Source organism: Lynx rufus, unplaced genomic scaffold (genome assembly GCF_022079265.1).
Source record: "Lynx rufus isolate CCGP_SWC_20201006 ecotype Redwood Valley unplaced genomic scaffold, mLynRuf1.p SCAF_31, whole genome shotgun sequence".
NCBI classification, from domain to species: Eukaryota; Metazoa; Chordata; class Mammalia; order Carnivora; family Felidae; genus Lynx; species Lynx rufus.
Genome location: NW_025814847.1, coordinates 4,552,792 through 4,616,549, shown reverse-complemented (window position 1 = coordinate 4,616,549; position 63,758 = coordinate 4,552,792). Strand labels below are relative to the sequence as shown.

Below are 63,758 nucleotides of genomic sequence, written 5' to 3'. Positions count from 1 at the left end.
CAAAGACAACATTGACAAACCCAACAAAAACAAACAGCCGCGTGTGTAGGGAGGGGCAGCCGAGCGCGGAGTCCGGGAAAGGCGGGTGGGAGGAGAGTGGGATCGCGGGCGCCCGAGCCTGGGTGTGCTGGGCTCGGGGAAAGCGCGGGCCCTGTCCGCGACCTCGCGCCCCGCAGGACCCGCGCGCGGCGCAGCCCGACCGGGTCCCGCGCCGCGCGCTCGCAGTCCTGCACGTGCCGTGGGAGCCCTTCTCCCGCGCGCCACCGAGCGCCCCGCACGGCCCGCGGGCCCGCACGCACACCCACAGGCGAGCGGACTCGCGGCACACGGCACCTTCGTCGCGGCCGAGGCAGGAGTCCCGCTCCGCTCCCCTGCCCTCCCCTCCCCTCCCCTCCCCTCCCCTCCCCTCCTCCACCTCCCAGCCCCCAAGCCCCGGGGCAGCCGCGCGCCGGGCGGGGCGGGGCGGGGGCGGGGGCGGGGCGGGGTGGCGGGCGGCGCCGGCCCAAAAGGCGGAGTCGCCGGGCGGAGGGGCCAGAGCTGTGCGCGGTGCCGACTGCGCCGCCGAGACAGCCCGCGGGAACCCGGACCCCGAGGAGCCCCTCGTCCTCGCCCGGCCTGGCCAGGCCCCCCGCTATGGAGTTCCTCTGGGCCCCGCTCTTGGGCCTGTGCTGCAGTCTGGCCGCTGCTGACCGCCACACCGTCTTCTGGAACAGTTCAAACCCCAAGTAAGCCCCGAGTCTCCGCCCGGCAGCCCGGGCGCCCGGCTGGCACTGCCCACCCCCACCCCCACCGTGGCCCGGTTAACTGCCCCGGCCAGCCCCTGACCTGAGTCTTGGGGCCGTGACCAGAGGCGGGAGGGATCCCGTGGAGTTTCTTCCCCTCGCTTCTCCCCGGTAACTGGGACATCACTAGGAGTACCCCAGCCCTGGGCCGGAGCCTGCCTGCCAGTTACTTGCACTGGGTTCTCTCTGCCCTTCCTTTCCACCCCCCTGGCCCCCTGTTAACTCTGAAGTGAGGGGCCCTTGCTGAACACTTCCTGCCTCCAGCCTCGACCACCCTCCCTGGCGCCGACGGCTCTCGTTCTAGGCCCTTCCACGACAAAAGCCTCTGTGCCTCTTGTCGCTTGGACGTCTGCCCACACAGATAGGTGCCTGATGTGACATGGGGAGTAAGCAGAATGTTCACTGTAATCCTGGAAGGACCCCTCAGGAGGGGCCTGGCCTTCTGGCTTCAAGCTTGTGCACTCCGTATTTAGGATGACCCTGGAAAGCTCCCCTCCACACACAAGGGAACCTTTGAGGTGGCATGAGTGGGGCGCATGCCTTGTGTAGTAGGCTGAGGGAGTCACCTGTTTATGAGATTAAGAGATGGGAGGAGGCAGGTCATGGGAAAGGTTCAGAAGGAATGGAAGGGGTTAAAAGGGTTACTTGGGGCTCTGGGCAGGAAGGAGTTAACTCATCCTGGGCAGGTTTAGGGCTAGGAGGCAAATGGCCCTGGGAGGGAGAAGCCCTATTGGACCCTTTGTTCTTGCCCTTGAGTTTTCTGAAGTTACGGGAACAATATTTGTGGGAAAACACCAGAGGTGGGTAGGGCGGAGCAGGGGGAGGAGGGCTGGGCAGCTCCGGCCAGGATAAACGCTCAGCTTGGCCACCCCCAGCCCTTGCGTGCCCGCCCCCCACTCCGCTTGAGAAATCCGTGGTGCCAGCTTCCTCTGACCCTGTGGCAGTGCTGCCTGGTGGGGGGGTCTGGAGGCTGTGGCTTGTGGGGCAGGAGGGAACTGCCAGCTGCTGCCAAGCCCAGGAGGCAATGCCCTCTTGCCCTTCGGCATCAGGGGCAGCCCTAATGTCGGCCCTCCCCACCCGCTGCTGCTCCCACCTGCCTGCTCTGTACTTCCTTGACCCAGTCTCGCCCTAGTGGGAGAGAGCAAAGTCCCTGTTTATGCCCATGCCAGGTGTTGGCTGAAGGAGGAGGAGGGGACAGGAAGCCATGAGTAGGGAGGGGGGGACCCTGGCCTTTTCCGTTCCCAAGCTCCCAGGTTTCCTCTCTTTCAGGAAGGAGCCTCTTCCTTGCCCCCCCTCCCCGCCTTCCCTGACGCCGCTTGCCCCCCTTTCCCAGACGGAGAGCCAGAGTCGAAGGAGTGCTAAGTGGAACAGATTGGACCCCCAGGAGGGGGATAATGGGTGCCCCCACCAAGCACAGCTTCTGCCCTGTCCATCTGGCCACACACACACACACACACACACACACACACACCCTCCCATACCCAGGACTAAAGAGAAACCAGCCAGAGTGGAGTGCACAGGGGCCGAGCCAGGCCCGGCTGGCAGGCACAGACGAGGTGGCCCTGAGCTGGGTGGGTGTGGGGCTGGCTTGGGTGACTCTCCAGGCCCCGGGCGGGAGGAGCCGGGCGCTGGGCTCCTGGGCGCTGGAGGGGCCGGCGCCGGCTTCCCGGGCCTGGAGGACTGTGCCCGGGGCAAGCCCTGGCCCTGAGGTCCTGGGGGCCGGCCGCCTCTGACCAGGTAGATTTTCACAGGTTCTCAGGAGTGCTGGGGCGGGTGGCGGAGGCGGAAGAGGAATGAGTCAGTGCCCGTCACGGGAATGGGGGAAAGACGCCAGGCCCAGAGCTGAAATACCTGTTCTGAAATGGCTTCTATGTTTATCTCTCCAGAGAGGAATTTTAAAAGCCTCTCCCTCACTGGCGCTCTCCTCCTCCCCCTCCCCGGTGGGGGAGGGGCCCGGGTGCTCGCCGCCCCCAGGCCGGGCCTCCGAGGGCGCCCGCCGACCGGGCAGGGGGTGCCACCCCCACCCCCACCCCCACCCCGACCAGGCCGCTCGGCCGAGCTCTTGCCCCTCCCCCACCCGTGCCGGGGCCCGGGTTTGAAGCGGGTTGGCGGCCGGCCGCGCCGGGGGACTCCGGAGGGGCCGACCGGCTGGGGGGCGGGGGGGCGGGGGGGGCGGGGGGGCGGCCCCTCCCCCGCCCGGACCCCGCCCCGCGGCGCCTGGAGCCAGGTGTCTGGGGCCGGGGGGCGGAGCCGGGCCGGAGCCGCAGGGGCCCCGGGGAGGGCGCTGGCCGCACCTGGGGCGGCCTCCGCCGGGCCGAGAGCCCCAGCGTTTCTGGAGCTCCTTCCGCGGAGGTGCGAGCGTGGCTTTGGCGGTGGACGGGGAGGCCTGGGATGCTTTGGGAGGAGCGGCCTAGGAGGCGCTAGAGTGGCGGATCCGGGAGCGTGTGCCGGCCTGGTGTGCCGGGGGCGGAAGTGAAGCCGACGAGTGTGAACGCGCCCCGGGGGCACGGGCGAGGGCGCGGGCGGCCCCGCCGCAGCTGTGCTGGGGCTGAGCGCGGCTCTCCGGATGGGAGGGCGTCGCGGGCTGGGTCCCAGGCGGGGCTGGAGAAGAGCAGCCGGGAGCACAGATTTGGGGAAGCGGTGAGTGAGCTAAGGACACACTCAGAAGCCCTTCCTTGGGCAAACCCCCGGGGGTTACGGGAAGTGGTCGGGCACCTGAAGGATGCCAGGCGGATGCAATTTAGAGGACGGACGCAGTGAGGGGGGTGGCACGTTCGAAGGTGGTGAGAAGACACTGAAGAGGTCAAGGTCAGAAAATACTGGGAGTTGAGGCTGTTCAGAAATCTCCGTGGGGGGCCAGGTAGACCCTCGCAGGCCCGCGGCTCTGGCCTGGAGCCTGGCCTCTGAGTGACCGTCTGTTGCCTCCCGCTCCGGGAACAGGTTTCGGAGCGAGGACTACACAGTGCACGTCCGGCTCAATGACTACCTGGACATCATCTGCCCGCATTACGAGGACGACACCGTGGCGGCCGCCGCCATGGAGCGGTACACCCTGTATCTGGTGGAGCGTGAGCAGTACCAGCTGTGCCAACCCCAGTCCAGGGACCAGGTCCGCTGGCAGTGCAACCAGCCGAGCGCCAGGCACGGCCCGGAGAAGCTGTCGGAGAAGTTCCAGCGCTTCACGCCCTTCACCCTGGGCAAGGAGTTCAAAGAGGGACACAGCTACTACTACATCTGTGAGTCCCCCGGGCGCGCGCACGGGCCACACAGGGACGCAGCAGGTGTGATGCACGTGCTCAGTACGAAGCCACACACGGCCCTTCCGATCCTGAATTGTTTTAATCCACTCACGTTACACACGTGGTATGAGCTTCTGTGCACTGGGCACTCTGCCTGGCACCGCAGGCACAGAGATCAATAAAACACTGCAGGGTCCCTGTAGTCCGGAAAGCTGGAAAGCAACACACATAGGTGAACGGACCGTTAGAACGATGTGGTATGAAGATATGGGCACAGGGGCCTTGGGAAAACGACCTGGGTACCTGCCAGGCTCAGGAGACTCAGAGAAGGGTTCCTGGGGACGAGGACCCAAGAGCTTAGGACAAGCCGGGGAGTTGGCCGGGCACGAGGGGACATGTGCAATGGGTGCAGGACATCTTCAGGGAACGCCATATGGTCGAGTCTGAAGTAGGAGGGACACTGCACGTGGGGAGAGGTAAGCTTGGAGGGGACAGGGCACACACCACATGTCACGGCGGCCTAGGAAGTGCTAGGGAGTTTGGACTCTGCCGAAGGTGCTGGAGAGGCGCTGGTGGATTCAGGAGTTAGAAAATCAGCTGTGTGTAGAATGGATCCAGGCCTCGCCTTGTCACTGGGGCCTGGACAGGGAGAATACCAGGCAGGGGAGCATATTGTGAAGGCCTCGGCCAACTCCAGGCTGGGAGCAGTGAGGGAAAGGCCGTGCTCCTTTTAGCACCGCCTCCAAAGCCAAGGGTCATCCCAGACAATGGGAGGTTGAGCAGGAAGCAGAAAGCGGGCAAAGGAAGGAAGGTGGGAATGAAAGATGAGTGGGAAGCTCAAATGAGCGGGGCCGGGGAAAAAAGAGGCGGAGAAGTTTGCACTTGTGATTTCTTCCAACAGAGGTTCCTCCCTTAACACTCTGTGGGTTTATCTTGCAGCCAAACCCATCCACCACCAGGAAGACCAGTGCTTGAGGTTGAAGGTGATCGTCAGTGGCAAAATCAGTGAGTGTCAGAGCCCTGTGGGCCTCCTTCCCGCACCTCTTTGCTGATCCTGGGCTAGTGAGCCGGGATGGCAGGGAAGTGCCACCAACGGCCCAGCCGGCCGCCGCCCGTGAGCCCCGCCCCCCCACCCCGGCATGGCACCTGACCCACTACGACCCTTGCCTTTCAGCTCCCAGTCCTCAGGCCCATGTCAATCCACAGGAGAAGAGACTTCCAGCAGGTAAGTAGCCAGAGAAAATTGGGCCTGGGGCACAGAGGGGGTCTGCTTAAAGAGGTTGGGTACAGGACGTGGCTTCCTTGCCAGGCAGGGGCTGGGGAAACCGTGCTGAGCTGAGGGCCAGAGCCAGCAGTAGGGCCACTCACCTTGGGGGCTTCCGCCCTCTCATCTTGCAGATGACCCAGAGGTACAGGTCCTACACAGCATCGGGCACAGCGCTGCCCCCCGCCTCTTCCCACTTGCCTGGGCTGTGCTGCTTCTGCCGCTCCTGCTGCTGCAAACCCCATGAAGACATAGGCCACACCTGGCCTGAGGATTTAGAACTGGGCCGAGGAGGCAGGATGGGCACCCTCACCTGTTCGGGGACCCCTCCCACGGCCCCAGTCCTCCTGGGAACCATTCCCACCACATGCACAAGCTGCCATCCAGCAGCCTCAAAACGGGTATCACGAGTTTCAGCCCAAAGGGGGTCGGCAAGCCTGGTAGTGCCATCACTGCCTCCACCTCGAGGGATGGACAGGGGAGTGGGGATAGGCCTTCCCCCACCATTTCTGCCCTTAAGCCAAAGGAACAAGCTGTGCAAGACGTGGCCTCTTGAGAAGGCCGAGCTGGAGGGAGCCTGCGGTCATACAGATGGACACTGAGCTTGGCAAAGATGCCCCTCCAGAGAGAGCCAGGATGCCCAGAGGCACTGGCTGCAGGAGGAGTGTGAGACAGTTTCATGCCTGGGAACCAGAGACGGGAGAGGCAGCGCGCTTGGGCTGATCCAGCATCTCCCCAAGACTTCCGGAAGTCTTTGGAGCTGCCGGGGGAGAGGGCTGCAGCCAGGCACTGCGTCCCGTCCTCTCCCACCTGAGGGTAGCACTCCGCAGAGCTGTGCCAGCAGGGGGGCTGTGCCAACCTGTGTCTAGAGTTTAGGTGTAGGGGCAGGGCCCACGTGGACAGGATCTGTATATAAACTTGATGTGTGTCTGTGATTTCTACAACTGGACTTTTTTTATACAAATAATAAAACAACGTGTTTATTTGGACATACTTCTCTGCTCCTCCATCCTAACTTAGGACCCCCCTACCATCACCAGAGGGTGGGGTGCTTCCCCGTCTGAGGATTTTCTGGGGCTCCGGGCTGCACCCCACTCTGGAAGTTCTTCCCATCCCCTGCCCCCTCGCGCTCCCGAGGCTCTGGGGTTTGGCGGGAACCGTGCGGGTGCTGGTGCAGGTGGGTGCTCGGGGGAACGCGGCCTGGGCGCACAGCCCAGCACAGCCCAAGCAGCGGGGCGTGGGAGGCCGCAGGAAAGTTCCTGTGGGTTGGCCTAGGGGGTCAGTGACGGGCGCTTGGGCGGGTGGGCCACATCACGCAAGGTTGGCCGTGTGGCTGAAGGCGGAGGGCACCTGACAGACCGGTGATTCCTGGCAAGCCCACTCAGGGAGGGGAGACCCTGGGAAGAGGCTTCAACAAAGGGGGAAACCTCTCAAGCCCTGGGCAGGTGCGGTTGTGAGCCGGAGCTCCGGGCGGGAAGGGCCCAGAAGCTTTGATTTGAGGTCGGCCACGTCGGCAAGAGGGTGGAGGCTGGGGTCCGGGCGGGCCGAGGGGCAGGCCGAGCGCGACCGGCGGGACCCGCCGTCACCCGCGTGACCCAGAGGACGGCTTCCGAGCAGGCCAGCAGGGGCGGGGCCTGGCGCTCTGGGGGCGGGGCCCAGTTCCGGCGCGCCGCTGGAGCGGGCGGGGCTGCCGACCCATTTCCGGCGCACGGCGCCGCGCGGGGGCGGGGCCCCGGGGGCAGGGGCGGGGCTCCGGCGGCGCGGGCTGCCGGCCCAGCTAGTTGACGGTCGCGCGGGGCTCAAGATCCGACCCAGGGGGAGATGGAGGCGGGCGGCGTCGCCGACTCGCTCCTTTCCGGAGCTTGCGTGCTCTTCACCCTCATCATGTACTCCACCGGCCTGTGAGAGCGCGGCCGGGCTAGGCTGGGGCAGGACCTGGAAGCCAGGAAGGGACAGAGAGGGGACAGAGACGTGGCTGCAGCCCCAAGCTGCGTCCGAAACCCGGGTCAAAGTGGATTCGGGTTGAGGGATCCGGGGCCCAAGGGCGAGGCTGGGCACTTGAGGGAGAGTCCAGAGAGCTGAGGGTGGGGCCGGGACCTGCAGTGGTCCGGGGACGACAGGCATCGGGGGGTCTAGATTCCCCGGCAGGCTGCTTCTCCCTTCCCGTCTCTCACCCCTGCTTTCGGGGCCCCGTTACAGCTCGGACCTCAGGCACATGCGGATGACCCGGAGCGTGGACAGTGTCCAGTTCCTGCCCTTTCTCACCACGGACATCAAGTGAGAGGGGCGACGTTTGCGGCGGGAAAGGCTGTCTGAGGGAGGGGGAGGGGGAGGAAGAACGTTGTAGGGGCCCCTGGGGTCCCCCTCCCATCCTCACCTCCGTGGGGAATGGCCCTCCTGTCCACCCTGCAGCAACCTGAGCTGGCTGAGTTACGGGGCCTTGAAGGGTGACGGGACCCTAATCTTCGTCAACGCCACGGGCGCTGTGCTTCAGACCCTGTATATCTCGGTGTATCTGCACTACTGCCCTCGCAAGGTAGAGGCCCTCCCCTGGACCCACCTCTCTGCTGCACGCCCTGCCTTGCTGGCAGGGTAAACACTGCTTCCTAGAAGATTATGACAGGCTGGCACTGCCACCTTTTCCTGGAAGGCTCCTCCAGGCTTGAAGTCGTCCGTGAGGCCCAGCCTGACACTCACACACTGAGCAGCACCCCCTCCTCCACCGCCGCCCCATTTCTGGCAAACTGGTGTTTCTGCCTAGCCTGATGGTGACTTGCTGCCCAACACACTGAGGGGAACGGGTGTTATCTCTGATAGTTCCTTGAGAGCCAGGGCCAGTGGCTGAGAAATGGGTTGATTAGCTCTCCCTCCCCAACTCACACCAGCACGTATTAAGTTCCCACCGTGTGTACCAAGATCACACACAAAAGATACCTTCTCCTATAGAAACCACTGGTGATGTGGGTGGATCAGACATGTGTTCAGCACTGGTGGGGAAAGGGCTGTGACAGGTGCAATACTGGAGGCCGGGATGAAGGTCGCTCCCCCACGGGAGCCTCGCAGAGAGCAGGATGGACCAATTCCAGCAGGAGTCAGGGAAGCTCCTGGAACAGCTAGCCATAAGGCTGCTCTCTCCCCTGCAGCGTCCCATGCTCCTTCAGACCGCGACCCTGCTGGGGGTCCTTGTCCTGGGTTTCGGCTACTTTTGGCTCCTGGTGCCCAGCCCGGAGGCCCGGCTTCAGCAGCTGGGTCTCTTCTGCAGTACCTTCACCATCAGTATGTACCTGTCACCACTGGCCGACTTGGTGAGTGGGGGCTGTCCGGGGAAGTGGGGGACATAAGACCGTAACTTACACTCCAAAGGAAGGGAAGACCCAAACCCTGGAAGACAGGGCAGTAGAGGTAGGTGAGTGGGAGGCAGGAGGCAAAGGTTAGGTAACGGAGATTAGAGAGGATGTGTGACCTTTCTCCTGAGGAAATCCTTAGACAAGTAGGAGCTTTGCTATGTGCCTGGGACAGGAGTGTCTTTTATCCTTTTTCCGAAGGCCAAGGTCATTCAGACTAAATCAACCCAACGCCTCTCCTTCTCACTCACCATTGCCACCCTCCTCACCTCTGCCTCCTGGACCCTCTATGGGTTTCAGCTACGCGACCCCTACATCATGGTAAGCAGAACAGAGAGGGACGGGTGACAGGTGTGCCGGGGAGAAAATCCGCTCCTCTGCTCACAGCAACCCTTGCGGTCTCAGGTGCCCAACCTTCCGGGGATCCTCACCAGCTTCATTCGCCTCTGGCTTTTCTGGAAGTACTCCCAGGGGCAAGACAGGAACTATCCACTCCTGCAAACCTGACGCAGTTCGCCTGACCACTGGGCACCTTAATGCCAACTTGCCACCAAAGACAGTTCCTTGACTCAGCTGCTTCTGCTGACCAGCTCCATGAGTGCAGGAGGTTGCGGGAAAGAAAAGGACAACTGTGAGAATTAAGGGGCCAAAGAAAGTGTTTTGCTTGGAATACTAGCTGGGACTTGGGAGATGAATCACTTATTTTTTACAGATTATATTTTTTAATTGTGGAGGTTGGGGTGCAATCTTTAGAATGTGCCTTAAAATAAATCGTTCGCTACCCCTGCCCATCAAAGCTGAGTCTCTATTTGGTGATTCTCAACCTGCCTGGTTGGTGACGGTAGAGACGCGGTGCTTGATCCACAGCTGTTCTTGGACTGGTAGGGCTGGCTCAGAAGAGGTATTTGAAGGAACCCCGAAGTTGGAAAGACCTAGGAAGACCTTCAAAGAACACAGCTTGGATGCTATGAAGAACAGAAATCAGACTTCAGGAAGTACTTCCTGACATGGCAAACAAGGTTGAAAGGACCAAGAGAGTGAAATGACGTGTCCTTCCTGAGAGATCTTTTGGTCTGTGCCTCCTTTGGAGCAAAAAGGAGGACCACGAGCAAGGATGCGAAGATGAAGCTGAGACGACCTCAGGACGGTGGCTCGCCTGACTGTCCCTCCTCCACAGCCGGTGCACAGAGTCCCCAGCCCCACCGTCCACACTCAAACTAAACCGAGTTAGAAAATAAGCTCTTTAATGGGCGACGGGAGGAAAGGCTGTCGGGTGGGAATGGGGTTAGGGTGTCAGAAGCGCATCCCCCTGCGGGCTAAGTCGGCTCGCGCCTCCTGGATCTGGCTCTGCAGTTCGCGAGCGGCGTCCTCGCAGTCGTGAAAAGTGGCCACGCGATAGCCCACGGTGCCCAGGGCGTAGCAGCCGGCGGACACCAGCAGGTAGGCCGGCAGTGGCCACAGGACCTCCCGGCATGCCGACGGCAGCTCCAGGCCCAGGGCTCCCGTGGCCAGCGCCGCCCAGGTGCAGCCCAGGAGCGCCAGTCCCCAAAGCCACTGCGCTAGCTTCGTCATGGGCACTGCGGGAAGAGAAGGCACGGCTCACGCTCCCTCCCGCCCCGCTCCCCCCCCCCCCCACGGTCGTCCGAGTCCGAGTCTCCGTCCTCCCCCACCCGCCCTCCGTTCCAGCTGCCGCAGGGCCGCTCCGCCGCCGGGCCCGCCCGGCTCGACCCCCGCTTTCGGCCCTCAACCCGCACTCACCTCCGCCCGCTTCTCCCGAACCCGGCGCGGCCCCGACGTCCGCGTCCCGAAGGCCTCTCGGTTCGCGCGGCTTTCTGGGAGTTGTAGTCCCCTGGGCGGTGCCTCCGCGCGGCCTTCTGGGAGTTGTAGTTCTCGCGGCCGCGATCGGGCGCGGCGGCCGCCTGAGCGCAGGGTGAGTTTCGTTGAGCTTCCGACTGTGGACTGTGGCCTGAGTCCGCAGGGGCTTCGGTGCAGCTTCTGTCCCCCAGGACCCCGCTCGAAGTTGGCGTCCTGCTGAGGACACCTTCAAACGTTTGCAAGAAGATGGGAATGTAATCTCGTCCCCCTTAAACTTCTGCACAGAAATCCCATTTATTCACTCATTCTTTCCTTCACTCGAACGTTACCTGATCACCGCGACAGACTTTGGAGAAACAGAGATGTCAAGACACTCGCCCCAGTGCAGATGCATTCGCAACTGACCATGATGCCGTGAGATGGGTGTTAGAACAGAAGTGGTCATAATTTAATGGAGAGACGCAGGGAGCGCCAGTGCAGCTTGGAGCTAGCTAGAGGAAGAGGGGCTCTGGGGCGGGGTGCGGGATGGGGAGGGGTGTCTTTCGCAAAAAAGTGTGCGGACAGGAATTACCTGATGAGTTTAAGGTATTGAGAGAAGGTGAATACATCACATAAAGAGTTCTAGGGATGAATTCATGGTAGGTATATAGAGTAAAAGAAAAGGCGGGCGGTTATCAACATCAGGGGAAAGACTCACAAAGGAAAGAGAATGGATAAGAGCCTGGCCAAGCCCTCTCCGGACAGAACAGTAGCTGAGCAGAGTTAGGGTTATCAGCACGCAGCTGCCAGAGAGCACACACCGGAGGAACTGCGGGGCCCTCATCATACAGGGGCAACAGGGTCATTACAGGATATGGGAAAGGACCGAGTTCAGGTAATATTTAAAGAAGCAGCGTTTCTGATATGTTCGGGCTAAGCGTGAATGTAAGTGATGGAATCAGCAAGCCTGGACTGAGAGGTAGACTGAGTCCACCTGGCGCGAAAAAGGCCCACCCGAAGCTAAACCGGGAACCGCTGCAGCTTAAAAACCCTATCCCACCACCCCCGGGCGCGACTTCCCTGACTCCTCTCTCTCTCTCTCTCCCTGAGTCACGGAACCTGGCCTGAGACCTTAGTTCCCAATAAAGCCTTTGCTAACATTTTTTAGCCTCTGACTCCTATCTTTACCCTGCCCGAAGCCTGACCTTAACAAAGATAATGAATCGTAGAGAATTTTATAAGAGATAACTACATAATTAAGAGAAATGTAGAATTTGTGTCCAGACCCCCAGATCTGAAGCTTTGCACAGAGGTTGGAAATTGAGGCTGCTTCTCTGGGTCAAAGTAATCTGCCAGGCTCAGCGCCCGCCCGCCCCCCCCCCCCCCCAGGGCGGGTGTTCCAGTCTCACTGGTTTCAAACTGTAAAGTTCATGACTGAGCCATTTCAGAGAGCAAAATTTCTCAGGCTCATGTCCTTGATGTTAATTAACAAAAGCACATTTTTACAGATTCGCAGAGTCTTAGTACAGACGTTATACAACTCAGCTGTGAAGACTATTTTCACAGCCCTAATAATGTAAACACTGAATACTGAGTTAAGCAAACATCGGGATATAGTTGAATTGAGAGGGTGGGGGAGGGGAGTGTATTAGAAAGGTCATGAATAAAGAGAACCATATCCTCATCATCCATGGCAGGTGGTCAATTAATTAGATCTAGAATGGAAGAAAAGAAATATTAATATGAGCACATTACTAACAAATAGGAGGTGTACCAAAGGAAGCAGCCAAGAGTTCCAGCAGTGACTTAGAGGGCAGCAGGTACGGTGAGCAGGAGAATGGGCACAGGGGACTGGTATTTTGCATTAAGTGCCTTATAAAACTAGTTGGCTTTTTAAACTATGCAAATTCCTTTGTTAACGTAAACAATTAAGACAAAATAAAAACACTTTTACCAATTTGCTGTATGCACTTCAAAGCCACACCCCACCTGCTTCCCAATTTCACCCCAAATCCTACTGGTCACTCACTCAAGACCTCACTAGTCGCAGCGACTTCCGGCACAGTCCAGGGGCTGGGCATCAGCAATGTAGATCCAGAAATTCTGTTTGTTCACCCACGGGAGACCTGGCCCTGAAAGATTGCCACTCCCCACAACAGTTTTTGGGGAAAGATAGGGCTTGTCCTACGACACATAAAGACAGATAACAAATTATAATATCATAATGATCATCGGCAGCAGAATAAAAATTCATCGAAGGGCTATTACATGGCCTGCCCTGTGGGACATTGTTATATTTAATTTTCACAGCGGCAGTAGGTACTTTTACACCCCCAAGTTTAAATGAGGAAACTAGAACAGACAGATGGTAAATGGTAAGTAACTTGCCCAAGGTCCTGAAAATAGCGAATGGCAGAGCTGTGCCATCGGACTCAAGCTGTGCGCTTAGTGATTTCACCTTCCTGGTTACTGGTACAGGAAGGGACAGAGAGGGATCACCGTGGCAGCTGACAGTCACTGATTGATTGCCTTCAGGCACTGTAATGAGTACTTTACGGGCGTTATCTCGTTCAATCTTCCCGGTCGCCGTACGCAGCAGGTGCTGGTATTATCTCCATTTCACAGATGAGGAAACCGAGGCAAAATCCACATAATCTGACTTCAGAGCTTGCAAACTCTGCCACTGCAATATAGCACTTCTCTCCCTAGACCAATGGAAGGAAATAAAAAGTGAAGAAATACATAAAAAAGATACCAGTTTAGGGGCGCCTGGGTGGCTCAGTTGGTTAAGCGTCTGACTCTTGATGTCAGCTCAGGTCACAATCTCACGGGTTTGAGACCCGCATCGGGCTCTGCGCTGACAGTGCTGAGCCTGCTTGGGATTCTCTCTCTCCCTCTTTCTCTGCCCCTCCCCCTCCTCTCAAAAAAATAAAAATAAGAAACATGTATGCCAGTTTAGCATGGGATAAACACAGCAATTCAAGCAAGCGAGGGAGAGGGACAGGTTGAGAACCATTTGCAAAGTACATTGTTAGATTTCAACCTCATACCTTATCCCAAAATCAATTCCCAGTGCATTAAAAAAAAAAAAAAAAGTGACCAATGGAAACCCTAAATGTGCACAAGAAAATGTGCGTACATATTTCTCTGTGTTTAATTCAAGCTTCACGCCCTCTAGGGTTGCAGGTTTAGCCCCTGTGCTCCTGCTCTGAGTGCCCAGAGTCTGACCGGTGACACTGGCCATGTCTTTATTTCCCTGCATGGCCTGCCCGGGGACAGCACAGCTCCGGGACGGTCGGAGCACCATGTAAGAAACCCAGCAAGGGCTTCTGTAGATGTCAGATGAGGGCCAGAGGCAAGGACAGGTTAACATTTGATGGCCTCCAGGGAATCTGACCCGGCTTTCCTGGTCCCGTCGAATGGAACCACTCCAGAGACTCCCACCTGCCAGACACGGGGTCCTCGGCCTTGGATAGCACGGGACAAACGCCAGCAGAGTCTTATGGTCCAACTCCTCGTCTTCAATCTTTTTGAAGATCATCACTCCTCTCCTGCTACAGAAGGACAGCGCACGTGTGACTGTGGCAGGTGCGAGAGGCAGTGCGGCCTGGGACTTGAAAGTCTGGGGTTTTAGAGCTTGGCTGTCATGCGGTTGGGTCCTTGCTCCTTCTTTTACTTAGCTGTATGACCTTGGGCAAGGAACATACTTTTCTGAGCCTTAGGCTCCCCCCCTAAATAATGGAACCAATCATTGGTCCTCTGTGGTAGGATAAAGGGAGGTGACACAGGGGGCCGCTGACACCGGTGCGCAGAGTCTGGGAAGCCTGCGTGGGGTGTTAGGCCCTCTGGTCGTGAGTCACCTGTCAGGGCCGAGGACGCACCCCTAGCCTCCCTAGACTCCCTGCCATCTTCTGAGGGAAGCTCCTTCTGTGGATGGCTAAGCTCATGTTCGTGGCGGCTCTCAGCTTTGGTATCAGAGGAAGACGACGTCCTCAGCCAACAGTACAGAATCCCACACCACACAGAGGGGGGCTGACCGCCAGGGGGGAGGCTACACGGAGGCCCCAAAGCCCCCAGTCGATACCAGGAAGATGGCCAGGTGGGCGGGTGGCGGTGGGGTGGCATCCACGGCCCGGGGAACCCTGAACAAAGGCCCAGATGCGAGAGTTCACGGGCAGTGACTCTTGGTGACTGTGTTTTGGACGGAGACCGCTTCGTGGGGGCGTGGCAGGAGACGAGGCCGGAAAAGCAGGCCACGCCAGGCTACTAGAGACAGCTTCAAAGTACTGGTGTTGTGGGACAGGGTGTCGGTCCCTCGGGTCAGCAGCTCCACCCCAAGAACACTGGGTGCCCACAGGTGCCATGCTGATTACTGGGTCCTTGGGGAAGGTTCCAGTTAGTCAGGCTGTGTTGCCTCCGTGCCTGACCCGAGGGCCCCCACAGTCGCACAGAGGCCACAGGACAGACACCCGTGTTATTAACAAAAACACACGCCCCGCCACACCGTAGCCAGGCCTGAGGGGAAATGGTAGACCAGAAGTGGAGGGCCTGGCTGAGTCAGGGTTTCCCAGAGCAGGAGGGGGTGGGGAAGAGGCTGGCCTGAGGGAGGCTGATCCTGGGGACTCATCAGTCTGGAACTGATGTGGGGGGGAGGGGGAGTTTCAGCAAAGGGCCGGAATGCGACAATGGCGTGTTGCTAAGAGAAGCTTGAACAGAGGTAACAAATGTGTGCCAGGCACCTGTTCCGCGTCAGGCCCCGTTCTAGGGGACAAACCAGGCAAATTCCCCGCTTTCGATGAAGCGTTCAATGAAAACGGATAAATTGCCTGCCTCGGTGAGGTGGTGGGAGACGGACGAGAAACACATCACTATGTAACGTATCAAGTAATGAGACCTACCGTGAAGGGAACACGGGCGAGGCCAGGGGCGGAAGCACGAGGAACACACTCGATCACACGCGTGCTCAGAAAGGTGTCCCCGGAGGGACGGGATCCCTGAGCGACCTGGAGAAGAGTGGCCAGGCAGTGGGAACATCAGGTGCGAAGGCCAAGAGGCGGAAGCATGCCTGGCACTGGGGGCCGAGGAGGCCCAGCTGGGAAGAATGCAAGGTCAGAGGGGTTCAGAGGGGGGTGGGGCCGGCAACTGGGAGGCCGCCTGCAGCCCCGCCTTCAATGCTTTTTTGTTCTTATAAAGAGTTTATTTTACTTATTTAATCTTTTTAAGTTTATTTATTTATTTTGAGAGAGAGAGAGAGAGCGCGAGCCTGCAAGCTGGAGCGGGGGAGGGGCACAGGGAGAGGAGAGAGAGAATCCCAAGCAGGCTCCACGCCGTCAGCACAGAGCCCCAGTGTGAGGCTCAGACTCATCAGCGTGAGATCGTGACCTGAGCCGAAATCAAGAGTCAGACGCTTAACCCACTGAGCCACCCGGGCGCCCCTAAACGTGTTAAGCCATCCCAACACCCAACGTGGGGCTCGAACCCACAACCCTGAGATCAAGATTGCACGCTGCGACTGAGCTGACCAGGTGCCCCTGCGCTTGTAATCTTGAGCAGGTTATGTTAGCCTCTCTCTCATTTTACCCCTTTTCATTTCACTAAAACGGGTGTACGGGTCAGGACTGTAGAGAAACAGAAGCCGTAGGACGTGCATACGTAGAAGTAACATCTATTTTTAAGGAACCGGCTTATGCAAGTGTAGTGGCTGACAAGTCCCAAATCCGCAGGGTCTCCCTCTGTCAACACTTGGCTTCCTCCTGACCTCGGTGGGGAGCCCTGGGCAGAGGGCCAGGCGGCAGCCCGGGCAAGTGTGGCCACCCGGCAGGCTGGAGACCCGGGAGGAAGCAGGCTGGTGGTCAAGTGTGAAGGCCGCCTGCTGCTGTACCCCCTCTTGGCCTGGGGCGGTCGGTCTCGGGTGCAAGAGCTGAGATGGAGAATGTCTATCAGGCACTAAGTACGCTGACCGGCAGGCGGTAGATGCCTACTTGACGGTCGTCCTTGTCACCGCGCGCGAACGCGCGTCGAATGCCTAGTGGGTCAGGCACTCTGCGCGGAGCCTCCACCGCGATATTTAATTCGAGGCCTCGTTACCACAATTTGAGGTCGGTTTTATTACCCCCGTTTACAGCCTCAGAATTGAAGGTGCATAGAGGTCGCTCGCCTTGCCCAAGGGCCTTCTCTCCTGGTAGGTGTCAAAGCCGGAGCCAGAACTCAGGTCAGGCTGATCTGGAGCCCCAGGCCGTTCCACTTGCACGTACCGTCCAGAACCTGAACTCTCCGAGTCGGGAGGCCCGAGTCACAGAGGCTGGAAATGGGGACTGGAGGCTGAGGCAGGAGGGGAGGGGGGCGTCTCGCTGGGAAGAAGTTCCCGTGAAGCAGCCAAGGTCAGCCCTCACGGCGCTCTTGGCCCAGAGAAGGGGTATGTGGAAGGTTTCTTCCGTGGGATCCTGGCCTCTGGACACACAGCCTCACCCTCACCTGGGCGGGGGACCTCCCTGCTCTCCCGGCTCATTGGAGGAGGGGGTTCTCGGAGAAGAGCTCTCACGGGTCCCGAGGGCCGTGTGCTGAGGTCTGTCCCCACAGGGCCTCGGACCGAGACACGTGCTGTCCTCCCCAAGCGCGCCACAGTAGTCACCCCGCCGCTGACAGAACGGAAGGAAGGTGCTCACCATACAGTGGTTGGACGTGTTATTATGGAATTTCCAAACGTACACAAACTAGAAAGAACCGCACAATGAATGTGTCGTTGCCGTAGGACTTTACCTTCTCAACTAGGGCCTGCAGCGCCCCGTGAAGGAGAATTTTCTAAAGATCCTGTGATAGTATCGTTCCTAGCATGATTATATTGTGTTGTAATCTTGTGTTACCAAGAGTTAATTTCTCGGGGCGCCGGGGGCGGGGCGGGGCTCAGGTCATGACCTCTGGGTCTGTGAGCTCGGGCCCCTCACCGGGGTCCGGGCTGGCAGCTCAGCGCCCACTTGGGATTCTCTGTCCCTCTCTTTCTGCCCCTCCCCCGCTCTCAAAATAAATAAACATTAAAAAAAAGAAGTGTTAATTTGTTAAATGTAAACACTGCCGATGTGTTTCCATTTCTCTTTATCTTGAGGCACCTCTGGCGCCTCGAGGGACACGCGGGACCTGTGTCCCAGGGGGTAGTTGTTGAACGGCAGGCCCAGGTGGAAGAGAGCGGGTTGGAGGGAACGACGCCCACCCCACCCCACGCCCGTGGGTGCGAAGGCAAGAGGGGGCGCACAGCTGGCTCCGGGGATCCCTGCTGCCCCACACTTTGCTGTCACCCCAGGTGATGAGGGGCACCTGTCTCTGTCCTCTAGGAACCCAGCCAAGTAGCGTTCCCGGCACAGTCTGTGTGGCCCCCGGGGGGCGGGGGGCGGGTTGGGGGGCTGGGGAACTAGGGTTTGGGAGCACAATCTCCATCTTGGCCCTGCCCCCTGAGGAAAAGGCAAAGAAAGGTACCTGAAGCAGAGCAATTAAGTGCCACCAACTGTGCCCGGCAGAGGGTTCCGGCCATTGTTTGCTTAGGAGGCGGCCCTGTGAGTGACCCTAAGTCAAGGAGGGGAGTGGAGGGGCCTTCCCGAGGGGGCAGGGCCTCCGGCTTCTCATTCTTTTACGGTTCCCAGGCCCGGGGCCTTCTCTGCTCACAAAGGACTTCAATGCTGGCTTTTGACTGAGCCTTTCCCCTTTGTATCTGTCTCTGTGTCTCTCAGCATCTCTGTCTCTGGCGCTCTCTCGTTTCCCAACGTCCTTCCCGAGCCCCTGGGGAGCAGAGCTGGGGGGCCTGGCAGCGGGAACCGGACTGTGTCCTGTTCTCACCAAGGACAATGAGGGCCGGAAAGGGCTGGAGCCAGGGCCTGGCGCGGACTCTCGCTCCCTGCCTGTCCTGGGCGCCCCCCCCCCCCACCGCCCCGTCCAACGCTGTGGTGTCCCCTCCCCCCAGTGCCAGTCAGGGAGGAGTCCAGCCTCTGCTGGGGGTGGGGGGAGATAGGGAGCACTTTTGCTTCACCTTCCCACCGACCTCCTCTCTGGTGGCATCACCTCCTGCCCCAAAGCCTCCTGGGCCGGAGCCGCGGGACGTCCTCCCACACATCCAAGGCCCCCTCCCCCGTATTATTTACTCCTGTTTCCGGAGCTGGTGGCGGGACCAGCGAGTGGACGGGTGTCAGGGCCACGTGTGAGGGAGCAGGAGGAAACATCTGGCTTCCCTCGTCCTCCAGGGGCCGCCTCGCCAGCCCGGAGGCCTCCAGCCCCTGGGGGGGAGCCAAGCCCCAGAGGTTAGCACCTTTGCCCTTCCCACCTTGGGGCCTGCAGAAGCCTTTGTGGCCTCATACCCCCTTACTTAATGATGGTTATTAGTGGGTAGAATGCCCCTGCCAGGGTTAATTGGTAGGTTAGGTAACTAGGCACCCCAGAGATAGGCTGGGTGGAGAGCTGAGATCGGCACCCTCGGCCTCGTAAATGCACCTGTTCCTGAAGAAGGGGTCATTATTCCTGAGCCACATGCTGTCACTGGTGCCTACACAGTGGGTGGCAGCAGGTGCTCCGGTCGCTTGGTAGGGACCTGGACCCTGCTCTCCGGCTCCTCCCCACCCTCCCCTAAGCCTGCCCCCCCCAAACTCTCATCTTGGAAGCCAGGGTACCCTCAGGTGACCAGATCCCCTGGGTGTCTATGCTCCCTTGGGCTGGGACCCGGCCCTCTGCCACAGCTCCCACCCCAGTTCAGGAGGAAGTCAAGGTCTGACAGAGGGGGCCCTCGGACCAACCCAGCCTCCTCTTACAGCCAGGGCCCATTGGAATAGGCTGTCATCCTCCCCCAGAGGGTCCCACATACCACACATCCCCTCACCATCACTAGGTAAGTTCCTCTCGCGGAGACTCTGGTCTCCTCTGAACTCTCCTTGCCTTGCTCCCAGGGAGACTTGACTCCGACTTCAGGCCCCCTCAATGGGCCAGTCCTTCAGGGTCTCCAGGGTTGGCTTCCCCCCGAGAGAGGCTCAGCAAGGACCCAGAGACCCAGCAGGAACCCTCCCCAGCCCTCAGGGCAATGGTACTGGTCCCCAGGAGATGCGAGCTAGTGGCGCCCTCTGCAGGCATCCTGGGGAAATTGCAGAGCACTCGTCAACCTAGGGACCGAGGAGCCTGGGGTCTGGGGTTCCCGCCACAGATGGGAGTGGGTGGGGTTGGCCCCTGATTAGAGAGAAGGGGCTCTAATCCTGGACCGGAACTGCTTCCACTCACTTCTTCATCTCCACTAGGTCTTTGTCCCTACTTAGACACATCCCGCGTGCAGTATTGTTACCAGACGGGCAGATTCTTTCAACCAACCCACCAGTCTTTACTGCCCATTATCAAGCACAGTGCAGAGTACCAAGTGACCAAGGCAAGGTGCGCACCCCAAAGACCACGGCTTCCGGGAGGGGCTGCCTAAGGAGCCTCAAAGGACAAGTACTCTGGACAGAGAGGTGTTCCTCAGGGCAGGGCACAGCATAGGACCTGAGAAACCACATCCTTCACTTTTTTTTTAACGGATATTTATTCATTTTTGAGAACTAGAGATAGAAAGTGGGCGGGTGAGGGGCAGAGAAAGGAGACAGAAGATCCCAAGCAGGCTCTACGCTGTCAGCACAGAGCCCCGTGCGGGGCTCCAACTCATGAACCATGAGATCATGACCTGAGCCGGAACCGAGAGTCAGACGCCTGACTGAGCCACCCAGTCACCCAACATCTTCATTTCCATCAAGATTGGCTCCAAGGTCCATGGCCTTGTCCCTACCATTTTGTATACTTTGCTAAAGCACAGCAAGTTCCTATCTCGGCTGCAAGACAGGAGAGAAATGAAGGCACCAGGACAAAGAGGATGGGCGGTGATCAACCTCGGGAGTCTCCAAACACGGACAAACGTCCACACTGGCATTTCACAGACGGGGCCGGGAGGACAACATCGGTAGAGAATTCCCTTCTGAGGACTTGGAGGAGGGGCAGGGGCCCTGTTTGCTCAGGGTGGGTAGTCGGAGTAACGAAGCCCCCAGAGGTGTCGCAGGGGCGAGGGGCCTTTCCTTCCCTCGTTCCCGTTCCAAGATCTAGTCCCGTCCTGACGGGCAAGGAAGGCTTCCTGCGCTCAAGCCCCGACCCCTCTTCCGACAGGTCAACACAGCAGGTCACTCGTGCACTTCACTTCCACGAGGAGACTTTCACACGAGCACGCGCCACTCCAGCGCCTCACAAAGCGTTTGGCGCGGACGGTGCTCGATAAACACCTGCTAAAAAGGAACCTTAGAGGAAGAAGCCCCGCCACCCCCGCGGCTGGAGAGCACAGGTATCGGCCTGCCACGGCAGCCCGCGTGTGCGGGGACGGCACAAGAGGCTCGCGGTAGATAACGGCTCACAGAACTACAAAGAATCAACTTTATTGGACACGCAGGGTCAGTTTCTCTTTTTGCCCTTCCCCGTGACCTTGGCTGGGGCGAGGACTGGAGCTGTTGCCTGGTACAGCGTGGAGGAGATCTTGTTGATGTAGTACAGGCCAACCATGGAGAAAATGAAGCTGCGGGTGAAGACAGGAAAGTCACGGCATCGGCGGGCATCCGGCCAGCCTGGTGCCTCCTCGGGCAGGCGGGCGGCGGCAGCAGGGAAAGAATCCTGGATCGGGTTTGGGGAAGTGGGGAAGGGGAAAGGAGGGAGGGGGAAGCACGCTGCGCCCCTTACCCAGCTGCGAGGCACTTACCAGGTGGTGACACAGACACGGTGAATGAGGCCGGATGCAAAGAGAGCCAACAGGAGGCAGAGAAGAACTGGGGAGGCAAGAGGGCACAAGGAGGGTGCTGGTCGGAGTGGGAAATACCAAGCCTTCATATGTGCATTCTAGGAGACACCAGGGGCGCTCTGAATCTTGGGGGGCCTGCCTGGAGGGAGTTGGCATGACACTGGCAGGAGGACTTCAGACGCCCTTGATGATGCCCGGGACATGGAGGTAGGAGACGCATGCTCCTTACCAGCTCTGTCACAAATGTCACTTAACTTCCCTACCCTGGCTTTCTTCCAATATAAAGGAAAAGGAAAAGTGACAGCAGCATCTGAAGGGCAAGGTTTGCTGCTGTTCGGGAAAGAGGGTGAGGCCTTTGCCACAAAAGCCAGCCACTAAGGATTGATTCACTCAACTGGCAGTCCAGCGGTGGAAGTTGAGGGCCTAAGTCCCCGGACACAGGTTGGAGGGCAGAGGGTCTGGACACCCATGCCCACGGAAGCAGGAAAGGGTCTCCGGGGCATCCGGAGTAGGACTGGAGAGAAAGCGAGAGGGTAGGAAGGAAGGGCAAACACCGACCGCCCATCTGGGGAGGGCAGCGTAGGACAAGAAGGCCAAGAGCCCTGCCCCACAACAAAGGTCTCTTTCCGAAGCACAGGAAGACAGAACGCATGGAAACAAAACCTCCGAAGGCTTGAGGCTGCAGGAGAGAAGGAGCTGGGGGAGACTGCAACAGGGCTGAGTGGAGAGAGCAAGGCCCTGAGAAGGGTGCAGAAACCAGGTTTCTGTTCTCCGGGAGGAAGGCTCCACAAGAGGCGGCCTCTGCTGTCACTTTCAAGCTTGTGACACTCCTTAGGTGACCCGGCCTCGACGTCTGATTTGCTTTGTGAACTTAATTCTGCATAGATAGCGAAATCATCAATTCTCCATTGCGCAAGCAATAACAAGTACGTTTCAAACAGGAAACGATCTCACGTTTATTCTAACTCGGTCAGGGCCGCTGCTGAGGTGAAACCTGGAGGCTCTAACACTTAAGCTATTGACGATCGGGTTAAATATACAGAATCCACGAACACCGGCTCAACTTCACATCGGAACCCCTCATAGAGTCAGTCCTGTTCCTTCCTCTGGGGGCAACAAAGACCGTCCCCAAGGACGTAGGCAAGGCGCGCGCCCTGTCCTCAGACCTCCCCGGGGAAGTGGCCCAAAGGTAACGAAGTTTCGCGCTTTCCGGCCTTCCCTTCCAGCTCCTCCACGAGCTAGAGGACGTGTTCCGGGAGCGTCAGCGCCTCCGACAGCCTCAGCAAGCACAGCTCCCCTACGCAGCTCGGACCAAATGAGCGCCTGGGAGGTCAGTCCCCTGCTGGGGGAGGTTAGAGCAGAGGGCTCACTCACAGCCCCCCTCCCACCCCCCCCCCCCCCCACCCCCGGTTCGCACTTACTCTCGGGGAAGATCTTGGCTTGGAATCCTTTGCCAAAGACCAGATTCTCCAGGTTGTTGAAGGCCTGGGCCCAGGGAGTTAAGGGTGGGACGAGAGACCCGGCAGAGCCGCGCGGCCGCCTCCTCCCCCCGCCCCCCGCCGCGCAGGAAGGATACGGTGAGAGAGAAGACGAAGAGGCCCGAGCCCAGCAGGCCCCCCTGGATGGTGAGCCACTCGGTGGAGGCCAGCTGGCGGCTGTACATCTGCATCCCGGCGAACAGCAGCAGGGACAGGAGGGAGGAGAGCGCCAGCGAGGTGCCCGTACCCACGGCTGGAGGGGCGGCGACCACAGGAGGCGCCGAGTCGGGCTGGGCCCGGCCCCCGGCCGCGGCCACAGCCGCTTCCCCGCCCCCACCCCGGGCCGCGCGCCCCCTCGCGACCCCCGGCGTCCCCGCCCCGGGCGCCCGAGCCCTCCCGCCCCCTGGGCCCAGGACACGTCAGCTCTGCGGGCAGAGGACGGCCACAGCCGGGCCGCCCCCACCCCACCACACTCGTCCGTCGGGGGGGATCCCGCCGGCGCCGTTACCCATCACGTCCTGCCCTCCGGTCCAGTGGACGCCTCAGGCCGAGCCGAGAGCGGATGGAGCCGAACCGGGGCGGCCGGCCGTGCGCATGCGTCAGCCCGGCCCGCGGGCTCGCTTCCCCCCAACGTCTTCCCCGCGCTCCCTCTAGGCGCCTGGCCGCAGCGCCCCCTGCCGGCTGGGAGGAAATATTGCGTCCAGGAGGGGCCGTGGCCACCGCCCTGGTCCCCGGCCCTTCCCCGCTCCCCGAGCGTCTGCTGCCTCTCGGCGCAAGCTGGTGGGCCCGTGGCCCCTAGCCTCTAGCCCACGTGTGTCTTCTTTGCCATTTATGTCGTCTCCAGTGCCCGTTCCTCACACCTCCCTACGCCATGATCGCTGGCTGGACATCTCCCGTGGACTCTTGCCCAAACCAAAATCTGGTCCTCCCGTTCTGGAGCCCGTCTTTCTCTGAAACTCTCCTCCCGCTTTATATAAGTAAGACTACGGAGCCAACGAAGAATGGCAACACAAGAAATGGCTTCCCCTCCAATGCCATTCCATGTTACCCACCCCCCACCCCCCACACCGTCTTCCGAGGACCACGTGGGGAGAACTATTTCCCACCTCCTACCTCGACGGGCGCTGTTCGAGGCTGTCTCTGGAGCATGCGCAGTGACATCTCACCCCCACCCCTCCCCACACCCCCACCGGGCTCCCGCATTAAGCCCGGGGTTCGCAGCCGCAGCCGGGATCGGGCACCCGGGGGCGGGCGGGCATGGTAAGGCCATGGCTGAGGGTGAGGACATGCAGACCTTCACTTCCATCATGGACGCGCTGGTCCGCATCAGTGTGAGTTACGGTGGGGTCGAGGGGAGAGGACGGAGTGGGGGGGGCGCACGGGTCCGGGGCCGGCCGGGACCTTGAACAGGTGGAGATGAGGCAAGATGCCGGGATGCAGGCAGGGGCCTGGGGAGGTCAGAGGGGACCGGGAGGTTCGGGGTGCAGGTTGGAGAGGGTAAGCCCGGAGGCAGCCCGGAGGTGAGTGAGGTGGCGCCCATCTGCTGGGGTATGAGGAACCAGGAGCCGCCCGGATGCAGCGGCTGGGCTGGGGTGCCCGCCGGCAGTGCACCAGGGCTGGGGCTCTGTACGCTACGAGGAGGGGGCGTGTGTGAGCTCGGATATTTTCCAAGAAAACTGAGGCTAGGTGAGGGCCGATGAAGGAGCCGCCCCACGGTGCAGTTCCAAATTTGGACCCTTCGGCGAGACCCCACCCCACCGCGCCCCCACTCAGGGCTGCCTCGGAGCCCGCGGTTGTCATGGCAACCCGTGCCCGGCTCTCCCAGGGGCGGTGCCAACCCTGCCCCCCCCACCACTTCCTTCCCCCTCCCTGCCTGTCCCTCCCTCCTTTGTGTCAGCTGCGCCCCTGACCGGGATGGCTGCGAAGAGAGGGACCAAGGTGAGGCGGGGGGGTGGGGCATAGCTTGAGGACCCCCTCCACCAAAAAAGGGAGGGGTACTTCCGGTGGGGAGGGGGCAAGTAGGCGGGAGCTGGGCTCCCCGTCGCCCGGGGAGGGGGTTGCGGCTAGTCAGGGGGAGGGGGAGGGGGAGGGGGCGGGAGGGCCGGACGGTCGGGGGCGAAGGGAATGGGCTCGTCTCGCCGACCCGAGGAGCCGGGTGGGGAAATGAAGGCTGGGGAATGGAGCCTGGGGCGGCCGCGGGCCGAGCCGCGGCAAGATGATGGACGCGGTGAGCGGGAGGATGGAGAGCGAGCGGCGCCTGGCTGTAGGGAGGAGTCACGCCGGGGCGGAGGGGGGTGCCCCCGAAGGGGGCGGGGGTCCGCACCGAGCTGCAGAATGGGCGGTGTCCTTGAGAGCAGCTGGCGGCCCAGAGGTGGGGGGAGGCGGGCAATGGCCAGGGGAGAGGGGCTGCGGGCCCAGCATCCCCGCAGGGGGAGCGAGAGGGGCGGGGCTAGAGGCTGGGGGAGGCTGGCGCTCCAACCCGCCCCCCCCCCCTCCGTGGGCTTTAGCTCTGTGCCAGAGCAGGAGAGGCGGGCGACAGAGCCGGGAAGGTGTATGAACCAGGCCCAGGCCGGTGCTGGGGAAAAGCCTTAGGCAGCTCGTCTTCTTGCCCCTGCTCGAGACCCCGTGGGTTTCTGAGGGCAGCTGAGAGGCCTGTCGAGATGTGCCCGGTGTCGTGCTCTGAGCCGGCCTCCTGCTGTCTCCACAGACAAGCATGAAGAACATGGAGAGAGAGCTGCTGTGTCCGGTGTGTCAAGAGATGTACAAGCAGCCACTGGTGCTGCCCTGTACCCACAACGTGTGCCAGGCCTGTGCCCGGGAGGTGCTGGGCCAGCAGGGCTACATAGGCCACGGTGGGGACCCCAGCTCCGAGCCCACCTCTCCTGCCTCCACCCCTTCCACCCGGAGTCCCCGCCTCGGGCGCAGAACTCTCCCCAAGCCGGACCGCTTGGATCGGCTGCTTAAGTCAGGTGGGGCTGGGTCCCGGGGACCGGGGGTGGGGACGCTGGGGTGTCCACGGGGAAGATGGAAACCTCCGTCGCTGGTCAGGGGCATCTGTCTGTCTTGCAGGGGGTGAGGAGACCGTTCATACAGGCTGTAATGCGAGCTGAGCTCTGGCACAATAAAAAGTCTTTTTTTTTCCCACGGAGCAGACTCCCTGCCCCTCGGCCGGCCGAAATGCTCACCTCCCTACCTCCCTGCACTTCCACAGGCTTTGGGACGTACCCCGGGCGGAAGCGAGGCGCCCTGCACCCCCAGGTGATCATGTTCCCGTGCCCAGCCTGCCAGGGCGATGTGGATCTGGGGGAGCGGGGCCTGGCAGGGCTGTTCCGGAACCTGACCCTCGAGCGCGTGGTAGAGCGGTACCGCCAGAGTGTGAGTGTGGGCGGCGCCATCCTGTGCCAGCTGTGCAAGCCCCCGCCACTAGAGGCCACCAAGGGCTGCACCGAGTGCCGAGCCACCTTTTGCAACGAGTGCTTCAAGCTCTTCCACCCCTGGGGCACCCAGAAGGCCCAGCACGAGCCCACGCTGCCCACCCTCTCCTTCCGCCCCAAGGTGAGCCAGCCCTCGAAGAGCCTGCGGAGGGAGGGGCGCGGTGGTGCCGCACGGCACGGTGGGGGGCGAGCCCGGCTCTGTGGGCTCGCGAAAGGAGGTGGGCGGAGGTTCGCCTCTGCCGGGCTCCTCTTTCTGTAACAGCAACAGCAAAAAGGCACCGGACGAGTCTTTAAACATCGTCCAGCCTCCATCCTGTCTGCTGAACGAGAACGATAACATCTGCCCTGCCATCCCATGCCCTGAGGGTTGTGGAAGGGATCACATGAGATAGTGTTTGTGAAAGTTACCTGTAGGCTGAAAAGATCTGTCTGCGTTCACGCGTTCGCTGAGTAAATATTTATCAAGCCTGGTTCCTGGTGCTATTCTAGACGCCGGGGATAGGGCAGTGAACAAGATGGGCAAGGTTAATTATTAGCCGCAAGGCGAAGATTAATTACCGTTATTATTGCTATTAGCACGCATCCGGAGGTAGAGGGGAGGGCGGAGCTCGGCGAAGACCTGGTGCAGGCCAGGCTCCCTTTGGTGCCAGTGTGCACCACCAGGTGGCACTGTGGAGCACCCCAGCCGGGCTCCCCCACAGGGCCGTGGAGAGGCAGGGCCAAGCGCTTGGGTGGCCGGTCAGCCCCCTCAAGCCCGCAGTCGGCTGACTCCGTCACTGCTCTTTCTGTCCCTAGGGCCTGATGTGCCCAGACCACAAGGAAGAGGTGACCCATTACTGCAAGACGTGCCAGCGGCTGGTGTGCCAGCTCTGCCGGGTGAGGCGCACCCACGGTGGGCACAAGATCACACCGGTGCTCAGCGCCTACCAGGCCCTCAAGGTGAGGACTCTGCCTCGCTCAGCCCACACTCACGCCCTCTGGCACCTCCTCCTACATGCTGGCCTCTGCCGAGCTAGGCATGATGCCCACCTCTTTCTTCCCCCTCAGGACAAGCTGACAAAGAGCCTGACATACATCCTGGGAAACCAGGACACGGTACAGACCCAGATCTGTGAGCTGGAGGAGACCGTGAGGCACACTGAGGTGAGGGAGGGCATGGAGGTGGGCCCTGGGCCCCGCCGGGGAGTGGGAGCCGGAAGGGGGGGTGTGCGTGGGCATGGCCCGATCACCTGGTTGCCAGCTCAGGAGGCCCACGTGGGGTCCAGGGATGTGTTGGGGTTCTGGTTAAGCCAGGTTGGCCGGGACACGGGTGCCCCAGACGAGGCTGTACCTGGGGCTACAGTGGGGACAGGGCGGCGGTCACCCAGGACAGGGAGAGCTTGGAAAGCCCCGGAGACACAGCTCAGATGCCCTCAGGCTCGGCTGCCGCGGAGGATGGCACACACCTCTGACACTTTCTGGCAGATGGTTTGAATCGGCCGACGTGGGGATAGACAATAAGGAAGGGGCGGAGGCCGGTGGACATTAGTGCCATCGTGGCCTCTCTTGTTTGGGGGACTCCTTAAGGGCTCAGGGCTGTGGTGTGGGCATCCAGGAAGGTCAGCACAAAGCTTCAGAAGTTAAACCCATGTGGGTGTCCGGGGGGTCTTTGGAGACGCGAGCCTGGCTCTGTTGGAACGGGCGGGTAGGGTTTCCCCAGACCTGCCGTGGTCCCGGCCCCGGTGTGGCGCCCCAGGAGGCAGGCACACGTGCCGCCTTCGAGAGGAAGATAGTGAGTGTTGCTCTCTGGGCAGGTGAGTGGCCAGCAGGCCAAGGAGGAGGTGTCCCAGCTGGTGCGGGGGCTGGGGGCTGTGCTGGAGGAGAAGCGGGCATCGCTGCTCCAGGCCATTGAGGAGTGCCAGCAGGAGCGCCTGGCCCGTCTCGGCGCCCAGATCCAGGAGCACCGGAGCCTGCTGGATGGCTCAGGCCTGGTGGGCTATGCCCAGGAGGTTCTTAAGGAAACAGACCAGCCCTGCTTTGTGCAAGCAGCCAAGCAGCTGCACAACAGGTACCCGGGGCGCGGCCCAGGGCGCGGGGGCGCAGGGGTGCGGCCAGTGTCGAGGACGGCATGCGAGGTGCAGCCCCCTGGACAGACGCAGGGGTGCGGCCAGTGTCGGGGACAGCGTGCGAGGTGCTGCCCGGTGGACAGACAGGTCCCCAGGCTTTAACACCGGGCCCAACTGGTACCCAGCTCGCCTGCGGGGACGGGAGGAGACCCACAGCAGGGGCCGAGGCTCTAGGGACAGGCAGGGCCGGGCGGAGGGGAAGGGCAGCGGCCCGGAGGGCCGTGCCTGACCCTTGCCCGCCCCCGTCGCAGGATTGCCCGGGCCACGGAGGCCCTGCAGACCTTCCGGCCGGCCGCCAGCTCCTCCTTCCGACACTGTCAGCTGGACGTGGGGCGTGAGATGAAGCTGCTGACAGAGCTTAACTTCCTGCGAGGTAAGGAGGTGGCCAGGCCCCGTGCCCCATTAGAGCCCTCCCCCGTCTCCCCCCCCCCCCCAGCAGCGGGCCCGGGGGGCAGCGCCCACCGGGACGTCCCGTCCCGGCCTCCCGCCCAGCCCGGCCTAGCCGCCCCTCCCCGCCGCCGCCCGCCCGCCCGCCCGGCCACACCGCGCTCAGCGCTGCTTCTCCCTCTCTTTGTTTGTAGGCTGTGGCCACCGCGGACTCCGCTCCGGAGCACCCCAGGCAAGTCAGCGGCCCTGCCCCGGGGGCCCTGCCCTGCCGCCCCCACACAGCTCGGCCACCCACCCCTGCTTCCTTCTCGGTCCTCCCCCTCCAGCGCCCTCTGTCTCTCTCTCTGCCTGCCTTGGGCTCCTGCCTAATCCCTGCCCTCTGACCTTTTGTCCTCCGGGCCCTTGCCCTCTCTACTTGCCTCCTCTTTCCCTTGACCCTGGTCTCCTGCTGCTGTCCGGCTCTCACTCGCCCCCTCCCGGCCCCTGCTCTCTGGCTTGCTGGCCCTCGCGTCTGTCTCCCTCCCGCCCTGCCCCCTCCTCCTGTCCGTGCCCTTTAGCCTGGGTTCCAGTGGCCTTTGTCTGCCTTTCCCCTGGGCCCTTCTTTATCCGTAGAATAAACAAGGTCATAGAAAGAAGGGTCCCCATCTGGTCTAATACCTTTTTTGACAGAGGAGGAAACTGAGGCCCAGAAAAGGGAAGCAACTGACCTAAGGCCAGAGTGAGAGAACGGCAGGCCAGGACGGGCACGAGGCCCCCTGCCCCCTGCCCCGTCCACACCCGTCTCTCCCCTGGGCTGTGCCCTGCCCGCCCCCTGCCCGGCCCCCGGCCCCCCAGACGGCCTTCTCCGCAGCTCCCCCTCACCCACACTCACCCCCCCGGCCCCCGCTGCTTCCCCTTCCCTTGCCCGCCCTCCACGCCAGGCCGCTGACCAGGCCCCCACTGACCCCCTCTGTCTCTTCCCACAGTGCCCGAGGCTCCCGTCATCGACACCCAGCGCACCTTCGCCTACGACCAGATATTCCTGTGCTGGCGACTGCCCCCCCACTCGCCACCCGCCTGGCACTACACCATCGAGTTCCGGCGCACCGATGTGCCCGCCCAGCCGGGCCCCACCCGCTGGCAGCGGCGGGAGGAGGTGAGGGGCACCAGCGCCCTGCTCGAGAACCCCGACACGGGCTCCGTGTACGTGCTGCGCGTGCGGGGCTGCAACAAGGCTGGCTATGGCGAGTACAGCGAAGACGTGCACCTGCACACGCCCCCCGCACCCGGTGAGCGGCGCCCGGCTGGGCACAGTGCGGCCTTCGAGGCGCGTAGGGTACGCGGGGACCCACTGAGGCCACCGACGGCCGGCGAGACAGCACAGCGGGCCGCGCGCCAGCTCTGGGGCTGGACCACCTGGGTTCAGACGCCCGCTCTGCCTCTTGCCAGCTGTGGCTTTGGGCAAGCTATTTGTCCTCTCTGAACTTCGGGTCCCTCTTCCGTAGGGACAATAGCAGTATTGTTGCTGTGAGAAGGGACTGAGGTCCGTTCCCAGTAGTAAGCGTGAGGGCAGTGACTCTCCAGAAAATGGTCTGGCCCCTGGGGCGCGGGCGGAATCCAGGAGCGTCACCACCCAAGTGGGGTGTAAGGGCAGGTGTGAGCACCAGAGCGTGGGCTGGAAGGCGTGGGTCGGTGGGGAGGGGGGTGTCACAGCTGGGACGGAGCGGCAGTGGGGGCTCTGGGGGGGGGGAGGGGCGCGGCCACAGGAGAGGGCCAGGAGGAGGCGCTGCAGGCCAACTGGGAGACCGGTTTCTGGACCCACTAGTCACTCCTAAAACTCTTCTTGGGGTCCCAAGCCCATTTGGGATGCCCCCTTTTTTCTCCTCATGCCCCCGATGGTGGTCCTCCAGGCCCTGGTCCCCAGAGCCCCCCGCCCAGCCCTCAGCAGCTTGTTCCATGTCCCGAAACCCCCCAGTGTCCCCCAAGGCCTGTGTTTGTCCCTGAAGCCCTTTCTTTGTCTCCCTCCCCCGCTGCAGTCCTGCACTTCTTCCTCGACGGCCGCTGGGGCACGAGCCGAGAGCGTCTGGCCATCAGCAAGGACCAGCGAGCGGTGCGGAGTGTTCCCGGGCTGCCCCTGCTGCTGGCCGCTGAGCGGCTGCTCACCGGCTGCCACCTGAGCGTGGACGTGGTCCTGGGAGACGTGGCCGTGACCCAGGGCCGCAGCTACTGGGCCTGTGCCGTGGACCCAGCCTCCTACCTGGTCAAGGTGGGCGTCGGGCTGGAGAGCAAGCTTCAGGAGAGCTTCCAGGGAGCCCCCGACGTGGTCAGCCCCAGGTCAGGCCTCTCGGGGAGGGACGGGGTGCGGGGGCCCTGGGTGGGGGAGCTGGGCCCAGGACGCGGTGGCAGCGGGAGATCGGGAGCAGGGACGCAGGGCCGAGCCCGGCGTGGGCTCCGCCCAAGGGGCTTGGAGGCTTGCTCTTCGGAGGAGTGTGTCGCTTGGAAAGGGATGTGGGGAGAGGGGCCGTCCACCTGCTTCCACCTGTCCCTCAGGCCCACCAGGCCACCTGTCCGGCCTCTGCATCTCCCAACGCCGTTTCCAACGTGCTGTCTCCACAAAACCCACTCTTCCCAGGACCTCCTTCACCGCGTCTGTTTTCAACATCCTAAAATCCTTCCCTTGACGTTGCCATCTCCACCCCCCCTGTTGCCAGCGCCCTGCTTAACGTCCCCCACGCGTGTGCCTCCCCGAACCCTTTCTCCCCGCACTGTCCCTAAACACCCCATTTCTCTGAAATGCACCCCCATCCCACACCCCTCCACCCCAGCTCTCTCCCAACACCTGCCTTCCCGACAGCCTTTCTCTCCCCAGCCCCTCGGTCACTAAGCCGTCTCAACCCCCTCAAACCCTCCTCGAGCTCCTTGCCGGCGTGATGCCCCTCCCCCATTGCTCTCCTCACCCCTGCCTGTCTCCTGCCTCCTCATGGTGCCTGATCCTCACCTCCTTCTCCCCTACCTCTCGTGCCAACGTCCTTGCCCTTCGATACCGCTTTCCTCGTGGACTCAGACACCCCCCCCCGCCCCATATTCTAACCCCTGTGTCTGCGACGCGTCCCAAGTCGATCCTTTCAACCACTCGCTCCCCGACATCTCGTCCTCTCACCGTCTCAGCCCTTGGCCCCACCCCACCCCTTGTGTCTCGGCCAGCCCTCGCCGTCCCCCCCCCGCCCCGTGCCCCACTTCCCCCCTCCGCTCCCAACACCTTCCCACCCACCGGCTCCCACAGGTACGACCCGGACAGCGGACACGACAGCGGTGCCGAGGACGCCACCGTGGAGGCTTCGCCGCCTTTCGCCTTCCTGACCATCGGCATGGGCAAGATCCTGCTGGGGTCGGGGGCCAGCTCCAACGCGGGGCTGACGGGGCGGGACGGCCCCGCGGCCAGCTGCACCGTGCCCCTGCCGCCCCGCCTGGGCATCTGCCTGGACTACGAGCGGGGCCGAGTTTCTTTCCTGGACGCCGTGTCCTTCCGCGGGCTCCTGGAGTGCCCCCTGGACTGCTCGGGGCCCGTGTGCCCTGCCTTCTGCTTCATCGGGGGCGGTGCCGTCCAACTGCAGGAGCCCGTGGGCACCAAGCCTGAGAGGAAGGTCACCATCGGGGGCTTTGCCAAGCTGGACTGACCCGGGCCCTGCCCCCCCAGGCCTGCTGGAGCCGGTTATGCCTCCGGCAGCTTCCCCCTCACGCTCCTCCTGCCGTGCCCTCTGGCCCCTTACCCGATGTCTGTGTATTCCTGGGGCCTTCTCTCCACCAGGGGACTCTCCTCTGCTCACCTTTCTAGATATCCCTCATTCCCGCCAGCCCCCGCCGAGTCTCTGCCCCACACCCTGCCCTTGGCATCTTACCCGAGTCACGGAGGGGCCCCCTTCCCCATCCCTGTCCCGTGCCTCTCCCCCGGCTGCCGGGGAGGGAAGGCATCTGGAACTCTGGGCATGATCCCCAGTCTGCCCTCTGCACTCTGCCCTGCCCAGCTCCCTGCCCCGTCAGTCCTCAACTACAGCCTTGGGGCGGGCAGGCTTTTTTGGCCAGACACTGCCCAGGCGCTCCCTGGTGAGGGGAAGGGGGCCCCGTCATCCTGCTTTAGTCGTTGGGGTCCCCACGCCCCTCGGCCGCATGCCTGTATCCCGTCTCCCTCTTGCATGCTTTACCCCGTCCCACACCCACGCCAACGTGCCAAGTCTCCCGTGGGGCCCCAGCTGAGGTTGGGTGTCCCCCGTGGGTTGGGCTAGGCAAGGCCTCTGGGGTCCGCTGCTGCCCCCCTGCAGTGGGCACTGCCCGGCCCGTGCCGAACAACAGCTGTTATTTTCATGGTTTATAAACAATAAACTGTGATGCCGGCACATCTCTGCCTTCCATCCCTTTGTTTCCTGTGCTGGGCGTAGCAGACGGAAAGGACCCGGGGTGCAGCACCGTGGCTCAGAGCGGGGGTGCTGGGCGGACCCGGGGCCCGAGGGAAGGAGGTCCCTGGTCGGGTGCTCTGGGCCTCCCGCCACACCGGCTCCCGCTCAGGCCCAGGCTGACGGCGGCCTTCAGGGGACCCGCCGTCCTGGTGGCTGCCGGCCCGGCGGGGGCCCAGGGCCCCAGGGGATGTGGCGAGAGGGCAGGCCCCGTGCCTGGGCCCGAAGGGGTCAGGGAAGCAGAACCACTTCCCCATTCCCGGGGCGCCTGGAGTCGACCCCGCTGGCCAGGGAGGGGGCCGGGCCTGGCGCCAGCACCTCCGGATCTGGGATCTGATGCAGCTTATCGTGGTGGCCGTGTTGACTCTGCCTGCGTTATCGTGGCCCAGGGGCTTACTTCACACCCCGGGACGCTAAGAATAGAGCCGCCAGGGGCACGGGGCCAAGGGGAGGCGAGGGTGTGGCCGCCACCAGCCCCCAGCCCAGGAGAGGGGCGAGGACAGCCGCGGGTGCAGGTGGAGCCGGGTCACGCCAGCCTCGGAGCCGCCTCGGTTTCGTTTCCTCCTTCCTCCTGCGCCGCCAGGGATGGGAAGAGGTGACCGGCACCCCAATGTCGTCTCCTCACCACGCCTCCTGCTTTCCAGATGAACCCCACCTCTTGCCTTCTTCCCCCCCCCCACCCCCTGCGAAGACCCCTTCCAGGTCCCCTCCCCACATTCGGCGCCCCCATCTACGGGTCACAGAGGGTCACGAGGGGCCACAGAGGACAGATCCCAAGGTGGCAGCACAGAGGGGGTCCACGTTTTATTCAGCCACATTCTGGGGCTAACTTCCCTCTCAGGGCTCTCTGGGCCTGTTTTCCTGGGAGCCACTGTCCCGGGCCTGTCCCCAAGGGGCTCCAATGGGTTTCGGCGGGGCCGAGGCCGGTGAGGGGACGTGGTGGGGCCTGTGAGTGGCCCAAGCTGAACCGCCAGCTCACCAGCCCGGGACGGAGCTGAGAGGAGAGGCCTGGCAGCAAGGAGCCCGGGGGAGGCAGCTGGCACCGGCTGGACGTGGGCAGGCAACACGCCCTACAAGCCGGCAGAGGTGGCCGCCGGGTTCGTGTAAGCGAGGCTGCCGCCGCCGTTGCCCGCGGAGACCTGGGTGGGGGGAGACGCCGGCTGAGAGCGCCTCCCGGGGCTGCGGGTCCCACCCCAGGCGGGGTAACAGGCCCGAGACTCTCACTGACTCTGGAAGGGTTCATCGGAAAAAACACCTGCCGGCCCCCGCTGGCAGCCAGGTGACCGTAAACAGGGGCCTCTCCTCCTCCCTCCGCTCCCCTTCACTCCCTCCCCTGGGCTCTCAGCAGCCCCCCTGCCCTCCCCTACTGCTCCCTTCTCCTTCCATCCTCTGTGCCAGCAGCCCCGGCAGGTGTATGCGTGTCTCCGTAAAACTGGGGGAAGGAAGTCCGCGGGCGAAGGAAAACAGGGTCAAGGGAAGGAAGCTCCCCTCCCCCACCTGGAGTGGCGTTCCAGCCCCAGGTGGCCCGAGTAATTATTTACCAGGCCCTGGAGAGAAAGGCCAGGTGAGCAGAGGGGGAGGAGGGGTCCTTGCTTCCTCCAGAGGCCAGAGGCCCATGGCGCCCAGGCTCGCCTGGCGAGACTTCTTAGCCCACGTTCCTGCCAGCCTTTCTCAATCCACTCTCCACTCTCAGGAGCCTGGAGGGGAGGCGGGGCACAGGTGCCTCTTCCCTTGTGAGTCCCCGCGGGAAGGGCTCCCCTGGGCACGGAGCCTCACCCCTTTCGTGTCCGAGATCCCCGTTCGGCACGGCAGGGAACGCTAGCTGGAGACGCCGGTAGTGGGGACCCTCTCCCTGGAGGTCCCCTTCCTCCCAAGGTCCCCTCCCCAGGCCTCCTCTGACCTCTGACCCCATGCTCGCCTGGCCCTGTGCCTCGTCCTCCGCACCACCTTTCCCTTCCAAGTTCTCCGGGCTTTGCAAGCATCCTTCCAGAGCCCCTGCCCAGCCCGAGCACCGCGAGCCCCACCCTCACCTCCTCATAGGGGCTGCGTCTGGTACTCCCAGGGGGGATGTAGCGCCCGTGGGTATGGTAGGTGGGGTACTCGCTCATAGGGTGATAGGCATCGCGGGGCGGAAAGAGGTCCAGCTGCCCACAGTTCTTCCGGCGGCACTGACACACGGTCTGGGGAAACAGGGTGTCAGGGGGGGCCGTGGAGTTCCCTCCAGCGGGGCAGCTGTGGTCAGGGCTGGAGGCCACACACTCACCAGGACAACGAGATAGACGATGGCCAGTGCCAGCAGGACACACACCAGCACCAGCAGGGCGATGCCCCAGCCGGGTACCCCAGACCCGGACCCAGCAGCGGAAGGAAATGACGCGTCACGTACTACGAGGAAAAGCAGCGGTCAAAATACTGTCCCAGGGAGGTGGCCCTCCCCTCCCAGCACTCTGGGGAAGAAGAGCAGGAGCCCGGAGGCGGGAGGGCGGGGCCCGGGAGGCGGGGGGGGGGGGGGCCTCACCACGGACACTCGAGATGGACATGTTGTATCTGGCTGCTTCTTCTCTGTGCTCGTCAAGCTGTGTCTTCACGTTGAGGGCATCGGTGGTGCCCTGTCGGAAGGCCAGGGTGCATTCTACCACCACAGATCCTGGCCTGCTCCCGGGGAAAGAGAACTCAGCCAGGAGTCCCAGCGTCCGGGCCAGCAATCCCCCCCCCCACCCCGGGGCTGTGAGTGCGCCAGCCCTCCCCACAGTGGCGGCAACTTCCGCCCTCCCCACAGGGCCCACGCCCGGAATTGTACCTGAACTTGATGCTGGAGAGGCCCAGAAAATCTTCCTGATTATAAACCTGCAAAAACTGGGTGAGAGGGGCGGGATTAAGGCTTGATGCAAACCGTTCAGGCGGTTTTGGGGCTGCTGCTGGGGGAGCACGACAGAGAAAAAATAGCCACTCACCCACTCAGAAATGTTTCTCTGCAGCTCCTGGTAGTAGCCGGTGTTGGGATCTTCCAGACAAGAGTTAAACTGAAGGTTCGAAATGGAAAAGGACAGGAAGAAAAAGGAGATCCTAATGGACAACTGGGGAGAAGTCTTATGATTGGAGGAGGTGACGGGCTCCACACTGTGGTTAGTGGCGCTGGTGGTGGTCCTGGCGCTGTGGCTGGCGGGGCTGCTGGTGAAGGATGAGGTGCCAGCGGTGGTCGGGGACATGGTGTCATTAGCGGTCGGGGACGTGGTGTCATTGGTGGTCAGGGACGACGTGTCAGTAGTGGTCGGGGACAAGGTGTGAGTGGTGGTCGGGGACAAGGTGTCAGTGGTGGCCGAGGACAAGGTGTCGTTGGTGGTCAGGGACGTGGTGTCATTGGTAGTCAGGGACGACGTGTCAGTAGTGGTCGGGGACAAGGTGTGAGTGGTGGTCGGGGACAAGGTGTGAGTGGTGGTCAGGGACAAGGTGTCAGTGGTGGCCGAGGACAAGGTGTCATTGGTGGTCAGGGACGTGGTGTCATTGGTAGTCAGAGACATGTCAGTGGTGGTCGGGGACAAGGTGTGAGTGGTAGTCAGGGACAAGGTGTGAGTGGTGGTCGGGGACAAGGTGTCAGTGGTGGCCGAGGACAAGGTGTCATTAGTGGTCAGGGACGTGGTGTCATTGGTAGTCAGGGACATGTCAGTGGTGGTCGGGGACAAGGTGTGAGTGGTGGTCAGGGGCGAGGAGTCAGTGGTGGTTGAGGACAAGGTGTCATTGTTGGTCAGGGACGTGGTGTCACTGGTGGTCAGGGACATGTCAGTGGTGGTCGGGGACAACGTGTCAGTGGTGGCCGAGGACAAGGTGTCATTGGTGGTCAGGGATGAGGTGTCAGTGGTGGTCGGGGACGGGGAGTCAGTGGTGGTCGAGGACAAGGTGTCATTGGTGGTCAGGGACGTGGTGTCATTGGTGGTCGGGGACAACGTGTCAGTGGTGGCCGGGGACAAGGTATGAGTGGTGGTCGAGGACAAGGTGTCGTTGGCGGTCAGGGTGTCAGTGGTGGATGAGGTGTCAGTGGTGGTCGGGGACGGGAAGTCAGTGGTGGTCGAGGACAAGGTGTGAGTGGTGGTCGAGGACAAGGTGTCATTGGTGGTCAGGGATGAGGTGTCAGTGGTGGTCGGGGACGGGGAGTCAGTGGTGGTCGAGGACAAGGTGTCAGTGGTGGTCAGGGACGACCTGGCAGTGGTGGTCAGGGGCGAGGTGTCAGGGAGTCCTGGGGCGGAGGCCGAGCTTGAGGTAGGGCTGATGGCCAGGGACGAGGTGCCAGCGGTGTCTTGGGCTGCAGTGACAAGTGTAAGAGGTTGAGGGGACAGGTCTGGGTTGGGGTCAAATCAGAACAAGGAGGAAAGACATCCTTCGGCCTCCTGAGAAGCAATGGCACGGGAAGATTCGGAGTGGGGCAAATCCTGGTCGGGCCCTCCTCCTCCTTCCTGGCTGGCAACCTCCCTCTCCCCCCACACCCCTGCTCCTAGCTGTCCATTTCTCTGCTCCTAAGATCTATGTCTCCTGACCCCCCCACCCCCCCCCCCCCACACACCTCCCCAGACTTCTCTTCAGGTCTTTCTATGCTCCTGGCACCAGCTCTCCCCAGGGGCGAGGGGCCGGCTCTTGTCTGTCCTTGGCCGCCCTCCTGTATTCTGGCACAGACCAGGCCGCCCCCGGGGATGCCATCTGCGAGGAAAGAGACCTGACGCAAACGCTGAGAAGACCACACGAGCAAGGCAGCCCCCTCCCCGGCTGTGCCCCTCACCTGTAAGGAGCAGGAGGAAGCAAGGGGCCAGGAAGCGCGGCGTCATGGTGGTGGTGAGCTGGGTGGGGAGGGGGCGGAACACACTCGGGAAGGAGCTGCGTGTGAGGTGGCGCCTGCTGCTTTATACCGGTCCCCGGCCCGCCCTAGGCTCGGCCGGAGCAGGTGACAGGTGACAAAACCCCGCCCCCTCCCCCTTTCCCTACCTCCTACCTCTTCCTCCTCCTCCCCAACCGTTCCTGGCCCCTCAGGTGGGGTACGTGGGCTCCGATCACTCCACCCTGTGACATCCCGCGGGTGCTCCCATCACCGGCCACTGCCCGGCTCCAGAAGAGGAGCAGGGGTGGGGGTGGGGGTGGGGGTGGGGGGTGGGGGGGAACCGAGGACCTGGGCCTCCTCGGCTCTAGTTTTGGCCTCCGGGCAACAGCAGGGGTGAGAAAAGGGGCAGAGGAAGTGGGCCGGGTTAGGGTCCCGGACCGCGGGCCGAGGAAGCTCACCCTCGCGTCCCTCACCCCGCGCCCCATTCTCAATGGGCCCCCTGAAGCCGCACCGTGGGGGCTTGGCGGGGGGGGGTACGAGAAGGCTCGAGAAAGGGGGGCCCGGGGCCAGTTTTGGGCCCCCTCCCCCCGCCACTTCCCGGAATCGCCGCTCCCTTCAGGGTTCCGCGCGCAGATCCACCGAAACCCACAGTCCCCGCCCCTGCCGGGCTTTCCAGGGCCGGCGTTCCCGCCTTGGCTGCCTCCCGAGGAGGGGGCGGGGAAGAAGTCCCACTGGACGCGGGCCGAAACCTGGGCTCCGCGGCACCCCGGGGTCTCTCCTGCCCGGGGCTCCGGCTCGCGGCGGGCGGGGCTCTCCTGCCCCCTGGCGGCAGCGCGCGGGGACCCCGGGCGCCCGGTTGGCCGGAGGGGGCGGCGTGCCCGAGGGCGGCCCGAGGGGCCGGGCGCGCAGGTCTGGGGCTCAGACGCGGAGGGCGGGGACGCTCCGCTCCACCGACGGGAGGGGCTGGCGGCAAGAGGGGGACCCCGGGGCGCGTGGGGGCGGCGTCTGGAGGAGACGGCGCTCAGTGGGTGGGGTCCCGAGGTACGAGGAAGGGGCGCCCAAATATGTGGGAGAGGACAGCGGAATGTGGGAGGGGAAACGGGGCAGGTGAGTGACGCATGTGGGCGGCAGAGAGTAGGTGGGGCAACCGAAGGGTATTTGGGGGCCCAGAGTGGCATTGGGGGTAGACAGGCACACGGTGTGACCCGGGGACTGTATGGGGGGGTGCGTGATTGGGCGGGGGGGGGTGGCGAGAAGAACGAAGGGCGCAAACGCTTGGGCGCCGCGCACGTGGAGCGTGGGGGTCGGGCCCCCCCCAGAGGTTACCTCCCCCACCCCAGCTACGCCCCCGTTAGGAAAACCGTTCCCAGTCGCCGCGGGTACAGACTGGAAAAGGAGCTTTCACAACCCCTCGGGGCGGCGGGGTGCAAGGAAGCGGGGCCGCGGCTACGCGCGGAGGCCCGAGGGGCGCGGAAGCCCCCCGCCCGGCCGCCCGAGAAGGCGCGAGCATCTAGGTGGGCGGTCCCAAAACTGCTGCCCCGGCGTTGCCGGGCAACAGCCATTCAGTCCGGTTGCTGGGACACGCGTCGCCACGGCGACGGCTCCGCGCCGCGCACTCCGAGTATTTAAAGAGCAAGCGCGCGCAACGGCTGGGTGTCGGAAAGCGGCTTTCCGGGCCACCGCGGTCTCCCCTTCTGCCTCCCCGCGCCCCCCTCCCCCGGCCGTCCCCTCCCCCTCGTCCGGGCGCCGAGTCTCTGGCTTCCGAAGCGGACCAAAGTCCCCGGCGCGACCCCGGTTCTGGGGCTGGTCCGGCTGCAAGCGGTGCGGAGCGGGGTCCCGGGCCCCGGGCGGGCGGGAGGGACGGGACGCGGTGCAGTGTTGTTCTTTCCCCCGCCAATATTGCACTCGTCCCGGCCTCCGGCCCCCCCGGCCCCCCGGCCCCCCCTCACCCCGAGCGGGCCGGCTCCAGCCCTCCTGGCTCTCGACCCGGACCACCTCAGATCCACTGGAGTGTCGCCGCAGCCACCGTGAGTAAGTGGGGCTGGGAGCACCTAAGCCATTTTCGGACCAGCCCCTCATCCTTCACCTACCTCAGTCCAGCACCGTTCTTCCTCCAGCAGGCCCCCAACCTCCCCTAGATCTCTAACTCTCATCCTACCAGCCCTCCTCCTCACCCCTCGGCTTCCCTCCTGCTCCCCACACTACCCCGGAAAATCCCTAAAATAAGCAACACCAACTAGTGTGGAAAACCACTGGAACTTTATGGCAATGTGTTCTCTTTCCTGGGGTTAGTGCCTGAGAAATACCCCCTGAAAACTTCCCATCTCCTGAACAGTGGGGTCACCACCCCTCTGGGACTGAACTCCCGTTTGTGCCGGAGGAGGGTCTGTGTTTGGCTGAGCGGCTGCAGATTAGACCCGAGGGTCTCCAGGACGGACCCCAAGGCCAAAGGGGCAAAGACCAGGATGCTGAATCCGGCGGCCGCCTCTTCACGCTCTTCCCTGGAGCAGCTGCCTCCGGAATGGCTCGAAGTCCTCGGGCACGGTGTCTGAGGAGGGAGGAGTCACTAGGGTCAGAGGATGGGACCCTCCCAGGAGGGACAAGGGTCGGAAGGTCAGGCTGATCCACGTCTTCGGCCTCACCATTGCATCGATACTGGAGATTGGACCAAATGATGTTTTCTTGGGAGAAGCAGAATACGCCAAGGCGCCCCCCTCGCATGGCCGTGTCAATGATCACCCCGGAGTCTGCCACCAGCTGAGGGCCCTCATAGAGCTTCACCCTGTCCGGGAGAGGGGTGTCCGTTGGTGCGAGGGTGCCCAGTGGGCACTGGGCCATCAAGCCCGGGCCCTGCTCATCCCCAACCCCCCTCGAGCTCACCGGGCCTGAGAGAGAACGGAAGGAGGGAGAGGGAGGAAGGAAAGGGGAGGGACGGGGGTGCTTTTCTCAGGCCCGGGGCCCCTGCCTCTTTGTCCGCCCCCTTTGCATCTCAAAGCACCAGCCGCATTCCAAGCGAGGATTGGGTTGTCATGACAATGAGCACAATGGGCTGGGGGGTGAAGTCACCCGCTTCCCAGGCTCTAGTCCACCCTCCCTCATCCCCTGCCCTGGCACCCTGCAGCCCCAGGCACCTTAAAGGGGAACCAACCCGAGTCCCGGGACCCTGGGCTCTTGCCATTGGCTGTCCCTTCCCTGTCATCCCCACCGACTAGGAGATGCGCAGTTGTGCACACGGCACTGAACCCAGAAGCCTTAGCCCCGCTACTAAGAGATGTGCCATCTGGGCCTCGGTTTACTCCTCTGCAAATGACGGCCCCCTCCAGGTCAGACACTTTGATGGGGCAGCTTCTGGGATGGAGCACGGAAGGGGCTGGAAGTGACGGGCCTCTCCACAGACTGGCCTGCGGCTTAGAGGCTCCCAAGATCGCCCCATTTCACGGAGGGGAAAACGGAGCACGGAAAAGGAAGGACTCGCCCAACGCTGCCTACAGGTCTTCCTTCCGCAGCACCCGCACCAGAGCCCCGGCTGCCTGAGGACGAGGAGAGCGGGGCTGAGGCGGTACGTCTGTGGTGAGAGGGAAGACAGAGCAGCGGCCCAGTCCTGGCCCGGGGCACCGGGCACCGAGGAACGCAGTGGAGGGGCAGTCCGGTGGGTCTCGGCTAAAGGTGAAGGAAAGGCGGGGCCTGGGGTCCGGCAGGAGGGCTCAGCGCTCCCCTCACCGAATGTAGCCGACTTGAGGCCGGTGCAGTAGCTGCCAGCGGTAGGAGGTCTTGTCCCGCCAGCCCACGTTCCGGGGGTCAGTCCACAGCAGTCGCACCTGGTCGGGGGTGTGGCCAGTATGCCACAGGGCATTCCGGAGATGTTCACCTGGGCCAGACACGGATGTCACTGCCTGGAGGGTATCGGTGAGGACAGTGCGTTAGCCACAGGCCCCGAGCCACAGGCTGGTAAGTGCAGGTGGCAGAGGAAGTCAAGGTGGGCGGGAGAACGTTCTGGAGGGCCCCCCACCCCCTGACCCCGGGAGCCAACCTCCAGGCCAGATACCTGGGAAAGAGGGTTCCCACTCACGTGGGGGGTGGGGAGTCTGGGGAAGGGCCCAAGGAGCTGGCGGGTCTGGGCAGTTGCAAGACCTTGAGCTGCAGCCCGGGCTGAGCCACCGCCCGGAAAGGGGTGGCCTGCCAATACGTCTGCTCCGTCTGCTTCCACATGACCACGTAGAAGCGGCCGCTGTCCTGATAGCTGAAGAGAAAGCCTGCGTAGTCGTCATCTGTGACCGTGTTCACGTGGAAGGTGCCTTCGAAGTCCACACCGTTGAAGGCTGTGTATCCTGGGGGTGGGCGGGGTCAAGGTCAGGGCCGGCAGAGCTACCGGTGGCCCACTGTGGGCCAGGGGTGGGATGGGACGCCAGCTGTACATGTGGCCAGCTCAGCCCCCCACCGTCCGCCCCTGTGGGATTTCTCCATTTGGAACTTATTGAGCTGGGTGTCCCTTACATACCAACTGCCAGGCCGGGGTCACTGTTCATGGTCTGAACGATTTCCATGCCCTGGTCGTGGCAGGAAGGAAGGAAGCCCTGATCCAGTGCTCTGACCGCCCCCCCCCCCCCGCCCCTGCCAGCCCCCACCTGGCAGTCTGGTCTGACAGCACCTGCCCAACCCGGTGCCCTAGTACCTGGTTGAGCACCACCCAGTTTGGGTCAATCTGGGCATCACCCTCAGGATCCAGGACAACCGTCTGATAGGCCCGAAAATCCGTGAGGGTCACCTCCGCACTTTCGGGACACACGTCCAGGGGGTCAACCACCGCATCGTTGTCAAAGTCATCCTCACACACGTCACCAACGCCATTGCCTGCGCAGGGTGAGGCCAGGCACTTGGGAAGGCCTGGCCGTGGCCCCGAGGCCGCGCTGCCACCCCTCCCTGGGCAGGGCCCACACCGGGCCAACCTTCTGTGGGGCCCCAGCCTTACCATCTGAGTCCTTCTGATTGGGATTGGGAACCAGGCGACAGTTGTCGGGACCAGGAGGCACATAATCTGGGATCCCGTCGTTGTCATCGTCCCCGTCACACTCATCTCCAAGGCCGTCGTTGTCGGAGTCCAGCTGGGAGCTGTTTGGCAGCTGTGGGCAGTTGTCCTTGGTGTCCTGATGTCCATCCCCGTCGCTGCCCAGAACAGGCACCAGATAAAGGCTCTACAAGTACCACATCCGTCCCCGCTCTTCGGCGCGAGGTCTGGGGTGTACCCTCCATTCGGCCACACAGCCCCCTCTCTTCGGGGTGGGGACTGGGGTGTACCCTCCATTCGGCCACACCCCCTGCCATCAGCCAGGTGAGGTAAAGTCCCACAGCAGGGGTGGAGGGCAGACCTCCTGCTCGACAGTGGTGGACAGTCAAGGCTAAACCACGGAGGAAACTGAGTATGTGCTAGAGGAGAGGAGAGGAAGCCCTGTATGACCATCTAGCTCTCTGCCAACCCTACCTGTCCTCGTTGGTGTCACAGACATCCCCCACCAGGTCGCTGTCTGCGTCTGTCTGCGGGAGAGGGGCCGGTTCTCAGCATCTGTTGGTAACTGGAGGATGGCTGGCCCACTTCCTATCTGAAGGGCTGGGGCTCCACCCTCCGGCCCCCTACCCCGCACCGCTGTACCTGAGTGGGATTGCTCATTTCAGGGCAGCTGTCACACGCATCTCCCACCCCGTCCTCATCCCTGTCTGTCTGCAGGGGGTTGGGGACTTTAGGGCAATTGTCCAGTCCGTTGGGGATACCTATAAGACACGGGGATAGCACAGAGCTGTCACTAGGACACGTCACATCCTCTTCTGTGTTGGTGAGAGCCCAGAGCTCACCTCCCACTCAGAGAAAAGCTGCTCAAGACCCCTGCCTGCGCCCCCTGCCCCCCCTCCTCACATTCCCATTGACCCCTGCCCCACGCCAGTCTCAGACTTCCTAGCTGCCCCTTGTGCCCACCTGCATCCAAATCCTTACAGGCCCCCCACCCCCCTCAGCCCCGTCCTGCACCGTCCCCGTCCACGTCGTTGTCACAGGCATCCCCTTCCCCATTGCCATCCGTGTCCTTCTGGTCATTGTTGGGAACGTTGGGGCAGTTGTCACAGGCATCCCCGAATGAATCTGTATCTGAGTTTTGCTGGTCCTTGTTGGGGAAGAGCCGGCAGTTGTCCTGAGGCGGGAGAAAAAGGGTCAGGCCTCCTCTCCACTGCTGGCCTCCTCACCCCCACACCCTTGACCCCATCCTGACAGCCGGCTAGCGAGCAGCGAGGATGACCCCCGGCCTCCGCATGACCATCTTGCCCTGGCACAGGGCGTGTGCCCCCCCCCAACAGTCCTGGGGCCCTTCCTGTAGAGCTGCCAGGGGCCAACGGGGGGCAGGGTCATGGGGCAGGGCAAGGTGGGGAGCAGAGGAACTGGAAGGGGTGGGACGGCTAGGAGGCACCTCGACGTTCTTGATCCCATCGCCATCGGCATCATCATCGCACTGGTCCCCCACGCCATCGTTATCAGCATCTTCCTGGCCAGAGTTGGGGGTCAAAAGGCAATTGTCCTAAAGAGCAGGAGAGAGAGGCCGGATGGGTTGTGGCCTGCCCCAGCCAGGGTGCCTGCCCCCTACCCCCCCCCCCCCCACTGCCCGCCCACCCGCCCCACACCTGCTTGCAATGTTTGTTGTTGTCCATGCAGGGCAGGGCCTGGTCCGGGTAGCCGTCGATGTCCGTGTCGGTCCCACACACGTTCCCATTCCCGGCCCAGCCCACGTTACACTGGGGCAGTGGGGCGGGGCGGGTAGGAATGAGGGTCCCCGCTATCTCCTCATGCCCCACCCTTTTCCCTGCTTCAGCCTCTATTCTCACCAACCGGCACCTGCGCCCAGGACCACCTCCCTTCCCTGCTCAGGCCCCACCCAGGCCCTAAGCAGGGTCACCAGCCCCACCCCTCTCTCCAGATTCTCCCTTTTCCTTCCAAGCCCCAGGCCTAGCTCACCGAGCAGGACACGGCCCCGTTGCGTTCAAAGAGACAGTGCGCGTGGACGTGGCAGGGGCTGTGGGCTGGGCTGTGGCAGGTGCGGGCGGGGACGCAGCCCTGGCTCTGGTTGCCCACGAAGCCCAGGCGACAGGGACCACACTTGAAGGAACCCTAAGAGGAGGGAAGCGGTGACTCAGGAAGGAGCTCAGGCTGCCAGGTGCCCCAGCCGGCGGTGCGGGACCTCACTCCCTGCTCCTGCTCGAGGCCACGCATCAGTCACTTCCTCGGGTTCCCCTGACAACCTTTCGAGGTGTCTGCCGGCCCTGTTTTTCAGGTGAATAGACTGACGCTCAGAAAAGCCGGGCTCGCCAGTCACGGTGAGAAGCAGGACCCGGCTTCCAAACCGGCGCGGGGAACGTGTGCCCGTGGTGCCCCAGGGAAGGAAGCAGGAAGTAGGACGTGGGGTGTGGGTGTGCTCACGCGTGTAGGCGCACTGTCCCACCGCTACGGACGCGGTTGGGCCGCTCGGCTTACCACAGTGTTGGTGCAGATGGAGTTGGGGTCGCAGCCACCGTTGTTACCGTCACTGCATTCGTCGATGTCCTGGCAGACCTGACGGGACAGATCGATGACGGATCTCCTCGTGCCCCTACCCGTGGACACTGACACGAAGCCCAGACCCCAAACCGGTGTTAGCGCTAGGACCCATGTTCAACCCGGACGGCCGACCAGGCCCCGGCAAGGCCACGACCTTGTCTATGCGTTCTTTTTTTTTCAGTTAAAAAAATTTTTTTTAACGGTTACATATTTTTGAGAGAGAGAGAGAGACAGAGAGTGTTAGCTGGTGAGGAACAGAGAGAGAGGGAGACACAGAATCCAAAGCAGGCTCCAGGATGTCAGCACAGAGCCCGACGCGAACCCACGAACCGTGAGATCATGCCCCGAGCCAAAGTCGGACGCTTAACCAACTTAGCCACCCAGGCGCCCCTCGTCTACACATTCTACCCGACCTGACCTGTTTGCTGGCGCGGGCGTAGTCAATACCCACACCGGACACCCGCGTGCCTTTGTAGCCCTGGGGACAGGCCTCACAGCGGAAGCCAGGCATGGTGTTGATGCAGCTGACGCCAGGAAAACAAGGGTCCGCGTGGGCACACTGGGGAACGGAGGACGATGGTCGGGTGCCTCTGCCTGTGGGCCCCCCGGGGCCCCTCCCGGCTAGGGCCCAGACTGCCCTGCGCCGCCCAATGGCCCTCCGGTCTTGGCCACAGACTTTGTCCCCTCCCGTCTTGCTTCCTTTCCGGTCTCCCGGTGTCCCAAAGAAAGCCCAGGCTCTCGTGCTTCCGACCGACAGGTACGCCACCTCCTTGGGCCTCTCCCACCTCCCTCACCCCGAGTGCCGGTGCCCCTTCAAGCTGGCCGCCCCCACCTCATTGATGTCGCTGCAGTGGGTGCCATTTCCCTGCAGGCCGGGGGGGCAGGGCCCGCAGCGGTAGCCGGGGTACTCGTACACCTCCATGCAGTCCACGCCGCGGAAGCAGGGGTTGGGGCTGCAGTGCGAACGCTGCTCGTGGAAGCCTGGGGGGCAGGCGAGGTCAGAGCCACCCTGAGGCGGCCATTCCGGCCCCGCAGAGGTGGGGGGGGGACCGCCACCGCGGGGCCGGGGGCACGGGGTCGCCTGGCGCCCGCCCCGCTCCCCACTCACCGCACACCTGACACTCCATGATGGTGTTTCGGATCAGGGACATTTCCTTCACCTGGCAGACAGAAGGGCGGGGGGGGGGGGGGCAGTCGGCTCCTGGCAGCTCCCCCCCTCCCCCAGCAGCACCACCTCCCTGGTGCAGGTGCGCTCAGACCTGGTCTCGGATGTCATCCCGCAGCTCCACCAGGATCTGGTTGAAGAGGGTGAGCTGGGTGACCAGCGCCTTGGTCTGCTCCCCTGTCAGAGCCCAGGGTGCAGAGAGGCTCAGAGCCGGGCCACCACCCTGGTCCCTCTTTAGGGTCAGAAGCCAATTCCCGCCGCTACCGCCCACCCACCTTTTAAGTCCCACCCTGTCCTGGCCGAAGAGGTGGCGGGCCATAGCCCCTGGCCCCTCCCACCTTGGCCCCCGGCCCCTCCCACCTCCTTGTGGCCCACTCACCCAGGATGGAATGGAGCGCGTTGGTCACTGGAGAGGAGAAAACACAGTCAAGGGCGGAGTCGTGAAGAGGGCCAGGAGGAGGAAGGAAAAGAGGGACAGGAACAAAGGCCTGGAGGAGTCTTAGAGTAAGGACAGGCAGGTGGATGGCAGGAGGGCAGGGGTGACGGGCGGGCAGCACCAGCTCTCCCACCGGGCGAGAGACTCTGCGAAGGGCTGCCTCACAGACCGTCAAAGCCCACACCTCCGGTCCTGGCCTGGCAGGGGCAGAAGGGATCTGAGTGAGAGGCGACCCAGAGCAGGGCCGGGGCCCCAATCCACTCCATTTCCACACGCCCCTCCCCCGCCGAGCTCCTGCTTCCACAGTCCTTTTTTGGACCGATCTGCGAGAAGTGGGCGTTTTATTTAAGCAAGAACCTTTGAACATCCCTGTCAAGGAGACCAGGCAGATGGACGATGCTCAGAGAAACTGCTGATGGGTGACAGCCGCCACTGTAAGACCCAAGACCCTTCTCTTAGCCACTGAGACCAAGCAGTTCACTTTCCCACCCCTCACACGGAGCTCCGGTCTTCTCCTGGATGGCTGTTTTCCCCAGCCACCCTGGGTGGGGGAGTGGTGATGGCCTGAACCTGGAGAGTTTTGTGACCCACGCTTCCTGGGATGGCTGTGTTATTTGGGGATCACAGACCCAGAGGCGGAGGAGATTGGGATGAGAGGGTCGGAAGCCCAGGAATGAGTGTTAAGGGGGAAATCGAGGAGATGAAAGTCAATAAAGACCACAGGATGTGATCTGGGGTCCGGAATGTCAGCTAACGGAAGTCTGCGTGTTACCTGCTCTGTGGATGGACTCGTCCCCCTGGAACGGACACTCACTCAGGGCTCCCACCCGGGCCATGGACCCGCCCAGAATCATTTTCATAGACTCCACAAAGCCCTGGGGGGACAGGAGCAGAGCAGGGTGGGAGGACCCGCTAACTCCTCCCACGGGGGCAAACCGTTTCCGCAGAAGCACCGGGGCCTCCCTTCCCGCTCACCTGCATCCTCAAATAAGCCTTCTGTCCGGTCCTGATCTCCAGCCCATCCACCTCCGCTGGAGGAATGGGGGCCAGCCCTGGGAGCCCGGCGTGCTGGTCACCCAGTTTGCAGTCCACGTAGAGCTGCAGGGCGAGGCTGGGTCGGGAGGGACCTCGGAGTCGCAGGAGAGCCGTGTGCGTGCGCCCGTCGGCCAGGCCCGCCTGCTGCAGGTTCACCGCGTGGACCTTGCCGTCCTCCCGCTGGTACCGCACCAGCACTGCCCAGGAGGGGAGGTCAGTAGGGGACTGTCCCCCATCCCCTGCCTCCCAGCCGAGCCTCGCATCCACTCTTCCGTGTAACACACCTATTGTCCTCATTCAGCTAACGTCTCCCGACACCTCATACACGGCAGGTGCACACGATACGTGCTTTTCAAACGGGTTCAAAGACCAAGACTTTCTTACTCTTCAGTGGCATCAGATCGCTCTGTCCCCTGCTAGGGTGGCAGCTGGTTTTGCACCCACTGAATCGTGCCAGGGATCTGCTGGACTGCGTTACACCCTTGCTAGGACACAGAGACGGGCCTCCCCTCCCCAAGTGCAACATCCACTCCATACAAACATTAGGCCTCACTCTACTGTTTGGGTACCTGGCCTTCTGAGGCACCTCCAAGCACCCCGAACCAGGTGCGCCCCCCACCCCCGGTGCCTGAGCACAGCCTGATGGGTCCATGGGGCCCCAGGGGTGGGGATGAGAGAAAGTGCTCAAGGGGCACCACTGCAGGAAAGGAGATGCCCAGCAGTCACCTTTGTTGATTTTGCCCACGACAGAGGCCTCCAGCCATCGTGTGTTGTCCTGCCGAGAGTAGAGGCCAAAGAGGACACCGCCCTGTTTGGGGGGCAGGCGGAAGGTGGACAAGAGGTAGATGTCCCCGGCAGTGAGCAGGGCGGTCCGGATCTTCTCTGCCACAGCGGTCATCTGCCGAGACTCGCCCACAGTCAGCAGGTCAATCACTGGCAGGCAAGGATCAAGGTCAGTGAAGGGATCAAATGCTAAGGCCTGCCCTTCCCCCCGAGCCCTCGGGGGTGGAGCACCCTTCATCACTACCTCCACGCCCGCCACCAGGCAGTATTAGTCACCTTCTTGAAACTCAAGCCTTGCTGCTCTGGGAAGACGGGGCATCGTGCCTTCCTTTTTCCCTCGGCAGTGCCTCCCCACCGGGTCTGGGAGCCCGCGGGCCCGAGGCTCTCTTGCAAATACAGAAACGGCGCCCGGCAACCTTGAGATGCCCCCACCAGGTGGCGCAAGGGAGCCACCGTGCTGATCCCAGGCAGAAGTAGCACCTGGTGCCCACAGCACAGAACTGGAAAAGCAGTTTCTCTTTATGCTGCTGCGTTTGGCTGCTTCCACACCCAGATGCCCCTCCTCCCATCGTGGGGGCTCAGCACACTCACTTTGGATGAGAAGAGCTGCCCACTGAGGGCTCCAACCCTCCTGTCTGCCTCTCCCCCTCGGGAATGTAGGACCGGGCTCCTGTGCCTCCTGTGTCCTGGCCAATCTGTGGTTTCCCTTCCAGCCAGTAATGAATCTGTGCCTGTGTCATCTGCTCCAGCTACCTCTCCCACACCCACAGGCCCATCCCACAGCCAGACCTCCGGGAGAGCCCAGACCTCTGGGTCCCCACCCCACCCCCCATGTCCCAGGGCAGCCAGGAGCCCTGGCTGGGGGTGGGGGTGGGGGTGAAGAAGCCCACCTTTGCACTGCTCTCCCAGAGCCTGGAATGCCTGTGGATGCTCAGACACCAACCCAGCCCGGCAGCCCTAGCATCCAGCTCCTGAGTCCTCTGCCCTGGCCTCGTGCTGACCTTGGCCACTTCCCACTCACCCAGTACCCTCTGCTGTTCACTCCTGCCCCCATGGCCATGATTTCACCAATCTTCCATCCGGCTCAGTTTCAGGACTCTCCCCTTGCCCACATGTTTCCCGCTACTAGGCTGGGGGCCAAAGGAGAGGAGGCAGAGAAGGGGTCTAAGAGGATGGAGACGGGCTTACCCTGCAGGTCCTGACTGGCACATGCGAAAGTGCAGAGGAGGAGAAGAGCCAGGGCCCCCCGAAGTTCCTGCGTCTCCATGCCGCTCAGCTGGCTCACTACCCCTGGCAGGCAGGCGGCTGGGAGGGGAAAAGGCTAGGCGGAGAGAGCAGGAGCGGGGGGCGGAGGGACTGGAAGGGGGAGTTGAAGGGGGGGGCCAGCAGGCGAGTGGGGGGGGGGCTGAAACAAAGAGCTGCCAATCAGCCTGGAGGCATCCCCAGCTCTGGGAACCAGGAGCACTGGGGAAGAGTCTGGAGGCCTCCCTGCCTCCTGCCTCTCCCTAACGGTCCTCCGTCCCAGGTGCCTCCCTCCCTCCCTCCCTCCCTCCCTCCCTCCCGGCGTCTCGCTGCTGGGGGCCACTACCGAATGCTACCGTTTCCTGTAAGTCGCAGTTGGGGAAGGCAGGAGCCCCTGGCAGGGGCAGCGCCAGACAGTGGGCATTATTCCCCAGCTGGCATGAAAGGGTGCCAAGGGAGTGGCGGAAAGTAGCTTGCTATCGTGCCCAGGGGATGCCCGCATGGCATGAACTTTGCTGCTCTGACGAAGCGAGTGCCCCTCATTAGGGTGGGGGGGGGTCCCCTGACACGTGACTCGCTCCTAGGAAAACTTAGAAGCGTCCGATGGGAAGCGGAGGGCGCGTCTAACACAGTGGTCAGCGAAGTGCTTGGAGGGAGGAATCAGGAAGGAGGAAAGGGCCTCCGGGGACAGGAGTAAAGCAGGGGACAGGCCAGGGGCCGCGGCCAGACCCGGAACACAGCGGGTACTGGCCGGCAGGCCGTGACCCGGATGAAGCGCAGGGGCGCCTCGGTTCCCGTTACCACGGCAACGGCGCGCGAGCCCCACCCCTCCCCCCTCCCCGGCCCCAGCCCGACCCGGCTCGGGCCGCCGCCGCCCCTGTTTTGTTTCCATGGCGACAGGCGGCGCGGGGCCCGCTCCAAACATAACGCGCTGTGGAAAACATGCGGCGCGGGGGACCCCCCCGCGGCCCCCGCTCCGGGCCGAGCCCCGCGGGGCCCTGGCGCAGCCCGAGCCGCGTGCAGATTTGCGAGAGCCCCCAGGGCCCGACCGGACGCACAACACCCGCTGGGCCGGGACCCGCCGCGCCCTCGGGGGTCCGGGGCTCCCCGCGGCCAGGGCGCCCAGCCTCCGCCAAGAGGGCCCGGGCGAGAACCCTCCCCCACTTCGGGAGCCGCCTCTGGAGCCGGCGGCGGCCGCCCTCCCCCAAAGCCCGCGGCCCCGCCCCGCCCCGCCCCGCCCCGCCCCGCTTCGCCCCGCCCCGCTTCGCCCCGCCCCGCCCCGCTTCGCCTCGCCTCGCCTCGCCTCGCCTCGCCTCGCCTGCGGCCTCCCCTCGGCCCGCGCCTCGGGCGGCGCGAGGGGCGGGCCTGGGGGCGGGGCCGCGCTGGGGCGGGCGGAAGCGCGGGGGGGGGAGGTGCTTCCGGGACAGAGGGCGGGCAAGATGGCGGCGCCCATGGAGCTGTTCTGCTGGTCGGGGGGCTGGGGGCTGCCGTCAGTGGACCTGGACAGCCTGGCCGTGCTGGTGAGGGGTGGCGCCGTCGCCCTCTGCTGCGCCCTGGAGGACTGGGGAGGGAGCCGAACTAGCCGATCGTCCGGATTTGACCAGGGCGCCTCAGCACGGGCTCACTGGGGGAAACTGAGGCAATCAAAGACTGAGCCTGGCCGACGTAGGCTCAGTGCCCTGTGGCTTAACAGCCTAGGTTTTGCGCAGCCATAGAAAGAGGCCTGGTCGGGGGTTCAGGAAATGGGTTTTAGTCCTTGCTCATCCATTTACTGGCTGTGTGACCTTGGGGCTATCCCTGGTCTCCGAGGGCTGTTTCTTCATCCGGAGGTTTACTGAGCCTCGGCGATCTGAGGGTTCTCAGGCGTGGCATTCCTGTCTTCTCAGCCTCCCTTTCCTCCCCCTCCTCCTCCTCCTCCTCCTCCTCCACCTCCACCACCTCCACCTCCTCCTCACTACACAGCATTACTGAGTTCATTTATTGAACCAAAAGGCCTCCCGCCAGGCTCTGTGGAAAGAGCTTTGGAGTCAGTTCGTTCACTTTATTCACTCACTCTTTCATTTAATAAGCATGTTATCAGGCCTCTCCCAGATACCACACCTTGGCGTGCAAAGATGAGTAAGACTTAGTTCCTCCCCTGTAGTTGTTTACCGAAAGGCAAACGTGTTAGCAAATAAAGGTAATAAGTTGAGGTGCCAAGGTTTAAGTAGGAGCAGGCCACAGAGACTCCCTCAGAAGGGCACGATCAGTGCTTCCAGGAAAAGGGATATACTGGGTAGGAAGAACTTATGAGGATGTTTGTACATCAGGTAGATGGCAGGAGAGGGAAGGCTTTTGCTGGCAGACCTAGTATTAGAAACCGGTTCACAACCCCCCCGAGCCCTGCGTTACCCGTTGTGAAATGGAAACCATAACGTCCACCTCTTTGTGAGGCAAGTACCAAGCACAGCACAAAAAGGGTTCAATAAATATTTTTTCTTTTTTTCTTTCGTTTATTTATTTTGAGAGATCGCGCATATGCAAGCAGGGGAGGGGCAGAGAGAGGGAGAGAGAGAATCCCAAGCAGGCTCCGCACTCACTGTCAGTGCAGAGCCCAACACAGGGCTCGAACTCACCAACCGTGAGATCACGACCTGAGCGGAAAATCAAGAGTCGGACGCCCAACCGACTGAGCCACCCAGGAGCCCGTTTTTGCTCTTCCTGATTCCCCTGTGGGGGCCTCTCTGCCTTCTGCTTCCTTCCCTGCAGACCTATGCCAGATTTACTGGTGCCCCACTCAAGGTGTACAAGATCACCAACCCCTGGCGGAGCCCTTCAGGTACCCAGTGTCCCTGGGGGGTGAGGAAGGGGAGGAGCAGGAGACAGACAGGAATGTGGTGTAAATACACATGGATAGGCAGCTAAGGGTCTGTGGGTGTCCTTTTCTCTCCATGTCAGGGACTCTGCCTGCCCTTCGGACCAGTCATGGCGAAGTCATCTCGGTGCCACACAAGATCATCACCCATCTTCGAAAAGAGGTAGGTGGCTTGGGTAGGAGGGCTGCCGGTGAGAGTAGTTGTCATGTCAACGCATCACACGTTTGTCATCTGTGCCGAGCCAGAAGCAGGAGGCCCACAACTTCAAGGAGCACACAGTCTGATGGGACAGACACACTGTGTGGATTCAGTAAGCGCTCGGCCAGGCGTTAAGCTGGGGCGCTGGGGAGGTATCCGGAGGGACAGGGCCTTCTGCCTGCTGGGCAGGGAAGGAGAGGTAAACGGGCTGATGACACCTAGAAGGGAAAGGAGGGCAGGAGAGAACGTTTGGCTCAGGTGAGGCCCTCGAAGGTGGCTCTGGAGAGGGACTTGTCAGGGCCGTTGTCCTTTTCTCAGGGCCCAGGTTGGGCTGGATATGGGGCTCAGGATGGACAAGGCGTAGAGCCAGGGTGGGGAAGTTGAGAGAGTATTACAAGAGGAATGGGGATATCTTGACTGTCCTTCATTCCTGTCCTTGGCTGTGTGACCTTGGGCAAGCTGCTTCACCTCTCAGAGCCGTAAGCCCCTTCTTTATAAAACTAGGGGTTTAGCCGGGATGCTTTCCGAGGGCTCATCTAACTTTCGTGGGAACACTTGGCAGATGTAGGAGCCTCTTGTGTTTTCCCAAAGGTGAAGGAGCTGGGAGGCATGGGGAGAGGGGGTCCAGGGAGAAATCAAAGTTCCTGGTAGGGCCTGGGCCACCGCCCTGTTTCCTTACGTATGAGCAGTTTTTCCAGTCTGCAGGGTTTTTTCCTAACACAGCCACATTGAGAGAGGGCTGTTACCCCATTCTGCAGGGGAGAAACTGAGGCTCAGAGAGATTTTTTTTTTTTTTTTTTTTTTTAAGGATCAGGCTCCAGAGGTCATGTGGGGACAAACCTCACTCAGGATGTGCAGAGAGGGTTGCTGAGGTGTGGCAGGCTGAGACATGGGGCGCGGGTACAACGTGCGGTGGTGGCACCCGGGCCATGGAATGAAATGCAACAAATAGCCAAGACCTGGGCATTGAGAGAACCAGCCAGGGGGCCCTGGTTCCTGAGGCCTGGGCTGAGGCCCACACGGCATCTGAGCTCCACCGCGCCAGCCCTGTGGTGCCCGGACTGGGAAGTTCCTGTTAGAAAGTTGCCGTCAGCGGGCGTGCTTCCAGCTTTCCGTGGAGACTCAGGAGCCGCTCCTGGTTTGCGGCTGGGGCCTTCCTCTCCCCCCCAGCGGGCGCCCGACCTTGATGGCCAGCAGGCTCCAAGGCCCAGGCTCTCCGCCAACAGCAACAGGCTACTGGACGGGCCCAGGCGAGGGGGCCTCGGCGGGAAAAGCTGCCTGGCGTCCCTCTGCCACACGCAGGGGCCGGTGAGGGTGGTGCCGGACAGGATGCCTCCCTCCTTGGGGAAGGGCCCCTGGAGCCTCCCGGCGTCCCCCTCACGGTCATCTCCTCCACAGAAGTACAACGCCGATTACGATCTGTCGGCCCGACAAGGGGCAGACACCTTGGCCTTCATGTCTCTGCTGGAGGAGAAGCTTCTCCCGGTGCTGGTGAGTGTGCCCGAACCTCCCGACGTTCATGGCCAGGAGGGGGGGGGGCGGCGGGGCGCACACGCACGCGACCGGGAGCCCGCCCTAAGTTAGGCAGGTGCACCGGCTCAGACCTGCTTCGTCCCTCCTGCCCGCCCCCCCCCCCCATCCAGATCCATACTTTTTGGGTGGACACCAAGAACTATGTGGAGGTGACCCGGAAGTGGTACGCTGAGGCCATGCCCTTTCCCCTGAACTTCTTCCTTCCTGGCCGCATGCAGCGGCAGTTCATGGAGCGGCTGCAGCTGCTGTGCGGGGAGCACAGGCCCGAGAATGAGGAAGAGCTGGAGAAGGAGGTGCGTCTGGGGCCAGGGCCGCGGTGCGAGCGGAGCCCCGAAGAGGACGGTCGGGGACGGCGGTGGGGGGGTGCCCCGGGGTGCCCCGGGGTCCCCGCAGCCGCGAGTCCGCCCTGTGTCCTCTCTGCAGCTGTACCAGGAGGCTCGGGAATGCCTGACCCTGCTCTCCCAGCGCCTGGGCTCTCAGAAATTCTTCTTCGGGGACGCGTGAGTCTGCGTCCGGGGAAACTAGGTGGTCTGGGGGGTGGGGGGCGAGAGGCAGGTTCAGACGTCGCTGCGGGGCCCGGGGTGGCCCGGGCGCTGTGCAGGAGGTCCTCGGGACGGCCGGGCCCGATGACAGTGGGGCTGTGTGTGAGGAGGGAGGGCCGCCAGGCGCAGGAGGGGCCGCGGGGCTCTCAATGTGCCCTTTATGCAGCCCTGGGATAGAGTCCCATTCAGGGCCCGCCGGCCCCACCTGGGGAGCCCTCCCCGCTCGCGGTGGGTCCAGGACGGGGCGTCCCGCCCCCCAGGGCCCCGCCCCCGGGCCCCGGGCTCTCCCCTGCAGCCCTTCTCTCTCCGCTCCAGCCCCGCCTCGCTGGACGCCTTTGTCTTCGGCTACTTGGCGCCGCTGCTGCAGGCCAGGCTGCCCAGCGGGAGGCTGCAGGCCCACCTGCGGGGGCTGCACAACCTCTGCGCCTACTGCGCGCACATCCTCAGCCTCTACTTCCCCTGGGATGGAGGTGAGCGGCGGGCGGCTGCGGGCCGGGCGCTGGCGGGGGCGGGGGGGACACGGGAACCAACCCCCCCCCCCACTTCCTGCCTCGCTCCTCAGCGGAGGTGCCGCCTCCACGCCAGACGCCAGCGGGCCCCGAGGCCGAGGAGGAGCCGTACCGGCGCCGGAACCAGGTGCTGTCCGTGCTGGCGGGGCTGGCGGCCATGGCGGGCTACGCCTTGCTCAGCGGCATCGTCTCTATCCAGCGGGCGGCACCCGCCCGGGCCCCCGGCACGCGGTCCCTGAGCATGGCCGACGAGGAGGAAGACGAGTGACCCCGCCTCGCGCTCCCGGGACGGACTTTTCTACTCTCACACATTCCAGAGGCTCCTCTGCTTCTCCGTTGTTGGTGCGGCTGGAAAACGGGCGCCACTCCCATAATAAAGCTGTCCACGCGGGCTGCAGTCGCACATTCTCTTTCTTAAGGGACCGTCATCTTTCCAGGAGCTGCTGGCTGGTGGGGGGGCGGCCGTCGGGTGACTGAGCCCCCCCCACCGGTGCCTGGCTTCTCGGCTGCCTGTGCCCTGACGCCGCGACTGCATCCGCACGGCCCACGAAAGACACAGTCCCCCCCTCCCCCACACCCCCGTTTGGGGCCCAGCTTCTCTGATCTCCCTTTCCTCGGCCTCCCCCGCCCCCAGCTTGTGTCCATACAGACAGTGAGCTCACCCTGGGCCCGGGCCCAGTTTCCACGGGAGCCAGCACATAGCACACACTCACAGGCGGGGGGGCGGGGCCGCCGGGGCTTCCCTGCGCTCCCTTTAGGGGCCTCCAGGCCCTGGCACCCACCAGGGGGAGAGTGAGTCACGCAAACCACGGCCCCTGGGCTTACGTCACCTAAGCTCGCCCTGGCCCTCCTATACCCTCTGTAGCCACAGACAGCGTGTGAGCCGACTCTGTCCCTTTAATGCCCCTGCCGAGCCCAGGCGCTGCTTGGGTATCTGCCCCATCACTGGCGACGCCACAGGTATGTGTGAATGGAGTAGCCGGGGGACAGCGTCTCCATGAAGCCCACGGCAGGGTCCTCGATGGTGAGGGGCACGTCCTTCGGGGAGCTGGGGAAGCAAGGGAGAAGCTGAGCGCTGGGTCCTGCCGAACCCACCGCCCGGGCTTCAGCGCGCTCCTGGGCCCTGCCGCTCTCACCGGTTCAGCACGACCAGGACCGCAGAGCCGTCGGGGCGCGTCAGCGCCACCGTGTCCAAGCCGTTCTTCTCGCTGGCCAGCAGCCCCACTCTCTGCGAGCCCTCCGGAATGAACTTGCTGGGGGGGTAGGGGGAGAACGGGCGTGGTCCGGGACCCCAGCCTCGCCTCCCCGGGCCGGGGCCCGCTCCCCCAAGGGCAGCACCCTTGCCGAAGCTCTGCCCCACCTTCAGACCGCAGCTCTATCCTGCCGGACAGGCCCTGCCCTCACGTCCTGTCCCCAGCGTCCGGCATGCGGGGCTCGCCCACCACCGCCTAGTCACTTCCTGCCTGGATGGTGCAAGAGGCACAGGGGCGCCTCCCCCAAGCTCCCACCCTGAACATCTTCCTGTTCCTTCACGGAAGTCGGGGCGGGGGGGGGCGACAGGAGCTCCCGGCCGTGCAGGAGACCGGCCTGGCAAGGAGGCGGGGCGCCCGCCCTCCACTCACCTGAAGTGGCCAAGGTGATAGAACATGGGCTGTTTGTAAAACGTGTCTTTGGTGATGTCTACGATGATGGGGCTGTCGACAAAGTTGCGCACCCAGTTGGGTCCCCCTTCGGGGTTCAGAGCGAGGTTCCAGTCTGTCCAGCCGACCACATGGTAGAGAAGGTTCTGCGGGAGGAGCAGGGCAGAGACAGCCCCCACGTGGGGTCCTCAGACAATGTAGTTAAGGGTCGAGGAAGGCAGGCTGGCGGCGCCCCGGCCCCGTGGGGGGCGCTCTGCGCCTCTAACACCTAAGGAGGGCGGGGCGGCGAGGACGAGGCAAGGAAGCAGAGGCACTTGGAGGCAGACGTGACGGCCAGAGAGGCCAGCACTCGAGGCAAGCGGTGGTGGGATGTGCGAGCCCATGAAGGGGAGGCAGGGATGACGCCGCCCCGAAGAGCGAGTCAGCCCGGTGAGTTGGAGAACAGGCCCTCCTGCGGAGAGATGAGGGAGGTCTGCGCCCGCCCGGCGGGAGGGGCCTGGGGGCTCACCGTGATGATGCTGTGGCTGTACTGCATCCCTCGGTCCCAGGAGCCCAGCCGCACACTCTGCTCCCAGAACTTGGAGCCCACGCAGGCCTCTGAGGCAAAGAGCATGGTGTCGGGGAACAGGCGGTGTGTCTCCCCCAGGGTGGCCTTTGCAGGAGCCAGAAAGTCCAGGTACCAGTGTACAGCAATGCCATGAACGTACTTAGCCGCCTCTGGGTCCGCCAGCACCTGTACGGGGAAGGGGCTGCTAAAACCGGGCCCTGCATGGAGGGTTCCGGAAGCAGCCCTGGGGACCTGAGAAACGGGCAGTGGGCTGCAGGCAACTAGAGGGGTTAAAGTGACACAAACCACGGGGACCTCTGGGGCCCTGGAGACGCAGAGGAGGTTATGACCCCTGAGCACCCCCCGGGGGGCCGCCTGGGCGCCTGGCTCCAGCCCGGGGAGTTCTAGGAATCAAGGGTTGAGGCAGGGAAGACACTGTGGGAGCCGGTCACCCGGAGGCTAGATCTGGGGGTCGCCGGGCTACCCCGGAGGCCCTGGGCCTTACCACCTGGGCCCAGCGAGGCAGCAGCAAGCGCTGGTCGTCCAATATGAGCAGGCGGACGTCGCGGTGCGTACTGTTGGCGAGGGTAGGACCCAGGTCCCGGGCGATGAAGTCTCGCTGGTGTTCAGGGGTGAAGCCCAGGCACTGGAAGGGGTACCCACTGAACAGCCCTGCAGAAGGCTCGTTCTCTGCCGTCACTGCCCAGAACCGTAACTTGTGCTCCGCGTAAGCGTCCAGGAACCTGATGGGGAAAAGGGGTGTGAGTGGCCCTGGACAAGAGAGGGGGACCAGGACCCTGGGGAATAGGAGGCCCGGTGAGGCGGGGAAAACTGACAGGCAGAGTGTGAAAGGCCCAGCAGGTAGAAAGGTAGTCTGAGGAGTCGGATCTGGGGGTGACCCGGGTCCACGGCAAGGGAGGGGGTGCGGAGACGAGGGCTCGCGGCCTTACTTAACAAAGTATCTGGCCCAGGTCTGGTGGTAGAGATCTCCCGGCTGCCCCTTGAGTGACCCCTTCCCGTTCACTGCCCCGTTGGTCTTCAGCCAAGTGGGTGACGTCCAGGGACTGGCGAAGAGTGACACAGGGCGTGGGGCCAGCTCCAGGGCCTGGTGAATCAGGGGTATCTAGAGACCGTGGAGGTGAGGAGAGAGACACCCAGAGCTGGAACATGGGCAGACCGGCCCGACCAGTGGGTCAGGCCGAGCCATCGGCCCCTGCCCTGTCCCGCCAGCCCCCACCCCCCACCCCCGGGACAGAACCGAGAGCAGGGGGCGGGCTCTGTGTCCCCCTGCAGGCTCCTCTAGCCTGAGGCTTCTCACCCAGCAGGCATCCACTTCCACCGGGGCCGAGTGCCCACCTTGAGCTTGACATCTTCCTCGGGGAGGATGAAGTCACGCAACTGGAAGTCGTCAGGGCTGTCATCGTAGGTGTAGGTGCGGATGGAGAAGTCACAGCTGGCCATGGGTACCCGGATGATGTTGTACTCGATTCCTGCAGAAGAGGAAGGCCGAGACACGAGCGTCTGAGTCAGCAGGAGAACGTGGGACCTGCCTACCTCCTGCCGGTCCTAGACTGTGTCTGTGGCGGGCCAAAGGGAGCCTGGGGTCCCGGCTGGGGTCTGTGGAGCCAGGCCCCTGGGTGGAACACAGGTCCTCTGAGCTAACACCCAGGGAAAGGTAGGAAGGACCCAAACGTCAGGGAGGGGTGGAAGTCAGGGTCACGGGAAGGTCAGAGTGTCAATCGCACTGTGTCATCCTGTCCCCCTCGTCCTCACCTTCTTCAGAGAAATAGGATTTGAGTAGCGAATTCCGGGCAGGGGGTGACAGGGCAAGGATGTTGAGGGCAGCGGCGTCCGTCATGGCCCCTCCAAACCCCTTCACTTTCTGGAACTTCTGATCTGGCTGCAGGGTCAGTAGCAGCCCTGCGGATACACAGGAAACGGGGGGGGGGGTGTGAGCGCACAGGGAGGAGGACCCGGTGAGCTGCTGGCGTGACTTAGCTCCGGGAGCGTCCCAGCCTGCCCTGGGGATGAGGCACACAGCGGTCACCTGTGCCCGTGCGGTTGGCCCGGACGGGCCCCAGACTCAGCTCCATCCGGCGCCCGCTGCGCGTGCTCTCGTATCGGCTGAAGGTGCCGGGGGCGGGCAGGGTCAGGGGGTCGAGAGAGTCACAGTACGTGGCATTGCAGACACAGACCACCGAGCTGTAGCCAAAGCTTTTAGGGCTGCAGGGGCGGGCACCTGGGAGGGAGGAGCAGAAGCAGAGGCCGGGGCTGAGGGAGGCCAGGGAGAAGGGACGCACCTGGCCGGACGAAACGGACACTCATTTCAAAACTCCTCTCGCTGTTCTGCCCCCGCGAGGTTGGTCTCAGTCGCTCAGAAGGTTTGCTGATCGCCCCTGACACGGCAGCGTGCCAGAAGGCGCCCGCAGGACCGTCGGGCAGGGGGAGCCTCCTCAGGACCGACGCCCCTCTTGTGACTCACTCACCTGAGGCCCACGGCACCGCCTGAAGGAAAAGCAGGCCCACGAGCCTGGCAGCCAAGACGCCTCCCCGGCCCGGGGGCTCGGGGCGCTCCTGAGGACAGAATGAGGACCGGCTGGAAGGCCGCTCTCCACCCCTCAGCTACTCTCCCGTGGGCGGGGGGGCCCACAGCCTGGCTCCCACCTGCCTCTGATGGCGATGGCGCAGGACCCAGAGACACCCGGGTGCTGCCCGCCCACCGTGCCCTCTGCCCACCCCGACCAGGACCCTTCTCCGCCCCTCTTCCCTCCCGCTTCTCCCTGGACCCCACCCCCCTCCAACTGCCCCTCCGTCAAAGAGCCACGATGGCCTGGATTTGAGGAGACTGTCATCCACTGAATTCCAGCCTCCGGGTGGCCAGGATTCCAGAAGCAGGACCCGGCTGGGAGCTGTGGCTCACTCACCTCTCGGGGAGGAGTCGAGCGCTCCATCACCAGGTGACGGCACTGCAGGGTTCCCGAGCCTCGGGAGGACAGAGGGTCCCCTAAATGCAAACAGGGATGCAGGTCCTGGCGGTGGCTGGACACCCGATCAACCCTGCGGGTTTAGTTCCGGCATAAAGGGGGGGGGGGGGGGGAAGTAGGTGGGTCACGTGACGACTCTGGGAGTGTCACATGATACAGGAAGTGAGGCAATTGCAACCATACTTGTAGAGGGCGACTGGCCTCCTCCAGGCTGTTGGCGATTATTCATCCTAGGACATCCTGGGAGGCACGTGTGGGTGACAGCCTCAGGAAGAACGTGGATCAAGGATCCGCGCGGAAGGTGGGTAGAGGCTCCCGAATCCCTGAGGATGGACGACGCAGCAGGCCCACCCCTTTCCCGAGAAAAGAGGCTTGTGAGTAACAGCCAATAAAGGTGGGGCGCCAGGCTGGCTGGGTCGGTCGAGCAGGCGAGTCCTGATCTCCAGGTTGTGAGTTCAAGCCCCACACTGGGCACAGAGCTTCCTTAAAAAAATAAATACAAATAAAAATAAAGTAATACTAATAAAGGTGATACTGATGAAAGAGATTCACCTCCAGAATCCTGGAAGTGGTTAAGGCATAATTTGCCCTATAGGCCTTGTGAGGGGAGTCACACACTTAACACGGGTGGTTACAGGGGCGCCTGGGTGGCTCGGTCGGTCGAGCGTCCGACTTCAGCTCAGGTCATGATCTCACGGTTCCTGAGTTCGAGCCCCGCGTCGGGCTCTGTGCGGACAGCTCGGAGCCTGGAGCCTGCTTCGGATTCTATGTGTTCCTCCCTCACTACCCCTCCCCTGCTGGTGATCGGTCTCTCTCTTTCTCAAAAATTAATAAACATTTAAAGTTTTCTAAAAAAAAAAAAAAAAATCACGTGTAGTTACAGATGAAGAGAAGGTAACAAGCGTTCGTGGGGTGGCCGTGCATGGTGGGAGTGACCCAGGAAGGTTTCTCGGAGGAGAAGGGGTGGAAATGCAGGGAGGACAGGTCCTGGCCGAGGGCGGGAGTCACCAACACCAAGCCCCTCATCAGACGAGGACTGTCACAACTGGTTTTCCTTGGTTGTGCAAAGTGGTTCCGAAACCGGTCAGTATACGCAGCTGTGTCCTCAGTGGATGTGAGAAGGGGTTGGGCCGCAGTGGTGCCTCCCGGGCACCTCTGATTTAGCGGGAGCGACACGCACGGCTCCAAACCGTGACTCTGGGGGCTGATCTCGCCTGTGAGACGGAGCCCTGACTGGGACCAGTAAGCCGAGTGCAGCGCCTGGAGCCCAGGAGGGGCTGGAGAGCCGCTGGTTTCCTGTGTGCCTGTGGTCTGTTGAATCATTCCAGTGACGGGGCGCCGGGGGGCTCAGTTGGAGAAGCACCCGACTCGGGCTCAGGTCATGATCTCGTGGGTCGAGAGTTCGAGCCCCGCGTTGGGCTCTGCGCTGACAGTGGGAGCCTGCCTGGGATTCTCTCTCTCTCTCTCTCTCTGCTCCTTCCCCAGCTCACTCTCTCACTCTCTGTCAGAATAAATAAATAAAAAAAAAACATTAAAGAAATGATTTCAGTGAAGACTTTCCAGACACACTCCGGGCAAAATTGATCATTGCCTCTAGGTTCCTACAGCCCTGAAGCCTAGTCTCAGTGAGACAAGCTGGGTTTGAATCCTGGCTCCCGCACTCCCCGGCTGGGTGACCTTGAAGGAACTCCTGCATCACGCTAAGTCACACGCGCTGCGCTGCCGAGGTGCCGGTCCCTGCGATGTCCCCAAACGTGCCAAGCCCGACCGCGGACTTCGTAGGGGGGTGGGGGGTGGCGCGTCCCGCTCTCCCCTGACAGTAAGTGGCTAAGGAGGGGCGCAAATTAGCTGCAGCAGAGGGCTTCCCGCCCCCCACCCGTCGGGAGTCTGGTTAGGGGGCAGACCCGCCCCCCCAAAGAGCTGTGGGTCTTTCCACACAGAGAACCGGGTCCGTAGCCCTTCCGCGTCCTGCTTCCCAGGCCGCAGGAGACCCAGCCTCTCCACTTCCAGGGCGGGAATCGCGTTGGACTGGGCCCAGAGCAGGGTGTCGGCAGGGTCGCTGAGGGGGGCTTTCTGGGGTCTCTGTGGAGGCAGCCCCGGGAGGGGCCGGGACAGCGTCTGGGAGTCCTCGCGCCCCGTGCGCTCAGCCCGTGTGCCGTCCCGCGCCAGGCGGCGGTGACCGGACCCCCGGGTGACGACGTGTGGCCACACACGTGTGTGCACCAACTACAGCAGCAGCTTAGGCGTGTGTGTGGAGGGAGCTCGCCGACCGTGAAGACGCGCCCTCCTCCCACTGCGCCGCTGGCCGGGCCCCGGTCAGTCGGAGCCCAATCACCGGCCCCGCGCCGGTGTCCTGTTTTCCCAGGAGGTGCGGTCAGGCCTCGTTCTCGGGAGGAGGGCGGGGACACCCCGCACCTCCCCGCGCTGCCCTTTGCTCAGCCCGACGGTGTGTGTGAAGCACGTACCCCTGGCCCTGGCCGGCTCGCAGGCTGCGGCGCCCTTGTCCCTGCCCTGGTCCCCTCTGCAGGCACACGGTTGGTGAGCGTCTCGTGTCCCCCTCTTACCCTTCCGTTTGTAAAGAGTTTCCAGCACAGACATCATCTCATCTTTCAGATTTCTCTCACAATGTGATTTGCCCTTGAGGCTTTTATATGTTTTTTTTTTAAGTTTCTTTATTTCTTTTGAGAGAGAGAGGTGGGGGGAGGGGCAGAGAGAGGGAGAGAGGAACCTAAGCAGACTCCCCACTGTCAGCGCAGAGCCCAGCTCAGGCCTCGAACTCGTGAACCGTGAGATCGTGACCTGAGCCGAAACCAAGAGTTGGATGCTCAATGGACTGAGCCACCAGGCCCCCCTCTTTTTCTCCTCCTCCTCCTCCTCC

The 63,758-nt window shown here is 62.8% G+C and overlaps 9 protein-coding genes across 13 annotated transcripts; 4 read left to right on the top strand and 5 right to left on the bottom strand.

The window, feature by feature from the left end:
• The first annotated feature begins 583 nt into the window (after positions 1-583).
• EFNA1 (ephrin A1) lies at positions 584-6,269 on the top strand. Of its 2 annotated transcripts, none has more exons than XM_047092887.1 (5): positions 584-725; positions 3,723-4,018; positions 4,961-5,026; positions 5,196-5,246; positions 5,420-6,269. In XM_047092887.1, exons 1-5 carry the CDS (start codon positions 634-636, stop codon positions 5,530-5,532), a joined length of 618 nt encoding a protein of 205 aa, XP_046948843.1. In that variant the 5' UTR covers positions 584-633; the 3' UTR covers positions 5,533-6,269. The 2 variants fall into 2 exon arrangements, with proteins under 2 accessions (XP_046948843.1, XP_046948844.1); XM_047092888.1 differs by lacking the exon at positions 584-725 and adding an exon at positions 3,170-3,422.
• A 797-nt stretch (positions 6,270-7,066) lies between these two features.
• SLC50A1 (solute carrier family 50 member 1) lies at positions 7,067-9,419 on the top strand. Its single transcript, XM_047092867.1, has 6 exons — positions 7,067-7,186; positions 7,485-7,562; positions 7,698-7,821; positions 8,429-8,590; positions 8,831-8,950; positions 9,035-9,419. The coding sequence occupies exons 1-6, from the start codon at positions 7,107-7,109 to the stop codon at positions 9,134-9,136; spliced, it is 666 nt and encodes a 221-aa protein (XP_046948823.1). The 5' UTR covers positions 7,067-7,106; the 3' UTR covers positions 9,137-9,419.
• A 437-nt stretch (positions 9,420-9,856) lies between these two features.
• DPM3 (dolichyl-phosphate mannosyltransferase subunit 3, regulatory) lies at positions 9,857-10,446 on the bottom strand. Its single transcript, XM_047092868.1, has 2 exons — positions 10,388-10,446; positions 9,857-10,206 (listed from the first exon to the last, which is right to left on the bottom strand). The coding sequence occupies exon 2, from the start codon at positions 10,199-10,201 to the stop codon at positions 9,923-9,925; it is 279 nt and encodes a 92-aa protein (XP_046948824.1). The 5' UTR covers positions 10,202-10,206; positions 10,388-10,446; the 3' UTR covers positions 9,857-9,922.
• A 10,379-nt stretch (positions 10,447-20,825) lies between these two features.
• Positions 20,826-23,298, bottom strand: KRTCAP2 (keratinocyte associated protein 2). The gene is made up of 5 exons (XM_047092976.1): positions 23,184-23,298; positions 22,774-22,928; positions 22,619-22,682; positions 21,159-21,225; positions 20,826-20,978 (listed from the first exon to the last, which is right to left on the bottom strand). Exons 1-5 carry the CDS (start codon positions 23,185-23,187, stop codon positions 20,858-20,860), a joined length of 411 nt encoding a protein of 136 aa, XP_046948932.1. The 5' UTR covers positions 23,188-23,298; the 3' UTR covers positions 20,826-20,857.
• Positions 23,299-23,683: 385 nt separating this feature from the next.
• Positions 23,684-32,967, top strand: TRIM46 (tripartite motif containing 46). Its single transcript, XM_047092975.1, has 10 exons — positions 23,684-24,006; positions 25,383-25,644; positions 25,887-26,230; positions 26,905-27,048; positions 27,157-27,252; positions 27,903-28,156; positions 28,466-28,587; positions 29,567-29,869; positions 30,617-30,914; positions 31,864-32,967. The coding sequence occupies exons 1-10, from the start codon at positions 23,692-23,694 to the stop codon at positions 32,255-32,257; spliced, it is 2,532 nt and encodes an 843-aa protein (XP_046948931.1). The 5' UTR covers positions 23,684-23,691; the 3' UTR covers positions 32,258-32,967.
• Positions 32,968-33,822: 855 nt separating this feature from the next.
• MUC1 (mucin 1, cell surface associated) lies at positions 33,823-37,848 on the bottom strand. Its single transcript, XM_047092632.1, has 7 exons — positions 37,803-37,848; positions 35,986-37,331; positions 35,832-35,887; positions 35,550-35,683; positions 35,295-35,416; positions 35,062-35,211; positions 33,823-34,170 (listed from the first exon to the last, which is right to left on the bottom strand). The coding sequence occupies exons 1-7, from the start codon at positions 37,846-37,848 to the stop codon at positions 34,102-34,104; spliced, it is 1,923 nt and encodes a 640-aa protein (XP_046948588.1). The 3' UTR covers positions 33,823-34,101.
• A 2,227-nt stretch (positions 37,849-40,075) lies between these two features.
• Positions 40,076-50,309, bottom strand: THBS3 (thrombospondin 3). Its single transcript, XM_047093008.1, has 23 exons — positions 50,019-50,309; positions 48,774-48,980; positions 47,988-48,244; positions 47,785-47,887; positions 46,956-46,982; positions 46,671-46,753; positions 46,520-46,571; positions 46,244-46,392; positions 45,830-45,970; positions 45,349-45,426; positions 44,833-44,985; positions 44,502-44,612; positions 44,291-44,398; positions 43,858-44,017; positions 43,486-43,604; positions 43,318-43,370; positions 42,808-43,001; positions 42,511-42,689; positions 42,337-42,385; positions 41,970-42,166; positions 41,559-41,731; positions 40,481-40,620; positions 40,076-40,386 (listed from the first exon to the last, which is right to left on the bottom strand). Exons 1-23 carry the CDS (start codon positions 50,095-50,097, stop codon positions 40,328-40,330), a joined length of 2,871 nt encoding a protein of 956 aa, XP_046948964.1. The 5' UTR covers positions 50,098-50,309; the 3' UTR covers positions 40,076-40,327.
• Positions 50,310-51,487: 1,178 nt separating this feature from the next.
• MTX1 (metaxin 1) lies at positions 51,488-56,106 on the top strand. 4 transcript variants are annotated; one of them, XM_047092836.1, is made up of 7 exons: positions 51,488-51,592; positions 52,821-52,890; positions 53,010-53,089; positions 54,524-54,616; positions 54,769-54,951; positions 55,082-55,158; positions 55,516-56,106. In XM_047092836.1, the coding sequence occupies exons 1-7, from the start codon at positions 51,512-51,514 to the stop codon at positions 55,946-55,948; spliced, it is 1,017 nt and encodes a 338-aa protein (XP_046948792.1). In that variant the 5' UTR covers positions 51,488-51,511; the 3' UTR covers positions 55,949-56,106. The 4 variants fall into 4 exon arrangements, with proteins under 4 accessions (XP_046948792.1, XP_046948790.1, XP_046948791.1 ...); XM_047092834.1 differs by lacking the exon at positions 51,488-51,592 and having other exon boundaries at positions 52,695-52,890; positions 53,010-54,616; XM_047092835.1 differs by lacking the exons at positions 51,488-51,592; positions 52,821-52,890 and having other exon boundaries at positions 52,893-54,616; positions 55,516-55,670; positions 55,763-56,106.
• Positions 56,107-56,586: 480 nt separating this feature from the next.
• GBA1 (glucosylceramidase beta 1) lies at positions 56,587-60,945 on the bottom strand. The gene is made up of 11 exons (XM_047092831.1): positions 60,821-60,945; positions 60,383-60,470; positions 59,944-60,135; positions 59,670-59,816; positions 59,253-59,386; positions 58,847-59,019; positions 58,402-58,639; positions 57,858-58,082; positions 57,332-57,495; positions 56,846-56,962; positions 56,587-56,757 (listed from the first exon to the last, which is right to left on the bottom strand). Exons 1-11 carry the CDS (start codon positions 60,845-60,847, stop codon positions 56,652-56,654), a joined length of 1,611 nt encoding a protein of 536 aa, XP_046948787.1. The 5' UTR covers positions 60,848-60,945; the 3' UTR covers positions 56,587-56,651.
• Positions 60,946-63,758: the final 2,813 nt, after the last annotated feature.

Bases quoted from the DNA above. Each gene is read 5' to 3' on its own strand.
- EFNA1 (XM_047092887.1), top strand. From the start codon at position 634: ATGGAGTTCCTCTGGGCCCCGCTCTTGGGCCTGTGCTGCAGTCTGGCC. The intron at 5,027-5,195 runs GTGAGTGTCAGA...CTTGCCTTTCAG, and splicing joins GATCGTCAGTGGCAAAATCA to CTCCCAGTCCTCAGGCCCAT. The intron at 5,247-5,419 runs GTAAGTAGCCAG...CTCATCTTGCAG, and splicing joins GGAGAAGAGACTTCCAGCAG to ATGACCCAGAGGTACAGGTC.
- SLC50A1 (XM_047092867.1), top strand. From the start codon at position 7,107: ATGGAGGCGGGCGGCGTCGCCGACTCGCTCCTTTCCGGAGCTTGCGTG. The intron at 7,822-8,428 runs GTAGAGGCCCTC...TCTCCCCTGCAG, and splicing joins TGCACTACTGCCCTCGCAAG to CGTCCCATGCTCCTTCAGAC. The intron at 8,951-9,034 runs GTAAGCAGAACA...TTGCGGTCTCAG, and splicing joins TACGCGACCCCTACATCATG to GTGCCCAACCTTCCGGGGAT.
- DPM3 (XM_047092868.1), bottom strand. From the start codon at position 10,201: ATGACGAAGCTAGCGCAGTGGCTTTGGGGACTGGCGCTCCTGGGCTGC.
- KRTCAP2 (XM_047092976.1), bottom strand. The intron at 21,226-22,618 runs GTAAGTGCGAAC...TTGCCTCCCCAG, and splicing joins AGCCAAGATCTTCCCCGAGA to TTCTTCTCTGCCTCCTGTTG. The intron at 20,979-21,158 runs GTAAGTGCCTCG...CTTCACCCGCAG, and splicing joins CGTGTCTGTGTCACCACCTG to CTTCATTTTCTCCATGGTTG.
- TRIM46 (XM_047092975.1), top strand. From the start codon at position 23,692: ATGGCTTCCCCTCCAATGCCATTCCATGTTACCCACCCCCCACCCCCC. The intron at 28,157-28,465 runs GTACCCGGGGCG...CCCCCGTCGCAG, and splicing joins GCCAAGCAGCTGCACAACAG to GATTGCCCGGGCCACGGAGG. The intron at 28,588-29,566 runs GTAAGGAGGTGG...CTCTTCCCACAG, and splicing joins AGAGCTTAACTTCCTGCGAG to TGCCCGAGGCTCCCGTCATC.
- MUC1 (XM_047092632.1), bottom strand. From the start codon at position 37,848: ATGACGCCGCGCTTCCTGGCCCCTTGCTTCCTCCTGCTCCTTACAG. The intron at 35,684-35,831 runs GTACAATTCCGG...CCCCGGGAGCAG, and splicing joins CTCTCCAGCATCAAGTTCAG to GCCAGGATCTGTGGTGGTAG. The intron at 35,417-35,549 runs GTGAGGCCCCCC...TTTTCCTCGTAG, and splicing joins GTCCATCTCGAGTGTCCGTG to TACGTGACGCGTCATTTCCT.
- THBS3 (XM_047093008.1), bottom strand. From the start codon at position 50,097: ATGGAGACGCAGGAACTTCGGGGGGCCCTGGCTCTTCTCCTCCTCTGC. The intron at 46,754-46,955 runs GTGAGTGGGCCA...GGGCTCTGACAG, and splicing joins CGCGCTCCATTCCATCCTGG to GGGAGCAGACCAAGGCGCTG. The intron at 44,399-44,501 runs GTGTGGGGCGGG...CCTGCTCTTTAG, and splicing joins ACAACAAACATTGCAAGCAG to GACAATTGCCTTTTGACCCC.
- MTX1 (XM_047092834.1), top strand. From the start codon at position 54,065: ATGCAACAAATAGCCAAGACCTGGGCATTGAGAGAACCAGCCAGGGGG. The intron at 54,617-54,768 runs GTGAGTGTGCCC...CCCCCCATCCAG, and splicing joins AGAAGCTTCTCCCGGTGCTG to ATCCATACTTTTTGGGTGGA. The intron at 55,159-55,515 runs GTGAGTCTGCGT...TCTCCGCTCCAG, and splicing joins AAATTCTTCTTCGGGGACGC to CCCCGCCTCGCTGGACGCCT.
- GBA1 (XM_047092831.1), bottom strand. From the start codon at position 60,847: ATGGAGCGCTCGACTCCTCCCCGAGAG. The intron at 59,817-59,943 runs GTGACCGCTGTG...GTGTATCCGCAG, and splicing joins GGCCAACCGCACGGGCACAG to GGCTGCTACTGACCCTGCAG. The intron at 56,758-56,845 runs GTGAGAGCGGCA...TTGCTTCCCCAG, and splicing joins GTCCTGGTCGTGCTGAACCG to CTCCCCGAAGGACGTGCCCC.